Genomic DNA, 72,089 nt, shown 5'->3' on the forward strand with positions numbered 1-72,089 from the left:
GGAGGCTCATGGGAGACCTTATTGCTCTCTACAACTACCTGAAAGGAGGTTTTAATGAGGTGGGTGTCGGTCTTGGTTTTAGTTATTGCTGGCCAGTGTTTACACAGGGTCAAGGCCTTTTCTGCTTCTCACCCCACCCCACCAGCAAGTAGGCTGGGGGTGCACCAGAAGTTGGGAAGGGACACAGCTGGGACAGCTGACCCCAACTGACCAAAGGGATATTCCCTACCATGTGGCATCATGCTCAGCATATAAAGCTAGGGGAAGAAGAAGGAAGAGGGGGAATGTTTGGAGTGATGGTGTTTGTCTTCCTAAGTACTTGTTATGTGTGATGGAGCCCTGCTTTCCTGGAAATAGTACTGAACACCTGCCTGCTGATGGGAAGTAGTGAATTAATTCCTTGTTTTGCTTTGCTTGCTTTTGCTTTACCTATTAAACTGTTTGTATCTTAACCCATGAGTTTTCTCGCTTTTACTCTTCCAATTCTCTTCCCCATCCCACTGTGAGGGGAGTGAACAAGAAGCTGTGTGGTGCTTAGTTGCTGGCTGGGATTAAACCATGACATGAGGTTAACTACATGCCTGTTATCTTGATCATAATACTCGGCAAAATATCTGAGTGGCTTATATAGGTCTAAATGAATAAAGACTTGAGTATAATTATTACTCAGAAAAGACGTTTCCAGAAAACAGATATTGTAATGATATTGTGGTATCTCTTCTTTGAGCGAGTGCTTATTTGATAAAAGTAACTGTGATGTTATATTCTTAAGCTTTGTTTGGCATTTGACCTGGTACAGTAAAAACTTTTAATTAAAAAAGCTAGAAAGATAAAATCAGAATGTCACACAGTAAGTGGACTGAATAATTGGCAGGCCTCAAAACACAGAAGAGGAACAATCAGCAAACACTGGTGTGAGTGATACAAAGATTGGCAGCATCCAAACTCCCTTGCTTTCAAACTGCACTGAAGTGGGAGGCTAGGTGTGGCTGGGTAAGGAGTCTGATATAATTATAACTCAATAACAGCAGACTGCAATAAAGAATACCTTGTTTAATAACGGTGCTGGAGTAGCACTGGGGATAGCTCCACCATAAGTGCTCCGCCAATTTGGCAAACTTTTAGAGTATCATGAAGTTATACATATTCATAAGATTTATGAGAACTCATTTACATATACATGAGATTTCCTGGAACTCATTAACATATGCAAATATATCATCCATATGTGCAGTCATCTTCCCCTGTGGTCTTAGGGTGGTCGTTGGGGTCTTCAGATGAAGGCTTGTAGTAGTCTTCACTGTACCCACTGATTGACCTTTACTGCTGCCCAAACTCAGTCCTGGGATCAGTAGACCATATCCTTCAAGGCCACTCTCTCGTAACTTTCTTATCTCTGTGGTCCTGTGTATCTGATCCCAAGACTGAGCTGTCTACCATGAGATTATCCAGGTGTCCCCTTATTTTACTCCCACTCCTTATCCCACAACTATCCAGAGCCTCTTTTGTCCAACTAAGTATCTAAGGTACTCACAACATCTTCCTTGTTTTCAGGGCCTTAACCCTTTCACGAGTGATTCAGATCCTCTGGGGATCAGTTTTGTCTGCTATTCTTTTTTTTAACAATGATCTTGAAGAAGCTATACTGAATGATCACCAAGTCAAATTACCAATTTATGCAAGAATTGGGGGTGTAGGAAATAATGGAGTGACTTGGAGCTGTTGGTAAACAGAGTGCACCTACTGACATATATATATTTAGATAAATATTTTATTTATAGCTTAGATATATAGATTTTTTAAATATATATGTATATCTCAATATAGCCAAATGCACTATCCTAATAGTGGACTAAAAAGTGTAGACTATCATTGCATCTTAAGCACCTTTATTCTTCAATAAAATATGCTACCTGGAAACATATATGGGATTTAGCCTTGATGAGTAGTTTTGAGGTTTTTGGGATGCCACGCTCAAAAGGGCTAAAGGTTTGAAAAGATGCCTCATTGACAGCAGAGCTGAGGGACTCCATTTACTGGGTTTAAAGTTGAGCTTTATGTGCTCACCTGAGCTTAGTCAACGTGCATGTGTGTATATATATGAAGGTATATTCCTAGGGGGCTGCACTAACAATCCGACATGGTCTTGTAGCTAAAAATGAAATCAAGCAGACTTAAGGCTGTAAATAAGGCACTTCTTAAGGGAAAAATAAATATTTATTTAAGAGAGCATACTACCCAGTCCCCGGGTTATGCCACAGCAGGCACCCCTTCCCCCCCCCCCCGGAGTGTTGGATTAACCGTCCTTCACAGCCACAGGTAACGGTTAATAATAATCAATAACAACCAGTACCGCCCGCACTCACTGAGGAGATTGTGAACCCAGGGCTCCCTATCCCTACTTTCTGTTCTACGGAAGGCTCCTCCCGCCTGCGGCCCTTTCCGGTCGTGTGTCCTCACCCCCCCACACACCCCCCTTCCGCCCGGTGCTGCCACATCCTCTGCTGACGTCAGCCCGCGCCGCCATATTGGAAGAGAAGCTGCCTCCGCTAGTTCGTCCGCCGCAGGTGGGGGAAGTTAGTCTCTACTTCCCTGCTTCTGTCTCCTCTGCCGCGGCCGAGCCCCGTTCCCCATGACTCTCCCCGGCCAGCCGTTGCCCTGGTGCGGGTAGGGTGGAGGCAGAAGCGGCTCTCGTCCCTTCTTCCCCCCCCCCCCCCCCCCCCCCCTTAGCTGTCGCTGAGTCCTTCTCTCTGTGGCGGGCCTTTACCCTCCCCGCCACCTCCAGCCATGACTTCCCTGACCCAGCGCAGCTCTGGCCTGGTGCAGCGCCGGACCGAGGCCTCCCGCAGCGCTGCCGTCGACAAGGAGCGGGGAGCGGGGAGCGGCCCAGAGGATGAAGGCCGCTGGGACGAGCCCGGCGACGACGAGAAGGGCGACTCCAAGGAAACGCGGCTTACCCTCATGGAGGAGGTGCTGCTTCTGGGCCTCAAGGACCGTGAGGTGCGGCCGGGGCCGTGGCGGCGGGGCTGGGGTGGGCCGAGGTGAGGGGCGCTTGGCAGGGGCTGGCTGAGGAGTCCCAGTGGTGCTAGGGGACCCTGGGGAAGGGGTGCCTGAGGGCACGCTGGTTATTCGGGGGCTTATGGAGGTCGTTGATGGGGAAGGGGAGCCTAAGTGGCGCTAGGGTGTGGGTGGGATGGGAACAAGGACGAAACTGGGTGAGTTGCTGTGGGTTTGGGGCAGAGGCATTGCTGGGGATGGGGACTGCGATGTTGGTAGGGGTAGGGGCATGTGCTGGAACAGGCTCGAGATTTTGGAGGAGGTGGGGAAAGAGCTTGGATATTGGGTGAAAGGGAACCTGGCAGAGATTTTGGATCTCCCTTTGGATGCAGGGTCTATATAGAGGGGCTCTAATATTTGTAGCATCTCAAGGAAAGCAGCATAGAGCTTGGGGGAAGAAGGAAACCTCGAGCTTCTGACAGCATTGGTGGTTGACTTGGAGGCCCTGGTTAACCTGTGATATTTATGTTCCTATACTAGCTCTAATGTGGGAGACTTGTCTACTCCTATATGTTTTGTCAGACACAATTATATTGTATTTATGGGGTTCTCAGGTGCTTTAGGATGCTTAGCAGCCCTTTTTAATAAGACTTTCCAGACTAATGCATGTTAAAAATGTCTTAAACTTCAGGGAGATACGTTTGACAAAAATGGGCCTTGAATAATAAGTGTGTCAAAATGAGGAAATGACATTATGTAATTCTGTGCTTTTGCTGAATTTGTAGCTTAATTGGGTGTCATGATGCTGTGAATGACAGTCATTGAGGAAGGTATACATCTACCAGTGTGCTGGATTTTTTGTTTAATTTGAAAGAGATAATCAACATAAAAAGCATGCACACTGCAGAAAGTCAGTCCCGTCAGTTTAGTTTGATGTGTATGGTGAAGCATGATATGAGTTTATTTTAGATGTATTATATTATAAATTATGTAATCTGTTTTTTTTTTTTTGTGTTAACTAAATTAATGAAGCCAGTTTATTGGTTTGGGTGGAAGTATCTTAAAACTGTGCATGTTCATGAGTGCAGAATAATGGGGGTGGGGAAGCTGCCAAGTTATATGTTCTTTGACTGTACATTGCATCTAAAATAAATTTGCTGGTTGATAAGGAATAGGTTAAAGAGTAGTTTTCCTAGTTAACATTTGCTTTTTAATGTGTGTGGGTATACCTGTATATATACCTCTGCCACAATAACATTTTATTTCTCTCTCATTGTGTATTTTGGTCCATATCCTTGTAATTCCATTTTTTTTCAGATGGAATTTGCCATGGCATCCTAATAAAGTCAGTAGATTTGTGTTCCTCCACCTGTTGAATCTGAAGACTTGTGCGTATGCGTGTTTCTCTTTCTGCATACCTGAATAGTTTCAGGAAAGTAAGTTAGGCATGACAAGATAGGCAGGATTGCCTAGGAGGTCTTGCCTTGAGGAAAGTGGGATAGACTAGGTGATCTTTCAGGCCCCCCCCCGATTGTGTGCTAAATCCTCCGAATTTGTGGGCATTAGGCTGTAGAGATTTCAAGGCAGGGAATGTTCTGTCTGTCTAGAAAGAATATATGGTGCAAGTATTCCTAGTATATTGAAAGTTAAAGAAATTAACATTGGGCTTAAAACTCCAGCTTTGTACTGGTGTGCATCAAAATTGTAAATCATCTGTTTTTGCTAAGTGCAGCAGTAGCAAATGCTGCAGATGATCTAATGTTTCTTTGTATGGAAAAAGGAGCTAAGTGATTACAGTGGCACAGATATTCATGAATCCCTTGAGATTTTGCAGCTGACACCTCAAACAAAAAGAATGATGATGTCATATCTAGGGTAGGGTGCTTATGTACACAAACTGCAGCATACACAGTTTCTGACCTTTGTAAAGACATGAACCTCCAGAGTTTGTATTTTGGTCTTGTGTCTGCTTGTACCCTTCTCTCTTACACTATGTAAACTGCTTTGTCTCCATGGTTTTTCTCCTTTTAAAACTGAAAATAAAATATAGATTCATTTTCAAAGATGATTTTTTTGTTCTCTATTGTTCTAATGATAAGTAAGCAAAACTTAGGTACTTTATGTGTCTGAGAATGCTTTTTATAAAGTTTTTACTTCCGATAGAATTGATTTCATGTAACATTTGTGTGAGATTTTGTCATGACAGCAAGCAGAGAAAAGCAGTGTAGGGTCTGTAATAATTGTGAAACTACATGAAGTGTAAGGAAAAGGCAAAGGCAGGTATGTGAGCTATAAGCTCAGTTGAAAGCCAGTAAACTTAAAGCTGATAATGTCCTTTCTTTTTATTGCAACAGGATAATATAATTTAGTGTTGAGTTTTAAATAAATAGTCTGAATTTGCCTAAGAACATGTTTCTCTAAAAATAGCTTCTTTCTCAGAAAAGTCACTGATAACTGCATTGATAACTTAGTTTGGGGGGTGTTGGGTAATTTTATTCCTAATATTAAACACTGGTGAATATGGCTTAATACTACGTAACTTGTATAAACAAAAAAAACCCCTCCAATGTGAGCTACCATTTATAATTTTTCAGTGAAGTTACCTTTTCTCATAGGAGAGAGTTTCAGGAAGATTCAGGCAGTGATGGATTGATGAGTTTAGTGTTTCTAGGAGATTGTTAGATATTTATATGAATCCTGCTTTCAGGATAGTGCAATTATTGTAATAACCACAGCCCAAATTTTTGAGTTGTTGCCTGGTTGTTGCTGCAGTATGGGTTCAGTGATGGGAATGTCCATCTGCCCTAAAACAAACACAGCACACCACAATCCCATTCTTAATTCTTGAACACAATTAACTGCATTTGCACGTGCTGGGCATGGTCTTCCCCCCCCCCCTTTGCCTAAGTTTGCCTAATTAAAATGTAGTTTATGTATGTGGGCTGGTTGCTCTTTTTTTCCACCAATGGTTCCTCTTCTGTTTGTATCTTCTGTGTATGTATGACTATTTCTGTTTTCCAAGGTCAAGATAGGTTTTAAGGGCTATGTGCTAAAATATGTGCTTGCTTGCATAACATGACAGATGTGGTGTCCTTGGAGGAGCAGGTAATATACTGGAACAAAAGGGGCATCGCAAGAACACCTGCAACTTATTTGAAAACCTTTCAGAAACATGACTGAGAAAGGGAATCATGTTAATCCATTTAGAGTAGAGCAATAGCCTGTTGCTATAAGAATAAAAAAATACTTACTGAAATAAAATACTTTGTTGTATTAGGTTAAAAATAGTATTGCAGTAGGATAGGTCAAAGCCACAGCAAAAGGGAGGTTATTCTGTAGAACTACTGAAGCATCTGAGGTCATCACTCCCAAAAGGAGTGATAAATATTAGGTTAGCTTATTTAAAAATGATAGCTAAGAGATGAGTATGGGCCAGTTTGTTCATTACAGCTCTTCCAGATATCTTGTAACTCAGTCCCATAGAAAACTGAGAGGGCACTAGGTGGCTGTGCTCTATAACTCACTCTATTTAAGCTTTTTGTACATGTAGGGGTTTTTATGGTTGGTTGGTTTGTTTGGTTTTTTAATACAGCAATGCACACAGCTGCTCCTGTCCTCTATACAATGTGCCACAACTAAACAAATTAAAGCAATTATCAAGGCACAGCACCTACTTCTGTAGTTCAGATAATTGTTTAATAAGATAAAATACTTATTTGATCTGTAACTAACTCCTTATTTACTGAAAGAAAACTCACATAAAGTATGCTGAAATAATAGTCATGTACTGCAGTCTGCTGCAATAGTAAATATTTCTGGTTTTATTTATGCTTTCATTGGTGAAGACTGAAATGTCATTTGTGAGAGTGAAGGAATGTTAAATCACTTCATTAGGTACAGAAATTCTCTTGGATCTTTGCTACTCATGTTTGGCTTTCAGAAACTTCATTCATTGCTGAAGATTTAGTGTTACAGCATAGCTTTTTGTCCAAATAGTTCATGTGAAGGTCTCCAGTTTATGATACTTTCCATTGTATTGCAATAAGTTATTAGGGAGCTAGTTTGTCTGCTTCAGATGTGCTCTTTTGTGTTGATCAAATTAGTGCTAAAATATAGTTTCCTTATTCTTACAAATCTGAGTAGCTAGATTTGTTACTGCATTTTATATTTCAATCCTAAAGATATTTTTCTGAAAGGTGAAATAAGAATTTTGAAAACATTAAAAATATGGGTGGCATTTTCCCTGATCTTAAGATTTGGCTTTGTGAAATTCATATTATGATGCAGAATCTGGGAATTTTTTGCCTGTGTAACAAATGATTGAGTTTTCAAAAGCCATCTTTGTATCTTCCCCCCGCCCCCCCCCCCCAACATTAACTCAAAAGCTCCCAAGTTTTGCTGGAAAATTTCTGGAGACAAATGAATGAAACATGAAGAGGCCTAACTGCCAAGTCTATCACTAAACTATGTCCCTAAGTGCCACATCTATGTGTCTTAAATACTTCCAGGGATGGTGACTCAACCACTTTCCTGGGCAAAATGTTCAGGGCCTAATAACAACAAAGTATGTAATGTCTGTGATGAAAAATTCTTTTTCATAGTTGCCTACCTTTTTTGGTCCTTTTTTTTTTTTATTTCATGTCCATGTATAAATTACAGGCTAGCAGAAGATAGGAGGGATGGGAGGAGTACTCAAATTCCATGTGCTATAGAGATGCAGTAAAGTGTCTCTTTACTTACTGTGCTGCTGAGTAAATCCTGCTTTTGGGCTCTTTGGAGGATGACATGCTGATTTGGAAGCAGCACTTTGGATACAAGTTGACTTTGTGTTGAAATGGTGTTTATATTTCATGGTTCTACATGCAGCTAGTGTGGTTATCCCTGCTCTTGCAGCATGGCTAATCTGTAATCTATATTATTTATTCATGGATAACTTCAAGTGTAGTGTAGTCCCTTCTTTCACGTCAAGCTGTCTAGTGTAGGACAAAGGCAAATATATAGTTAAAGCCTTTCTAGTGATACTTCTCAGTTTTTCTAAGCGCTCTTAAACAAAGCTGCAACTCTTTTCCTTCTGTTCTTATTAAAAGTTTTGCATGAAGTATATTTGAGAAAGTATTGCTGATATTTGCCAAAAGGGAAGTAATCATGGAACTGAAAACTAATGTTTTACATTAAAGAAAAAGTGGTGGTATTTCATGTGTTCTTTGATACTCAAGTAGTTCAAGTACTGCAGCATTTATCTCAGTTATCTACATGTAACGGGTCTTCTTTGCAATGCTAAATTGGCCCAGGCCAAGTGTTACAGACAGTATATTCAAGAATTACTTTCCTACTCAAAGAGCAAATAATTACTATGGCACATAATCACTTCTGTGTTGCGTTACTGAGGGAATCATAGAATGGTTTCAGTTAGAAGGGTCCTCCAAAAGTCACCTAGTCCAACCCCCCTGCAATAAGCAGGGACATCTTCCACTAGATCAGGTTGCTCAGAGCCCCGTCCAACCTGATCTTGAATGTTTCCAGGGATGGGGCATCTACCACCTCTCTGGGCAACCTGTTCCAGTGTCTCACCACTCTCATTGTAAAACATTTCTTCCTAATATCTAATCTGAATCTACCCTCTTTCAGTTTAAAAACATTGCCCTATGTCCTATTGCTACAGACCCTGCTAAAAAGTCTGTCCCTATCTTTCTTATAAGTCCCCTTTAAGTACTGAAAGGTCACAATCGGGTCTACTGGGAGCCTATTCTTCTCCAAGCTGAACAACCCTAACTCTCTCAGCCTTTCTTCAGGCCTCTACTCCTAGAGGTGTTCCAGCCCTCTGATCATTTTTGTGGCCCTACTCTAACAGGTCCATGTCTTGTGCTGAGGACTCCAGAGCTGAGCACAGTACTCCAGGTGGGGTCTCACCAGAGCAGAGTAGAGAGGTAGAATTGCCTCCCTTGACCTGCTGGCCACACTTCTTTTGATGCAGCTCAGGATGAGATTGGCTTTCTGGGCTGTGAGTGCACATTGCTGGCTCATGTCCAGTTTTTCATCCACTGGAAAGATGGGAAGGGGAGGCTAGTCTGGAGTAAATGTGTGGCTCGGTTTCCCCTGAATAGACAAATTTCTCATAACTTTTAGTAAAGAAAGAAAATAATAATAGTTGATTTATTGAGTTTTTCCCAGCTTGCAAATAGCTCTTAGATCAATTTCAATAATTTATTTTCTTTCCTTTCAGAAATATTCATAAAATGCTATTTTATTCATAAAATATCACATGCATGATTCAGACCTAAAAATTATGAGGTTACACATAAAATAGTGTACAATTGTTCCCTTCCTTCAAGTGCATTGTATGTAAGCCTGGATGAGTAGGAGCAAATAGGTGTGTATTAATATGACTAAGCTGTTGGTCTGAGTGCAGACTTATTACAGGTCAGGTGTTCCCCACCTCCCCCAGTATATCTTATACTAAAAAAAATACCGCATTTCAACCCTTCCAATGCTGCTTCCCCACCACCACCATCACTTCTGATGGAGCATTAAGATAATAAGATAGTATTCCTTTTAAGTTAGACCTTTGTAATTGGAGAGCTGTTAAACACTCATAGGTCTTTTACTGTTTGTGGATGTGTCCTGGTTTAATGCCAGCTGGTAAGGAGGAGAATTGGGAATGAATGTAAAACTCAAGGGTTGAGATAAGAACAATTTAATAATTGATATAAAATAGAACCAGTAATAATTCTAATGAAAAGGAGGGAGAAGGGGAGAGGAACAAAATCCAAAGGGAAGGGAGAAAAGGAAACAAGTGATGTACAATACAGTTGCTCACCACCCGCCTACCAATGCCCAGCCAGTCCCCAAGCAGCATTCGGCAGGCCCCAGCCAACTCCCTCCAGTTTATATACTGAGCATGGCATTCTATGGTATGGAATATCCCTTTGGCTATTTTGGGTCAGCTGTCCTGGCTGCATCCCCTCCCAATTTCTTCCTGGTAAGGCCTGAGAAAATGAAAAGTCCTTAATTTAGTATAAACACTACCTAGGCAACAACTAAAAAGATCAGTGTGTTAACAACATTGTTCTCACACCAAAGCCAAAACACAGCACTGGACCAGCTACTAAGAAGAAAATTAACTCCATCACAGCTGAAACCAGGACAGAATTCACCCCTTATTCCATACCATTTATAACATGCCACGCTTTCCAATACATTATCACCTTTCCTGTCTTTTAATATAAAGACACAGAAATCATTCCCTTAGTCTATGGACCATCCCTCTAAAGTCCATTGAGTTCATTTAGTCCATGATGTCGGGCTCCAAAGACGGTATGAGGTGCTGGTTTGTTGCTTCTTAAAGTCAGTTCTCATTCTATCACGACTGTGCTGATCTGGTTTCACCAAAGTCATTCTTCACTGGTGTGGCAATTGGAAGGGAGTCAGGTTCGGATCTCCAAATCAAGAAGGCAGGAATGAGTGCTGCAAGGTACCCAGTGCAATAATGGGCATATAGAAGTGACAATATACAAAATTATGTAACAACATCACCTAATTCATTGGCTATTTTCACCCAAAATCAAATCCCCTTGAGGCACACATTAAACTTCCTCATCCTCCCACATTACCCATCAAGTGCATCCAGGTCTTTGAGCAAAACCAATTCCATGAATGCTTTTACCTTCGCCCGAGGCAGGAATGACCCAGACTGTTTTCCCAAGCATAATTTCAAGGTGTAGTACAGGAACTTGATCCCCTTCTACAGTATGTAAAAGCTTTGATTGGGCAGGGCCAGCTTGGTTGGCAGATCCTTTAGTATTGACTAGCCAGGTGGCCTTTGCTAAATGTGTATCCCAATGTTTGAAGGTCCCACCACCCATTTCTCTCAGTGTAGTCTTTAACAGTCCTTTACATTGTACAATTTTCCCAGAGGCTGGTGCATGATAGGGGATACCCACTCAATGCCATGCTCTTTGGCCCAGGTGTCTGAAGTTGTTTCAGAAATTAGTTCTGTTGTCTGATTAAATTCTTTCTAGGGTACCATGTCACCATAAGACCTGCCTTTCGAGGCCCAGGGCAGTGGCATGGGACACAGGATATGTTTCCAGCCATCCAGTGGTTGTTTCCACCATTGTTAGCATATGGCGCTTGCCATGGTGGGTCTGTTTGAGTGTGATATAGTCAATTTGCCAAGCCTCCCCATATTTATGTTCTAGCCATTGTTCTCCATACTAGAGAGGCTTTAACTGCTTGGCTTGCATAATTGCAGCACGTTTCACACTCATGGATTACCTGTGCAATAGTGTCCATGGTCAAGTCCACCCCTCGATAATGAGCTCATCTATATGTTACATCTCTTCCTTGATGGCCTAAGGTGTCATGGACCCAGTGGGCTATGAATAATTCGAACATGTGTTGCCAATCCAGATTCACCTGAGCCACTTCAATCTTGGCTGCCTGATCTACCTGCTGGTTCTTTTAATTTGCTGCCATCCATGAATCAGTATAGAGGTAAAGTATTGGCCATTTCTCTTATTCAGTAATGTCTAAAGCCAGCTGGATAGCTTTCACTTCTGCAAACTGACTTGATTCACCTTCTCCTTCAGCAGTTTCTGTGACTTGTAGGGGACTTCATACAGCCACCTTCCACCTCCAATGCTTTCCTACAATATGGCAGGACTCCTCAGTAAACAAGGCATATTGCTTCTCATGTTCCGGCAATTTATTATACAATGGGGATTCTTCAGCACGTGTCACCTCTTCCTCTGGTGACATTCCAAAATCTTTGCCTTCTGGCAAGTCTGTGATCACTTCTAAGACTCCTGGATGACTGAGATTTCCTATTCAAGTTCATTGTGTGATCAGTGTGACTCACATATTCCATGGTGTGATGTGTAGAGCAGACCCTCCCTTTAAACATCCAGCCCAGCATTGGCAACCAGGGTGCCAGGAGCTGTGCTTCAATACCAATCACTTATGAAGGGGTTTGAGCTGTTTCAGAAGCTGCCAATATATCTTACTCATTTGGGGTATAGTGGGCCTCTGATTCTCTATATCCCCAACTCCAAAAGCCCAAGGGTCAACATGAAGTCTCCCCTGGTACTTTCTGCCAGAGGCTCCAGGTAGGACAATGTCCCTGGCTGTGGTATAAGGCACATTTTTTACATCTTGCCCTATCAGGACTAGCTCAAAGGCTACAACTATCTCCTGTTTAATTTGTTCATAGGCTTGTCATGTCTCAGGGCCCCATTTGAAATCATTCTTCTTCCAGGTCACATGATGGAGAGGTCTTACAGTCCTACTGTAATTTGGAACATGCATTCTCCAAAAACCCACAGTGCCTAAGAAAGCCTGTGTTTCTTTCTAGTTGGTGGAGACAGCTGTTATTTTGTTGATCACATCCATTGGGATTTCACAATGTCCATGTTGCCATTTTATTCCCCAAAACCTGGATCTCCTGTGCAGGTCACTTGACCTTACTCTGTGTTATGGCAAAACCAGCTTTCAGAAGGATTTGGACTATCTTCTCCCCTTTCTCAAAATCTTCTTCTGCTGTATCGCCCCATATGATGATGTCATCAATATACTGCAGATGTTCCAGAGCTTCACCCTGTTCCAGGGCAGCCTGGATCAGTCCATGGCAGATGGTAGGGCTGTGTTTCCACCCTCGGGGGAGTCCATTCGAGGTGCATTGGACACCCCTCCAAGTGAAGGCAAACTATGGCCTGAACTCCGCAGCCAAAGGGATAGAGTAAAACGCATTTGCAATATCAGTAGTGGCATACCACTTGGCTGCCTTTCATTCCAGTTCATATTGAAGTTCTAGCATGTCTGCTACGGCAGCACTCAATGGCAGCGTGACTTCATTCAGGCCACAATAGTCCACTGTTAGTCTCCATTCTCCATTAGAATTTTGCACTGGCCATATGGGGCTATTAAAGGGTGAGCAGATCTGCTGATCACTCCTTGGCTTTCTAGTCAACGAATCAGCTTATGGATAGGAATCAGGGAGTCTCGGTTGGTGTGGTATTGCCGCCAGTGCACCGCTGTGGTAGTGATCGGCACCTGTTGTTCTTCAACCTTCAGTAACCCCTCAACAGAAGGGTCTTCTGAAAGGCCAGGCAAAGTAGAAAGCTGCTTAATTTCCTCCATCTCCGAGGCAGCTATACCAGAAGCCCACCTTTTGGATCCTTGAGATACCCTCCCCTGAGATAGTCTATGCCAAGGATGCAGAGCCTCTGGGCCAGTCACAATGGGATGAGTTTTTGCTCCTCATTCCCAATGTGGCTTTTTTCAGCCTCCAATACAGTTAGCTGTTGGGATTTCCCTGTCACTCCAGAAATACTAATTGGTTCTGCCCCTTCATAGCTTGATGGTGTTACAGTACACTGTGCACTGGTGTCTATTAGAGCTTTATATTCCTGTGGGTCTGATGTGCCAGGCCATCGAATCCACACAGTCCACTAAACCTGGTTATGCCTTTCTTCCACCTGGCTGGAGGCAGGGCCTCTCTAGTCCTGGTCGTAGGATTCTCCACCTAGGTGGGAAGTGGTGCAGGGTGGATGTAGTGTTTAGTAGTCCTGCCCACTTATGTCTTGTAAAAATGTATTAGAACTCTTTTTCACACGATTGAGAGTAAAATCAGCCCTTTCAATCTCTCTGGGAATCTGCCTTCTGGAGACTTTAGCAGCAACCTTCATGGAAGACTCCCTGTTCGTGATTGTTTTTCCTTGCAATTCACATACCCGTGCCTCCAGGGTTGAGGTAGGTTTTCCATCTCACCTCCTCATGTCCTCTCCGTGGTCCTGCAAGTAAAACCACAGGGTGCCATATGGTGTGTATTTCTTATATTCTCTCTCTTGAGCAGAAGTGTGCTTGCTTTTATATCTGAGATGTGGGTCCGTACTGGTGGGGAGTAGGATCTGTCCTCGTCGAGTCACTGCATCAGTCTCTCCACAGCTGAGATGATGGGAGTAGAGATGCTATCTTCATAGTTCCGGGGTGGTGAATCACTTCATCCGCTGTTGGTGGCACGTCATCTCTGCAGCTCGTTATTGCCAATGAGTTGGCATATGATGATGGTGCGCTCTGTAAAAATTTTCCACCACGTGGGTCATGTGCATAGGATTTCATCGGGATCTGTGGGTAACTGCATTTTTCTGGTCATAATAAATCACCTGTTTCACAGCTAATTCCCTCAGGTACTGGATACGTTTCTCTATTGCAGTCCACTTTCCTGGGCAACATGTAATATCCTCCTTGAAGGGATACCTTTCCTTAATGCATCACAGGAGTCACCTCCAGAGGCTGAGGACTTGTGTCCCTTTTCCAATTGCCTTGTCAGTGCCCCCTTCCCTAGAAAGTGATCCCAGCTGCTTGGCTTCCCTACCCTCTAATTCCAATCTATTAGCCCCATTATCGCAGCACTGAAGGAGTCAGGTGACAATGTGTTCACCTGGATGATGGGCATAATCTTTCTGCATATCCCGCAGCTTATTCAGGGATAGGGATCGAGTGGTTATCTCTTGTTCTGCTCCTTCCTCCTCTTCCTGTGGTGGCCCTGCTTCATCTTTCTTTGCTGTACGAGCTGTTTTCTGTGTCCGTTTCTTCTTGTGTATAGAGGCAACTGATACTGACATGGGTTGGTCTTCTGCATCAGTTGTTGCAGGGGCTGGAGTAGCCTCTGTGCCCACCATGGAGGCTAGAGGAGTTACAGTTAGTTGCTTAATTCTCAATCAGGTCCAGGAGGTCAAAACCACATTCAGCATTACTAGCAATAAGATCAGGGCCAGTGCTATGCTGGTTCCAACAGCCCAAAGATAATAAGAATTTCCAAAAGTCTTAAATGCTCCAGTAATTAGCCCTGTGGAGAAGGGGAAGGCGTAGCCTCTGAAACAGAAAAGCCAAACGTGCAGTTGTTAGTATTCCCCGCCAGGGGCCACCCGAAGAACAGGGTCGACAAACAATATTGAATACGCAGATTGGATTAGTTTAATGACCAGCGAGTATATCGTATGAGAAGCCAGCACTATATAGTACAACACAATGATAACTGTAGCCCAGGCCCCAAGGACAAAAATTGGCACAACAGGGAACACATAATGCAAGTCAAGTAAATAATGCAAGCCTGAGCATCTTTAAGAGCAAAGAAATCAGCATCATGGCCAGTGATTATTAATCCAAGACAATAAATAGAACAATGTCATTCTAATACACTCTAGTCAGATCTGTTGCTATCTCAACCCTTTGTGCCCCACATTGGGTGCCCCAAAGGACTGTCATGGTTTAACCCCAGCTGGTAACTAAGTACCATGCAGCAGCTCGCTCACTCCCCCCACCCCTGGAGGGATGGGGAGGAGAATCGGGAAGGAATACAAAACTCAAGGGTTGAGATAAGAACAATTTAATAATTGATATAAAATAGAAACAGTAATAATAATAACAACAATTATAATGAGAAGAGGGAGAAGGGGAGAAGAACAAAATCCAAAGGGAAGGGAGAAAAGGAAACAAGTGATGTACAATACAATTGCTCACCACCTGCTGACCAGTGCCCAGCCAGTCCCTTGTCAGCAGGCAGGCCCCAGCCAGCTCCCCTCACTTTAAGTACTGAACATGACATTCTATGGTATGGAATATCCCTTTGGCTGTTTTGGGTCAGCTGTCCTGGCTGTGCCCCCTCCCAATTTCTTGTGCCACTCCAGCCTTCTGGCTGGCAAAGCCAGAGAAACTGAAAAGTCCTTGACTTAGTATAAACATTACCTAGCAGCAACTAAAAACATCAGTGTGTTATAAATATTATTCTCACACCAAATCAAAAACACAGCACTGCACCAGCTACTAGAGTAGTAAATTAACTCTATCCCAGCTGAAACCAGGACAGGATGGTACAGGATTTATTTATTAGGCTATTTGGCTTATTGCATATCTTTCTGTTGCTGATATTCCTTTAAGCACTTGTATGCTACTTATTGCTATACGCTTTCTAGTCATCTGTCTTTATGGTCTTACTAGATAGCATCGTGATTGTATTAGTTAGAGTCCTTAACTGCCAGGCTTGGTGTCTTTTTTATACAGGCTGTACCATGAGGTTTGTATTTAGCAAACTTTTGCCCAGCACATTGCACATCCCTTTTTTACATTAGTAGACACTTTTTTTTACTCTGGCACTTCCATATTTGACGGTCTATGCCACAAGAGAAACATTCCATACATATTATGTTGCCTTTTCAGTATGTATTCTGTATTGCACAGTGGAGAAGGCAGGTATAACATTTATTGTCTAGGTTGAGGTAAATGCCAGATGGATGTTTGTTCTATAATAAACACTTAGGAAGCGCTAATTACAGCTGCTTTGCGTATGCTGGATGTTTAAATGGGACTTCTGCTTTAGCAGCATCTGCAGTCTGTGTATGAGACTTTCAATTTACAGTTAGTACATGTTAAGTACTAAATGGAAGAACTTGTTCCTTTTAATGTGAGAGCAGTGAAATGAGTGGAATTTTTTTTTTTATAGTGAAAATCTTGACATGTCATTATTATGAGATAGTCTGTTTCTTGAAAAATTTTTGCACCTGGATAAGTGAAACCATTGAGAGACCTGTTCAAAAAACAGAAATGAAACTAGGGGAAGTTTAGACAAAGAGAGGAATTCCTATCCATTACGCTTTTTTTTTTTTTTTTTTTTTAACACCCAAAACATTATTCTGGAAATCCATCCACATCATTAGTGTGATGCAAATCACCTCAAAATGAAACATTGTACAGCTCCCCAGTTTTAAATTTTAAATTGTAACAACTGTAGAAGAAAAGGTAGAAGAGGGATAGTTGTTGTATTTGGGGGCAGATAAAGTATATTTATAACCCCAGAGGAGGGAATTGTAGTTTTAATGTGGTCTAGTTAAAGTCAGTGAAACTTCCACCTATTCTTTAGTCAGCCAATATTAGACCTCCATTGTCTACATTAGACGGACATACCAGATTTGGGTTTTCTTAACATTTTTAAGAGGAGTGTACTGGGTCTGGCTGGGGAGAGTTAATTTTCTTCATAGCAGCCAGTATGGTGCTAGGTTTTTGATTATTTTTTTTTTTTTTAAGCAAAACAATGTTGATAACACAAAACAGTGTTGATAACACACTCATGTTTTAACTGTTGCTGAACAGTGGTTGCACAGTGTCAAGGGTGCCTCTGTTTCTTACCCTGCACACCCCCAGTGAGTAGGCTCAAGGTACACAAGAAGCTGGGAGGAGGGCCAGCCAGCACGGCTTACCCCAACTGACCAAAGGGATATATGCTGTATAGTGTCATGGTCAGCAATAAAATAGGAGGGGGGGTGTTGGTAGGTTGGTCATTGCTTGGGAACTGGCTGGACATCGGTCTGCATGTGGGAGTGTTTTGTCAATTGACAGGGTCAATACATAGCACACAGACACCAATAAAGAGAATAACCTTAATTTATTGTTTGTTCCAAATTAATACAGAAAATAAGGCAATATACATATACAAAAGGATTAGCTTACAATAGTTCAAGCAACTAAATAGATAAGCAAGGTAATGCACCTAATCTTTATTACTTAAGGTTAGCTATAGTGATTAAGAAAGATACATCACCAATTGCCCTAATACGTTACCATCATCCAGATCCGCAGTCTCTGGGGAGCCCCTGTTGCAGCAAGGATTTAGAGAATCTGTCATGGCAATTGGGAAGTCCTACACAGGGCATCCCCTCATAGGTGAGGTCTCCAAAGTCGCTGCAAGAGGGTCTAGCTTTTATACAGTTGAACAAGCACCTTTCATAATTTCAAAGGCAGGAACATCTGGAGTAACTCCCCCCCGTTGGATTCTGTCCCAAGCCCGGCCAGGGCTCAGGGAGGAGCCCAGAAGAGATATTTTTAACTATTAAAAATTTAACAAAATATCTGGTCAAACCATCTGGGGCGTGTCACAAGACAGGATAATTTCAAGTATGGAAATATCTGGAGGGTCTGGCAACATGCTCCCAGACAAGGATAGACTGTTTCTGCTTAGACTACTTCCTTTATTTGATTATTGTTATTTCAAAATGACAATCATAAGTTTAATATACCAAAATAGCAAAGCTGACACCATATATGCTTAGGCAGGTGGTTAGGTTGTTGAATTAATCTAAAAGCTAACTTTATTCAGGGTCTGTCATGAGGTTCCCAGTACTTCAGGGAGGTGGTGAGTGAATGTCTGCATCACATGGTTTTAGGGTTTTGTTTTGTTTTGGTTGGTTGGGTTTTGTTCGGGGTTTTTTTCCACTTTTCTTCTTCCTATTCACTCCCCCCATCTTGCTGGGAGGGACTGGAGGATCAGTTGTGTGGGACTTAGCTTCCAGCCAGGGTCAACCCATGTTTTGCCAATAGACAGGGTCAGCACAAAGGACACAGACACCTAGTTAAAGAAGTGAGTTTATCTTTACTTACATTTAAAGCAATAGAATAGTAAGTGAAATAAATAGTAAGTGGAATAATACAGCAAGAATAAACCAAGACAAGGTAATGCACCTAATCACTACCACATATGACTGACTATAGTGGTTAAGAAAGATACATCACCGGTTGCCCTAATACTTTACCATCATCCAGATCTGCGGTTGCTGGGGTGCCCTGGTTACAGAGAGGAGTTGGAGAACCTTTCCCAGCAATTGGAGGTCCTACACAGTACATCCACTCATAGGTGAGGTCTCCAAAATTGCTGTAAGAGGGTCCAGCTTTTATACTGTTGAATAAACAAGTTCACCTAATTTCAAATGTGGAAACATCTGGTTTCACTGTCCTCTTAGATCCCACCAAAGCCTGCCCAGGGCTCAGGGAGGAACCAAGGGATTTTCCCTTATCTACTTGATTTTAACCACTGGTTTGCAAACAAGGCTATATATCTGGTTTCATGGCTTTGACCACCTGCCTCTAAGCAAGGAAGGATGCACTATATCTTTGCTAATGATTATATTTTATCCAAGCTACATCTTTCACTAATGATCATGCATATTTCACTAATGATTGGATACTAAAAATATATATATATATATAAAAAACGTTCAGTTGGCGGGTTCATCTAGAGGTCAGCTTTGGCTCAGGGCCTGTTGCTCAGGCCTCAGTACTTCAGAGGGTCACAGAAATTTAGATCTTTATAAACCTGGAAGTGAAAAGGTAATGTATTACATGTCACAGTAAAATGAGATGGGGAAGGGGGCTGCAGTAGGAGAGAGAGTATCACAGTTTGGTGGTGGGGAAGTGCAGCTGAAGAGGCAAGGTAAAAGCAGGGAGTAGAAGATAAGGTAGGTTGGGTAACACTGAGACACAGTGCCATTGTTGGGAGATGGACGGTATTTAACATGTGAGAGTTTCAAGTGATTAATGGATAACTGAACAGGAAGACGTGTGAGCTTGGAAGTTGGGTAAGGGGCATGGGAAGAGGAGAAAGTGAAGAAATGCTACAAGAGGTGGTGGAAGAGAAATAGTCTAATGAACATGGATTTTTGGATAACTTATTCTTTAAAGAGGATCTTAGTCTTAGCTCTGTGCTTTGCCATACCTGGGTGGAAAGTCTGAGCTTTGAAAGTTAATATGGTAACAAGTTTCTGTTATAAACCTTATTTTCATTTCCCTTTATGCTTTTATAGCAGAACTAGTTTTTACTTGAAAATTTCTAGGTCAGCTCTGACAAAAAAATGCTTTTGTGCTATCTTTGCATAAATAAGCATGATAGTTGTAAACTTTTTGATCTTTGAAACAATCAATGTAGATTTAAAATTTTGTTTGGTGAGCTATTAATAGCTTAAAGTGCTATTCTAGTGTGATTGCTGTCAGATAGAAATAATTCCCTGCTTAGCAACTTTAATGAAATAAGTATTTAATTGAGTTAGGATGTCTATTAAATTTTAAGACTTGTAATAAGACAGATGTCATGTAAAAGGGGGGGGGGGGGAGATTCCCTCAGCCCCGGGTGTTTGATCTGTCTATCAGCGCCCCAGGAAAGCTGAGACCCTTGTGCCTGACCAGTCTGTCAGCATCCCGTTACAGGGATCCTTCATTGAACAGTCCCACTGGATCAGAGGGTGACTCAACTGACTTGTTCAGGGAAACACAGCAACAGCATCAGGGGGACCCCTCAGTGGGTCTTCCCACTTTATTTGAATGTGTTACCTGCTGCCGATGACTGCTAGTGCCCACAAAGGGTTAACACTAACAGTTTATGGAATAACACTCTTTATTAATATAAAATTGTGACAAATAAAGATTAATGATTGCCAGTGATAGAAACTGTCTACAAAAGCAAGCTTGAAATGATATACAACCAAACTACATATAACTAAACTATAATCACTAATAACAGCTAGCGTGAGTTAGTTATTAAGCATGCATAAGACAAAGTTCTTACCCAGTAGGTGTCCCTATGGGGGAGAAGACAGGTTCAGCCCGTTGACTGATCCCAGAAGTTATGATGGAGTCTTCTCTAACTTTTCCCCTCCTCTGTCCACTTTTTCTACTTTATAGTACATTGCATATTCAGTCATCGTACACAGGATAGGTTACAAGTTTCTTGCTTCTAATGCAAATTAGTATACATCCTCAGATAGCACTACTGAAGTTCTCTACTAACTATGCATGCTCTCCAAGTGGGGTTTTGCCCTCTTTGGGGGGGGCTATTTGAGTTGGAGATCGTGATGTCCCACTACCACTATTTTCTTTGTCCTATTTTCAACTAATTTTCTGTTGCTGTCAATGGATTGCAACACCTTATCATCCTGTTTCCTCTCATAATCAGAACTTTCCTCATTTGAAGGCTTCTTTCTGCATAATTTAGATAACGGTGTTCTTTTCACTGTCTGTTCTTTGTTTCTCATCCTTCCCAAGGCTGACTCCCTTGATTAGAAGTCCTTTCATTCATAACAACTTTAGAGAGTGGGTCATCTTGACCTAGCTTTGTGAACACTGAATCAGTGTGGTAATTCAAAAGCTTAGACAACAGTCCCATCCCCCGTCCCCCCCTTTATTTTGGATTTATTTCAGTCCAAGACCCGTCCATTTTCTTTACATTTAGGTGGAGCTTGAGTGACTCTAGTCATACATATTGTTGTTACTGACTGGTATCATGTGCCCAGTGAGGTGTAGTGGTACCTTGGAGACAGGTAACTTTGAGATGGAGGTGTGCGTTAGTATTACAATGAGATTATTTCATCTGAGGAAAGTCATTTCACCACAGTGGTTGGCTCAGCCACGGACACCTCATGGATTCTTCATGTGACAACTGGTATGCAGCTTATCAGCTGTGTGGTGCCATCAAGTTCCCATTCCTGCAGGGAGCATGACAGAGCATGGCCACGGGGTCTCCACTCTGCTCCATCCTCCATCACTCCTATCAGCATGTGCTGAGCTGGCAGGATGTGTTGCTTAGGGAACTGTGGTGATGTAGATTCCGTGCATGCCAACCATCCTGAAGGTGATACCTGTATTTTACCCTAAAAAGCTTTCTGTAATACTATGTTTCTTTTAGGACCCAATTTTTGTCTAATTCCACCTGCCCCCCAAAGTGATTTTCCCACAACAGATAAAGCAAAAATATTTGGTGGTGTTTTTGTGAGAATACTAGTGCTATTTAAGAGCATTTAATAGTGGAATAACTTGCATCTATAAATAGTGATAGTTGATCTTCAATCTAAGTGTTTTGAGACTGTTAGGTATTTGGAATATAATATGAGAACAGTGTTAGAAGTTCAAACCAAATCCTTGTTCCGTAATCTGTAACCGGCAATGGTCAGGCCATGTTCAGGGAATATGGAATGACTATTACTCCAGTGTACGCTGACTTCAACTGGGTGGGGGCTTCCCAGGCTTCCATTGCTGTCTGTCAAACTTCATTATCAATCTTCTATGAATTTAACTCATTTTTTTAAAGGTGTGGGGTTTTTTAAACTTTTGCCTTCCTATGAAAACGTTTTAATAGAAACATAGAAAAGCAGTTGGCCTTTGACTTTTCCAATTCGTGAGCTAGCTTCATTTACCACCTTCTAGTTCTTATCTGTGGAAAAAGAAAAAAATAATTTTCCTGTGCAAATAGTACATTATTATTCTATATATCTATTCTCCCTCTATGTACATTATTATTCTCTCTACCCTTTTTCTTCACTGTCCATCTATAGCCTCTTTGATAGGCAGTAGTTCTATAATGCTGAGCATTGTTTCTCTTTTGTGCACTTTTTTCTAGTTATGCTGTATGCCATTTAAAGTAGGTGTCAAGGAACTGTTTGCAATGTTGAAGATAAATGACTGCTTCTACTCTGTTTCAGGTACACCAGGAAGTTTGAATTAATTTAAAGGATAATTTAGTTAGACTGTTGTGTGCTAAACTGGCCTTCTATGAAGGTTTCTTCAGTTGTCTGAGGTCTTTGCAGTAAGTGCCAAAAACGATCAGTCTATTTGCCTGAACTATCTGGAAAGAGCAGTTTAATGGATTGAAAACATGTTCAGTATGACACTGACTGTTATAAAATATCTTTTTCCTCACTGTTTAATAGCAGTATAAGCTCTGTATATTTGAAATATGATGTTTCTTCTCTTGTGGATCACCTGCAAACTCAGCCTGGGAAAAAAAAAAGAAAACACCACAAAATAACCAAAACAGAAGGTGAGGCAGAATATGTTCTATGACTTTAATGTCATCTAGCCCACTAGAGCAATCAGTTCCATTTATGAAGTCCATAAACTTTTTGAGCTGACTTTCAAGATCACTTGTTTAAAAGCTGTTAGATGGTTGTGCAATCTCTGTCCTTGGAGGTTTTCAGGACTTGCCTGGATAGAACCCTGAGCAACTTGATTTGACTTCATAGCTGAACCTGCTTTCAGCAGGAAGTTGAACTAGATCTCCTGTGGTTCCTTCCAACCTGAATTATCCTATGATCCTGTATTTCTCTGCAACCCACAGCTTTAGGCCATATATGTTGAATAACTGCTGGAGCAGGGGAGTTTACATGTGGTAATAGTTGCCAGGAGTGGTGTAGTAAATGTCACTTCATTGAAAAATACTCACTTTAAAAATAAATTAAATTTTCATTACTAAACAAGGGAAAAACCTTTCTAGTGCTTGAATTGTTTGTATAATAATATAACACTTTCTGTGAATAGGAAGAAGTGTATATTTATCATGCCACAGCTGTAAGTTTGTCCAATAGATTTTTAGTTTCCATATGTGTTGTCTGATTTCAAAAATAATTTTTATATGAAGAGGCTATTTGATTGAAAATAGTAGAATGTAGGAATCATCTTTGTTTGTTGGGGGGGTGGGGTGGGGTGTTTCATCAGGCAAATACTGCACATTATCTTGCATGGTTTTTGGCAAAGAAATGTCTGGTGCCAACCAAAATCTTAATTTACAGAATGGCTGACATGAGAGTAGCTGATACTCACAAAGTATCAGCTCTGAGTGGAAGGCTGATTAGATAATTTCTCAAATGCCTTTCCAATCTTATATTTATGGCCTTTAAAATAAACATCTGTGACATACTTCAGTAATTACTTTCTAGAGATTCAGAGCTTTTGTAGAATGTTCAGAAGTATTGGACATCTATATAATGCAGCTCTTGAAAATAGCTAAGTGCTAAATGGAAACAAATATTATCATGTTCCTAGAAATAATATTTAATGACATGCATTAGTGACTGGTTTGTGTGTTTAGCAGACTTCAGATGTATGCATCTGATAATGCAAATAAAAGCAGCCAATGTACAGAGAATAGAATAAAACTGTATTGGTTTTGATTTAAGCTAGTCTTTGTTATTGGTTAGAATATATTTTATGAAAGGAGTGTTCTCTGTTCTTTTTCTTGTTTCCTATGGTTTTCTCTAAAGAATCCCAAAGTGGATGTTTTTACAGAGATGCATCACTAGATGAGTTTTGAAAGGTCTTTCAAAGATCATACCAAGTGTTTCCACATTCATTTCTCAAAAGACAAATAATTTCTCAGAAATGTTTTGTCTTTGATATTGTTCTTGCTTGTTTTTTAATATTTAACTATTGACTACTCTGTAATTACAATAGAATCCTTTTTATAAGGTGGGGTTTTTTGAGGTCATAATTTTTGAGCAGTGGAGTACCAAAGTCAAGACGTATTTCTAGATATTGAGTAAATTTATTGGGTCAAATATTCTGTTCTGCCATTTAAGCAGACAGCTGTCAATATAGAAATATAGTTGAAAAAGCATGGTAGATGTGGTGTGGTTCATAGATTAAATGTGGCTTGCTGTTTTGCAGCCTGTATAACAACTGTATTGGGTTTGCATGGCAAGATTTTTGTAGTGGGGGGCTACAGGGGTGGCTTCTGTGAGAAGCTGCTAGAAGCTTCCCCTATGTCCAATAGAGTCAATGTCAGCCGGCTCCAAGACAGACCTGCCGCTGGCTAAGGCTGAGCCAATGGGTGATGGTGGTAGTGCCTCTGTGATAACATATTTAAGAAGGGGGGGGGGGAAATCTGCACAACAAATTGCAGCTGAAGAGAGGAATGAGAATATGTGAGAGCAACAACCCTGCAGACACCAAGGTCAGTGAAGGAAGGGGACGAAGTGCTCCAGGTACTAGAGCAGAGATTCCCCTGCAGCCTGTGGTGAAGACCATGGTGAGGCAGGCTGTCCTGCTGCAGCCCATGGAGGTTTAATGGTGGAGCAGATATCTACCTGCAGCCTGTGGAGGACCCCACACCAGAGCAGGTGGATGCATTCGAAGGAGGCTTGTGACCCCGTGGAGAGCCTGTGCTGGAGCAGGCTCATGGCAGGACCTGTGAACCCTTGGAAGGAGAGGAGCCCACGATGGAGCAGTTTTGCTGGCAGGGCTTGTGACCCTGTGGGGGACCCATGCTGGAGCAGTCTGTTCCTGCACCCCATGGAAGGGACCCATGCTGGAGCAGTTCATGAAGAACTGCAGCCTGTGGGAAGGACTCGCGTTGGAGAAGTTTGTGGAGGATTGTCTCCTGTGGGAGGGACCCCGTGCTGGAGCAGGGGAAGAGTGTGAGGAGTCCTCCCCCTGAGGAGGAAGGAGTGGCAGAGATAACGAAGCGATGAACTGACTGCAACCCCTGTTCCCCATCTCATCCTTCTGTGCCACTTGAGGGAAGGAGGCAGAGAATTCAGGAATGAAGTTAAGCCTAGGAAGAAGGGAGGGTGTGAGAGGATGGTGTTTTTAAGATTTAGGTTTTATTTCTCATTATCCTACTCTGCTTTCAATGGTAATAAATTTAACTAATTTGCCCGAGTCGAGTCTGTTTTGCCTGTGGCAATAACTGCTGAGTGATCTCCCTGTCCTTATCTCAACCCATGAGCTTTTCATTATATTTTCTCTCCCCTGTCCAGTTGAGGAGGAGAGTGATAGAGCAGCTTGGTGGGCACCTGGTGTCCAGCCAGGGTCAACCCACCACAACAACATGCATCAAGTTTTAGAAGTATATGTTTTCAAAGGATTTAAATGACAAAATAGTAGCTGTTCCAAATATTTGCTTGAAAACTTTTGTCTTTTGGTTTACTATATTCAAGTTGAAAAATGAGTTCTGTGGTTTGTGATGATTGCCACATTTGTGTTTGGACTTTTAATTTCTAATATACTCCATATTTTATATAATATTTATTTTTCAGTTTATTATGACTTCATTAGTGCCATATTGTTTATGGATGTAAAATCATGTTAATATTTCTCAGGAAACTCGAATAAGCCTGTGTGATGTTGGTAATGCCAAATGCTTGATGTCTTAAGACTGTAATAAGTTTATTTTGACTACATATAAATTATACTTTATATCTTGCAGTTCTTGATATCTTGCTGTTTTGTTTTGTATCACTTTCCCGAAGTTTCCCTGCTCTTCAGTGAGCAGAAACTAAGTGTGAAAACTAATAGGGAATGAGGTTTTTTTTCTCTTTCATGTTTTCAGTACAGGAATGGTAGTTTACTAGTGATGCTACTTCAAAGTGTATGAAAGCTGGAGAATTGCTTAGAGAACCCAGTAAGCCTCTTTTTCTATGTACTTTCAGGTGGAGATGGAAATATCTTACTGTCTGTCATTCTTCACAGGGTTACACATCATTCTGGAATGATTGCATCTCCTCAGGATTGCGTGGCTGTATGTTAATTGAATTGGCATTGCGAGGGCGTCTTCAGTTAGAGGCTTGTGGAATGAGGCGCAAAAGTCTACTAACAAGAAAGGCAAGTGGAGGAAAATGGTCACATTTACTTTTGTGTCATGATCCAGGCAATACAATAGCTATAAATTACAACTGGTTGTAAGAAAAATATTTTTTTTCTTTATATGGGGATAGGGATTCTGAGTAGTGACCTAAGTTAGATAGTTACCTAAAGAGTTAAACCGTGAGCTGAAGTGCCTTGTAAAATCTTCTGTGCTTGTTCACTGCTCCCTTTGTTCTCTTGATGTGTTCCTGCTGCTGTTGGAAGCCTTGCATAAACAGTTGGCAGTGGCTCTGGCCAGGGTGCAGTGGCAGCAGTTGCTGCTGAGAGCCAGTAGCACCAGTTGTAATCTGCTGTAGGAACTGTATTTTGTAATGTTGGCAAGATGTGGGCTGGGGCTGAGAAGGATGGCTAAGTGACAGCCTGCCAGATGTACCCTGCAAGTCACCAGTTTAATTCTGGTTTACACAGTGTTGCAGTTAGTGCTTGCAATGCATGGGAAGGAAACGATCCTTGTACCTTGGGCCCCTGAGAACACAAAACTGTATCTAGTTTAAGCATGTGACCAGTGTGTTAAATTTGTTGTACCCACTGACCTTTAAGATGGGCAAATTTTTAAGGTTCTTTCTTGAATTAGGCTTAAGATTTGAGGCTCCTTAATTTATTACTTTTGCCACTGGATTTTTTTCCTTAGTACAAAATGTGCAAAGTCACACTGAAGAACTTTTACTTCATCAACATTAGAAGATACTTGTAAAATAAGTTTATTGAAAACATGGTAAAATGTCTCCCCATCAAAATAAATTATCTTTTATGAGATGTTTCCATGTCAATATTATCCCTTGCTAGTTTTTTCAAAGGAGAGCTTACAAATTCCCCAACTTTCTCCCAGTTTCCTCCTCTGAATCAAACCTCTGTTTAGACAAACAGCTCCTACTTCTTTTAGCTCCATTTAACCATATCCAGCATTGATTAGTTTGCACAATTATTTTTTTTTCCTCCAAAGCTTTTATGTCTGTATTGGGTTTGCAAGGCAACATTTTGGTAGCAGGGGAGCTACAGGGGTGGCTTCTGTGAGAAGCTGCTAGAAGCTTCCCCTGTGTCCAATAGAGCCAATGTCAGCTGGCTCCAAGATAGACCCACTGCTGGCCGAGGCCGAGCCAATCGGTGATGGTGGTAGTGCCTCTGTGATAACATTTAAGAAGGGGGGGGGGGGGGAAATCTGCACAACAAATTGCAGCTGAAGAGAGGAATGAGAATATGTGAGAGCAACAACCCTGCAGACACCAAGGTCAGTGAAGGAAGGGGACGAAGTGCTCCAGGTACTAGAGCAGAGATTCCCCTGCAGCCTGTGGTGAAGACCATGGTGAGGCAGGTTGTCCTGCTGCAGCCCATGGAGGACCCCATGCCAGAGTAGGTGGACGTACAAAGGAGGCTGTGACCCCATGGGAAGCCAGTGCTAGAGCAGGCTCCTGGGAGGACCTCTGGAGAAAGAGGAGCCCATGCTGGAGCAGGTTTGCTGGCAGGACTTGTGACCCTGCAGGGGACCCACACTAGAGCAATCTGTTCCCAAAGGACTGCACCCTGTGGGAGGGACCCATGCTGGAGCAGTTCATGAAGAATCATAGAATCATTTAGGTTGGAAAAGACCTTTAAAATCAAGTCCAACCCTTAACCCAGGACTGCCAAATCCACCACTAAACCCTGTCCCTAAGCACCACATCTACATATTTTTTAAACACTTCTAGGGATAATTATTCCACCACATTCCTGGGCAGCCTGTTCCAATGTTTTAACACCCTTTCAGTGAAGAATTTTTTCCTAATATCTGTAGTAGAATGAAGCTGGGTTAATTAGCATTGATAATATATAACTGTGGGTTGGCTTCAGGGTTGGTGGGTTGGCCAATGTAGGTAAGGTGCAGGTGTGGCTGGTGAAGTTAAGTGGTTGAGAGCCAATGAAGAGAGATCAGATGAGGAAGAAGCAAGAGGAGAGAGAACACATGCCCTAGAGGAGGTGAGATAAGGCAGCAGAGGGACTGTATGAAGAGTATGCTGGTATGAGGTGGTAAAAGACCTCGTTTCAGCTTGGAGAGTGCTGTGACAAATATCCAATCTAAACCTCCCCTGGTGTAATTTGAGGCTGTTTCCTTTTGTCCTGTCCCTTGTTATCTGGCAGAAGAGACCTACCCCCACCTGCCTACAACCTCCTTTCAGGTAGCAATAAGGTCCCCCTTGAGCCTCCTCCTCTCCAGACTAAAAAAAAAAACCAGTTCCCTCAGCCACTCCTTATAAGACTTGTGCTGATTGTTTCCCTAGTCCTGCTGGTCACATTATTTCTGATACAGGTCAGGATGCTATTGGCCTTCTTGGCCACCTGGGTACATTGCTGACTCATGCTCAGCTGTCTGTTGACCACCACCCCTAGGTCCTTTTCTGTCAGGCAGCTTTCCAGCCACTCTTCCCCTAGATTGTAGCATTACAAGGGGTTGTTGTGACCCAAGTGCAGGACCTGGCACTTCTCCTTGTTGAACCTTATACAACTGGCCTCAGCCATTCAGTCCAGCCTGTCCAGATCCCTCTGTAGAGCCTTTGAACCCTCAAGCAGATCAGCATTTCCCACACCAACTTGGTTGTTGTCTGCAAACTTCCTGAGTGTGCACTCAATCCCCTCATCCAGATCACGAATAAAGATATTAAACAAAACTGGTCCCAATACTGAGCCCTGGGGAACACCACTTAGGGCACCAGCTGGATGTAACTCCATTCATTGCTACTCTTTGGACTCAGCAGTCCAGCCAGCTTTTTACTCAGCAAAGAGTACACCCGTCCAAGCCATGAGCAGCCAGTTTCTCCAGGAGAATGCTGTGGGAGCCAGTGTCAAAGACTTTGCTAAAGTCTAGGTAGACATCATCCACAGCCCTTCCCTCATCCACTAGGTGGGTCACCTCATCATAGAAGGAGATCAGGTTCATCAAGCTGGACCTGCCTTTCATAAACCTAAGCTGACTGGGCCTGATCCCCTGGTTGTCCTGCATGTGCCGTGTGATGGCACTCAGGATGATCTGCTCCATAACCTTCCCTAGCACCGAGGTCAGGCTGACAGGCCTGTAGTTCCCTGGATCCTCTTTCTTGCCCTTCTTGTAGATGGGTATCACATTTGCTAACCTCCAGTTAACTGGGACCTCCCTGGTTAGCCAGGACTGTTGATAAATGATTGAAAGTGACTCAGTGAAAATTCCACCAGCTCTCTCAGTACCTTTGGGTGGATCCCATCCAGCCCCATAGACTTGTGCATGTGTAAGTGGAACAGCAGGTCACTAACAGTTTCCTCCCAAACTGTGGAGACTTCATTCTGCTCCCCATCCCTGTTTTCCAGCTCAGAGGCTGGGTACCCTGAGAACAACTGTTAAAGACTGAGGCAAAGAAGGTATTAAGTACCTCAGCCTTTTTCTCATCCTTTCTCATTTTCCCCAACACATCTAATAAGGGCTGGAGATTCTCCTTAGTCCTCCTTTCATGGATAATGTATTTATAGAAACATTTTTTATTGTCTTTTATGGCAGTAGCCAGATTAAATTCTGGTTGTGCTTTGGCCTTTCTAATTTTCTCCCTGCATAACCTCACGACATCCTTGTAGTCCTCCTGAGTTGCTTGCCCCTTCTTCCAAAGGTCATAAACTCTCTTTTTTTTTTTTTCTGAGTTCCAGCCAAAGCTCTCTGTTCAGCCAGGCTGGTCTTCTTCCCTGCTGGCTTGTCTTTCAGCACATGGCGATGGCCTGCTCCCATGCCTTTAATATTTCCTTCTTGAAGAATGTCTGGCCTTTCTAGCCTACTTTGCCCTTCAGGACTGCCTCCCAAGGGACTCTTGTCAACCAGGCCCCTAAACAAGCCAAAGTCTGCCCTCTGGAAGTCCAAGGTAGCAGTTCTGCTAACAGTTCTTGTGCTGTTACAACTCTGGAGAGAGTTAACCAAGACATATTCATTAATTAATCCTCCTTCAAGAAAGAGCAGATCCATGAGCATAGGAGAGAGGTGGCTGGGCTTCCCCTTTTGCCTGTCTGCATGTGCTGGGAGAGGGAGGGGAAGAGAAATACAGTGGAAGTGTGAATCAAACTGCTTTTGTTTGAGGGGAAGGGTAATCAGAAGAATCTGTTCAGTGAATACGCAATATAGCAGAGAAGTAAGAAGAAAGTGCTGTATGCCTGGCTGCAGAGAATGGTAAATTTAGAAGGAAAATTGCTGTGTATTGTGGCTTCCTAAAAGCTTATGGAACCCTGACTGAGTTGAGTGGGAGAGTCTATGCTCCTTACGGCTCTTTCCTCTAAATGCCTGTCATGGTGTATTATGTTCAGACTAGCTTCTTAAACTTCTTTTTAGTGGTAGAAAAAAGTATCTTGCCCCCAAATAAATAAGAAAAACTGTTTTCTAAACTTTTTAAAAAAATTTTTACTTTAAGAAATGCTTTTAATTCTAGGATATATCTCTTCAGTGAGTTGTTTGCTTGCTTGCTTGTTTAATAAAACAGCTCAAAAAGACGACTTCACATCTTGCCTGTTAAAGGGAGATGGTGACTAGTAGGTTACCAACTGCAGCAAGCTTGAGTGATCCAGTGTAACTAAGGTTACTGTGAAACACATCATATGGGACACATCAAAGAAACTAAAATATTGCTGGAACATAGTTTTTAAAAAGAAGTAAAGATAAAACTTATTTACAGTTAGGTGTTTTTAGGCTGATTATTAAAGGAATATCTGAATGGGTGGCTATTAATAGCCAAATCTAGCAGCTTAAAAAAACAATTTGAAGTATGCACCTGTATAATTAGACTTAAAAAATTCAGAGTCTTGATATAAAACTGGAAGATATGTAATATCATTATATGTGGTTAATAAAGGTTTTGAGTGACGCTATGGTGCAAGCTCATAAATCAGAAAGATAAATATGCATTGTTGTGTGTTTAGTTTCAAATAGGGATTGTCTGGATCAAAACGTATTTGTGTTCTTAAAACCAAATATCTGAGATTTATGGTTGGAGTGATCTCCAGCTTCCAAAAGTGAAGATCTGGACAGTATCTCAAGAGACCATTTAACCTTGATGCAGTAACAGAAAATCAGGTTTCTCTGGTCCCTCCCTGGAAGATGTTTAGTCTTAAAATTCTCCACTGAATGCAATTCAACAACCTCCCTGGATGTTTAATTTGCCTGTTGAAGTTTTTGATAATACATCCTGTATCTTCCATATATCCAGAATAAGCTGGTATATTTTATTTTTCCCAAAGAAGACATCCTAAACTACTGTTTGATACCTTCTTTGTAATAATATCTTACATGCTTCTTTTTAGATCTAAACAAATGTCATTCTTTTTAGCCTGGCATTGTGGATGGATTAATTTTTGCTGATTTTAATTAAAATCTTAGTTTCTGTGCTTTAAAGACACCATCTAAATTGGACATAGTATTCCAGATATGACCTGTTAGGTATTCACAGAGATCTCTCCAACAATTTCCTGGTAATACAGCTTAGTATGAAATTCTTACTTTGTCAAAAGACTTGGCTTTTGTTGATTCGTTTGGTTCATAGTCTACTGCTAGAATTACTAGATGGATTTTTTTGCCATTCCTGACTATAGTCATTTATTATATCTTTCATATTTGTCATCTGTTTTCTCATCCTGACTATGCTGCTTTGCATTTCTTTTTAATTTCATCTCATTGACTTCGTACACGTCTTCAGTTTGGGATCATCTTGCCAGTATTGAAGCTGTCTTACTATTGCAACTCATTTCAGTGTCATCTACAGACCCTATGAAAATGTATTGTACTCCTTTATTGTTTGTTGTAAGGATTATTAGAACTACGGAACAAAATTGAACTTGGCATATATTTCAGTAGGATACTTAAAGCTTTTCCAGGACACCTTTCTTACTACTGTGAAGCTTTATTAAAAATAAGATCTTTCACCTGATGCTTCTCTTGTATACATGGAAATGTTTGGATGTATTAGTTTTTCTGTCAATTGCCTGTTATCTTTTTACCTGATGCTTATAAAGTTCTAACTTGTAAAACTAAATGGCCAGATTTAATCATTATTTTGAGAAATAGCTTTGAAAAAGTAGTAATTCCTCTTTTCCTAAAGAAAGATAGAATTTTGTTGTTGTTTTGCTTTTATTCAAACATTGACTTGGGTTAGTTAAATCTGTGGTTTAGTTTGGTGCTCTTGTTTTCCTAACCAGAAAAAAATAGTATTTGTACATGGTTTATATAACTACTTATACTGGTAAACAAGCAATTACTCACATTCTTAAATTTTATTATGTTACTGTGAATGAATTTATTTCCCTCTCCTATGCTCTCTTGGGGGAAGATCTCAAATAATTTTACAAGTTATTAAATAACAAACTTAAGTGATATTGCATTTATTATTGCATATTATGTACATACAATAAACTCCTTATTTTGCCTAATATGTGTATTTTAACTGTTAGTGGATGGAATGTAGTGTTGCTGGTCAACATGTTCTTCAGAGTTGTAATACTTACAGATGTTGTCTTGAACCTATTTTTATCCATCAGTGTATTGAAGAAGAAAACCAATTTTCCTGCTTTTTCACTTTCTAATTGATTTCTCAATTTCATGTGTCCTAATTGTTTAACTGCAGTATTCTGAATAAATTGACTTGCAGCAATAAAATTGACTGTCATCAGAGAGCAATTTAACACTGTAGTATACTTTGTTTTGGGGAGGAAGTGAAGGACCTGGCCAGGTTAGTGGATTATCTTCCTTAAAAAATTAGGTATTAAGCATGTTATTAATACTATAGTTTTAGTCAATTAAGGTTAATTTAGGTTATAGATAATTTAACACTTAATATAGCTTTGTAATTAAAATCCAAAATAGTATTTTTTAAACAACTAGGTATTTTTTAAACTTGCATATTCTTAGAGAATATTCCTCACTCCTTAAAATTTTCCATAGTTCTGATAACAGGTAAATTTTTCCAGGTTTTATTGTTGGATATTTATGGTATATGAATTAAGTCAAATTATTGACTGCTTTTTATTCTATCCTAGGTGATTTGCAAGTCAGATGCTCCTACAGGGGATGTTCTGCTTGATGAAGCTCTGAAACACATAAAAGAGACCCAACCTCCTGAAACAGTACAAAGTTGGATTGAACTGCTTAGTGGTAAGCCTTGAACATAACGTATTTGCTTTTTTCTCCCTCAATAAAGCTAATTATCTGGCATCACTAGAGATTATACTGTAAGATTCTTGGGGAGATAGTATGCAAGAAAAGTTAATTGGTCTGTCCTCTAAAGTAGTCTCTTATTGATTCTAGCATTTAAACCAGGGGTCCTCAAACTACGGCCCATGGGCCGGATACGGCCCCCCAGGGTCCTCAATCCAGCCCCTGGTATTTACAGAACCCCCCCGCCCCCCCTGCCGGGGGTTGGGGGGGGAAACCAAGCAGTCGCAGATGACTGCCTGCCACTTCATCCGCGTGCCGGCCCCCTGGTTAAAAAGTTTGAGGACCCCTGATTTAAACAAATGTAAGTAACTTGCTTTTTACTTAACTTGGTACAGAAAGGATCGAGATGGAAGTGTCAGAGAACATCTCTACTCTGTGGAAGAGGTGTCTTCCACTGACTGAAGTAAATCAGGACTGCATCCTGGAGATAAAACTGCCTTTCTCTGTAATTGGAAATGAGGGTTAATGGAAGTTTAGAGTATAGCTGTATGGATTCAGAATTCATATATTTGATAAAGAAAGGCAATAAGGAGCTCACTGTTCAGATGTAAAAATTGAGGGTGATTTGGCCATTAATCATAAAGAAACAATAAAGAATCAGGACTTCTTTCTATTTGTCCATTAACTGGAAAAATGTAGCAAATATTTTCAAATATTAGATGCTTCTAGTTCTTCAAAACAAAGTCTTCAAGATGTACTTTGCACACAGCTCTTCCTGTAAAGCTAATAAATTGTTGCCAAAAAAAATGAAATGTCAATTAGATTTCATCTTTACAACTGCAGTTAACACTTTTCATGTACCTCACGAATGTTTGTATTCTCAGGCTGCATAAATTAAACTGGAATTAACAATGACCATATTTTAACATGTAGTGCTTTTATTGGGGTGTCATGGTTTAACCCCAGCCAGTAAATAAGTACCATGCAGCTGCTTGCTCATACACCACCACCCCAAGGGATGGGGAGGAGAATTGTGAAGGAATGTAAAATTCAAGGGTTGAAATAATGTCCTGGATTCCACTGGGATGGAGTTAATTATCTTCTTAGGAACTAGTACAGTGCTGTGTTTTGGCTCTGATGTGACAACAATGTTCATAACTGATACCAAAATTTGGAGTTTTCAAGCCCCCTTGCTTTCAAGCACTCCTCGCTGAAGCGGGAGGCTAGGTGCGGCTGGGCCAGAATTCCAAGATAAAACTCAACAACAACAGAGTCGTTGTTAATCAGGTATTCTTTATTTGCAGCACAGGGTGTATAGGGGATTGCTCCTCCTAGTATGCACACCTCAGCTCTGGTTCTCACTATTTTTATGCTACAACCTAATACATATGCATAACATTTCCTGGAAAACTAATACATATTTAAACTATTTCCTGAAACGTTTTACATATTTTTCCACCTCCACACATAGCAGTTCATTTCTGCTGACTTAAAACTTCTTATCTTATTGTTCTGACACACACCATCCTGTTCTTTAGTTAAAGAAAATGTATCTCTTCCTTTGTAGTCCTCGTTTATCATTGTTCAAGGTTATTTATGACATATCCTTATGGTTCTACATCCCCTTATCTAAACTCCCAGACCACAAATAGGTAGCAACTAAGTATCTTCCCTACATCCTATGAAGGTTAGTAAACCCCTACCGACTCACCAAAGTTGACCAATCTCTTGTTCTTTTAACCCTTATATATCATAGCACACTGATGTTTTTAGTTGCTGCTAGGTAATGTTTATGCTAAGTCAAGGACTGTTCAGTTTCTCAGGCCCTGCCAGCGAGAAGACTGGAGGGGCACAAGGAATTGGGAGGGGACACAGTCAGGACAGCTGACCTGAACCAGCCAAAGGGGTATTCCATACCATGGGATGTCGTGCTTGGTATATAAACCCAGGGGGTTGGCTGAGGCAGGGCAGATCGTTCCTTGGGGGACTGGCTGGGCATTGGTCAGCAGGTGGTGAGCAGTTGCATTGTGTATCACTTGTTTCTTTCTTCCTTTCCCTCTGGATGTTATTCTTTCCCTCCCCCTTTTCATTATAACTGTTACTGTCATCATTGTTATTATTGTTCTTTCATATTTATTCTATTTCAACTATTAAATTGTTCTTATCTCAACCCTTGAGTTTTACGCTCCTTTCCGATTCTCCTCCCCATCCCTCTGGGTGAGGGGGGAGCAAGCAAGCGGCTGCGTGGTACTTAATCACCAGCCAGGGTTAAACCATAATCGTCCTTTTTGGCACCCAACGTGGAGCATGAAGGGTTGAGATAGCAACAGGTCTAATCAGACTGCATTAGAATAAAAATTGTTGTCAGTGTTCATTGTATTGGATTAATAATCATTGGCTACAATGCTGGTTTCTCTGCTTTTGAAGTTGCTGCTCATGGTCCCAGGGTTGTGTTAGTTTACTTACAGTATATGTTCCCTGTTGCATTGTTTGTTTCCTCTGGGACCTGGGCTAAAGTTATTATAGTGTTGTACTATATAGTACTGGTTTATGATATGATGGACATGCTGGTTATGAAACTAATCTGGTCTGTGTACTCGGTGTTGTCCCCTCTGTGTATCTGGCGACCCCTGGAGGGGAATGCCAACAATTGTACCTTTGGCTTTGTTTTCCCAGAGAGTCAGCTTATGGGTGGGGTCCACACCTCCCCCTTTCCCTTAGGGCTAATTAGTGAAACATTTAGGATTTAGGATATCCTGAGTATCTTTGGTCAGCTGGAATCACCAGAGTGCAGGTCCTGACCTTAGTGATATGAATACTGAATGTGCTTTTCATCTCCTGGGCTTGCTGGAATTTTAAGTGACTAATTACTACTCTAGCCTACATGGCGGAAATAACAGCTGCTCTAGTCCCTGCGGCAGGTGCTGCAACTGCTCCTTTCCTCGCTCCAGTCCCCACTCCAGCTCCTGCAGGTGCTGTAGCTGCTCCAGCCTCTGCGGCCACTCCAGCCCCCGTGGCAGGCATTGCAGCTACCTCAGTCCCCAAAATGAGTGATGCAGAAGACCAACCTGGTCAGTGTCAGTGGCTCATGTAGATAAGAAGAAATGGAAACAGAAAGCAGCTCATTTGGTAAAGGAGAATGAAGGAGCAGACCCATCACAGGAACAAGATGAAGAAGGTGAACAAGAGGTAACCTCCCAATCCCTCTCTCTGAGTGAACTGCGGGATATGTGGAAAGATTATGCCTGTCAAACAGGTGAACACATTGTCACATGGTTGCTTCGATGCTGGGATAATGGGGCTCATAGTATAGACTTGGAGGGTAGGGAAGCCAAGCAGCTGGGATCACTTTCTAAAGAAGGGGGCATTGATAGGGCAATTGGAAAAGGAGCGCAAGTCCTCAGCCTCTGGAAGTGACTTCTGTCAAGTGTTTAGGAAAGGTATTCCTTCAAGGAGGATATTACATGTTGCCCAAGCAAGTGGATTCCAATATAGAAGGGTATCCAGTACCTGAGGGAATTAGCTGTGAAAGAGATGATCTGTTATAGCCTGGACGACCCACAGGCACCCATAGATCCTGATCAAGTCCAATGCACGCGACCCATGTGGCGGAAATTGATACAGAGCGCACCATCAGTATATATACTCATTGGCAGTAATGGGTTGGTCAGACACTGTACCACCAGTGGTGGATGAAGCGCTTCGTCATCTCTGACACTATGAAGAATGCGTCTCTATGTCATGGTTTAAGCCTTTCTGGTAATTAAGTACCACGCAGCTGCTCACTCACTCCCCCCTCACCCAGAGGGATGGGGAGGAGAATTGGAAAGGAATGTAAAACTTGAGAGTTGAGATACGAATAATTTAATAATTGAAATAGAATAAAAACAAAAGAACAATAATAACAATAATGACAATAACAGTTATAATGAAAGGGTGGGGGGAAAGAATAAAACCCAAAAGGAAAGGGAGAAAGAAAACAAGTGATACACAATACACCTGCTCAGCACCTGCTGACTGATGCCCAGCCAGTCCCCAAGAAATGGTCTGCCCTGCCCCAGCCAACCTCCTGCATTTATATACCAAGCATGACATCCCATGGTATGGAATATCCCTTTGGCTAGTTCGGGTCAGCTGTCCTGGCTGTGTCCCCTCCCAATTCCTTGTGCCCCTCCAGCCTTCTGGCTGGCAAGGCCTGAGAAACTGAACAGTCCTTGACTTAGTATAAACATTACCTAGCAGCAACTAAAAACATCAGTGTGTTATCAACATTGTTCTCACATCAGAGCCAAAACACAGCACTGTACTAGCTCCTAAAAAGAAAATTAACTCCATCCCAGCTGAAATCAGGATACTCTACCTCCATCATCTCATCTGTAGAGAGACTGGACCAGCGGCTTGAGGAGAATATCTCCTTCTCTCCACCACTACAAGCCCGCATCTCAGGTATCAACTGTAGATGACCTTCTCTTTTGAAGTGAGAATATAGGAGATAGACACCACAGGGTATGCTCTAGTTCTATCTGCAAGACCATGGACGGGACATGAGGAGGAGGGATGGAAAACCTACCTCAGTCCTGAAGGCACAAGTGCGTGAACTACAATGAAAAAAACAATCACAAACAAGGAGTCTTCCAGGAAGGCTGCTGCTCCAGTCTCCAGACAGTTTTCCAGATGGAGTGATAGGGCTGACATTACTCTTGGCCCTGTGAAAAGGAATTCTAATCCATTTTTATAAGACATAAGTGAGCAGAACTACTCCATGCTATGTCCACGTGTTGTGGTTTAATCCTGGCTGGCAACCAAACACTACCAGCAACCAAACACCACGCAGCCACTTGTTCACTCCCCACAACCCGGAAAGATGGGGAGGAGAATCAGAAAGGAATGTAAAACTCGAGGGCTGAGATAAGAACAATTTAATAATTTAAGCAGAATAAAAAGATAAGAACAACAGTAATAACAATAACAATTAGGAAGGAAAGGTGGGGAAAAAGGGTAAAATCCAAAGGAAGGGAAAAGGAAAACAAACCAAGTGATGCAAATTACAGCTGCTTACCACCCACTGACCGATGCCCAGCCAGTCCCCCAGCAATGATCCCCAGGCCCCAGCTAACACTCCAAGTTTATATACCAAGCATGATGTCCCATGGTATGGAATACCTCTTTGGCTGGTTCAGGTCAGCTGTCCTGGCTGTGTCCCCTCCCACTTCTTTGTGCCACTCCAGTCTTCTCGCTGGCAAGGCCCAAGAAACCAAAAAGTCCTTGACTTACTATAAACATTACATAGCAACAACTAAAAACATCAGTGTGGTTATCAACATTGTTCTCACATCATAGCCAAAACCCAGCACTGTACTAGCTACTAGGAAGAAAATTAACTCCATCCCAGCTGAAACCAGTACACCACCTCATACCACTTCCTGTCCTAGTGGGGAGCCCTATGACCAAGATTAGAGGGACCCTGCCTCCAGCCAGCTGGAGGACGGGGATAACTGGGTTTAGTGGACTGTGTGGATCCAATGGCCTGGCACATCAGACCCACAGGAATATAAAGCTCTAGTAGACACCAGTGCACAGTGTACTGTAACACCATCAAGCTATGAAGGGGCAGAACCAATTAGTATTTCTGGAGTGATAGGAGGATCTCAACAGCTAACTGTACTGGATGCTGAAATGAGCCTGATTGGGAGTGAGTGGCAAAATCATCCCATTGTGACTGGCCCAGAGGCTCTGCATCCTTGGCATAGACTATCTCAGGGGAGGGTATCTCAAGGATCCAAAAGGTGGGCTTCTGGTATAGCTGCCTCGGAGATGGAGGAAATTAAGCAGCTTTCTACTTTGCCTGGCCTTTCAGAAGACCCTTCTGTTGAGGGGTTACTGAAGGTTGAAGAACAACAGGTGCCGATCACTACCACAGCGGTGCACTGGCGGCAATACCACACCAACCGAGACTCCCTGATTCCTATCCATAAGGTGATTCGTTGACTAGAAAGCCAAGGAGTGATCAGCAGATCTGCTCACCCTTTAATAGCCCCATATGGCCAGTGCAAAATTCTAATGGAGAATGGAGACTAACAGTGGACTATTGTGGCCTGAATGAAGTCACGCTGCCATTGAGTGCTGCCGTAGCAGACATGCTAGAACTTCAATATGAACTGGAATGAAAGGCAGCCAAGTGATTAATAAATCCTGTACCATCCTGTCCTGGTTTCAGCTGGGATAGAGTTAATTTACTACTCTAGTAGCTGGTGCAGTGCTGTGTTTTTGATTTGGTGTGAGAATAATATTTATAACACACTGATGTTTTTAGTTGCTGCTAGGTAATGTTTATACTAAGTCAAGGACTTTTCAGTTTCTCTGGCTTTGCCAGCCAGAAGGCTGGAGTGGCACAAGAAATTGGGAGGGGGCACAGCCAGGACAGCTGACCCAAAACAGCCAAAGGGATATTCCATACCATAGAATGTCATGTTCAGTACTTAAAGTGAGGGGAGCTGGCTGGGGCCTGCCTGCTGACAAGGGACTGGCTGGGCACTGGTCAGCAGGTGGTGAGCAATTGTATTGTACATCACTTGTTTCCTTTTCTCCCTTCCCTTTGGATTTTGTTCTTCTCCCCTTCTCCCTCTTCTCATTATAATTGTTGTTATTATTATTACTGTTTCTATTTTATATCAATTATTAAATTGTTCTTATCTCAACCCTTGAGTTTTGTATTCCTTCCCGATTCTCCTCCCCATCCCTCCAGGGGTGGGGGGAGTGAGCGAGCTGCTGCATGGTACTTAGTTACCAGCTGGGGTTAAACCATGACAGTCCTTTGGGGCACCCAATGTGGGGCACAAAGGGTTGAGATAGCAACAGATCTGACTAGAGTGTATTAGAATGACATTGTTCTATTTATTGTCTTGGATTAATAATCACTGGCCATGATGCTGATTTCTTTGCTCTTAAAGATGCTCAGGCTTGCATTATTTACTTGACTTGCATTATGTGTTCCCTGTTGTGCCAATTTTTGTCCTTGGGGCCTGGGCTACAGTTATCATTGTGTTGTACTATATAGTGCTGGCTTCTCATACGATATACTCGCTGGTCATTAAACTAATCCAATCTGCGTATTCAATATTGTTTGTCGACCCTGTTCTTCGGGTGGCCCCTGGCGGGGAATACTAACAACTGCACGTTTGGCTTTTCTGTTTCAGAGGCTACGCCTTCCCCTTCTCCACAGGGCTAATTACTGGAGCATTTAAGACTTTTGGAAATTCTTATTATCTTTGGGCTGTTGGAACCAGCATAGCACTGGCCCTGATCTTATTGCTAGTAATGCTGAATGTGGTTTTGACCTCCTGGACCTGATTGAGAATTAAGCAACTAACTGTAACTCCTCTAGCCTCCATGGTGGGCACAGAGGCTACTCCAGCCCCTGCAACAACTGATGCAGAAGACCAACCCATGTCAGTATCAGTTGCCTCTATACACAAGAAGAAACGGACACAGAAAACAGCTCGTACAGCAAAGAAAGATGAAGCAGGGCCACCACAGGAAGAGGAGGAAGGAGCAGAACAAGAGATAACCACTCGATCCCTATCCCTGAATAAGCTGCGGGATATGCAGAAAGATTATGCCCATCATCCAGGTGAACACATTGTCACCTGACTCCTTCAGTGCTGCGATAATGGGGCTAATAGATTGGAATTAGAGGGTAGGGAAGCCAAGCAGCTGGGATCACTTTCTAGGGAAGGGGGCACTGACAAGGCAATTGGAAAAGGGACACAAGTCCTCAGCCTCTGGAGGTGACTCCTGTGATGCATTAAGGAAAGGTATCCCTTCAAGGAGGATATTACATGTTGCCCAGGAAAGTGGACTGCAATAGAGAAACGTATCCAGTACCTGAGGGAATTAGCTGTGAAACAGGTGATTTATTATGACCAGAAAAATGCAGTTACCCACAGATCCCGATGAAATCCTATGCACATGACCCACGTGGTGGAAAATTTTTACAGAGCGCACCATCATCATATGCCAACTCATTGGCAATAACGAGCTGCAGAGATGACGTGCCACCAACAGCGGATGAAGTGATTCACCACCCCGGAACTATGAAGATAGCATCTCTACTCCCATCATCTCAGCTGTGGAGAGACTGATGCAGTGACTCGACGAGGACAGATCCTACTCCCCACCAGTACGGACCCACATCTCAGATATAAAAGCAAGCACACTTCTGCTCAAGAGAGAGAATATAAGAAATACACACCATATGGCACCCTGTGGTTTTACTTGCAGGACCACGGAGAGGACATGAGGAGGTGAGATGGAAAACCTACCTCAACCCTGGAGGCACGGGTATGTGAATTGCAAGGAAAAACAATCACGAACAGGGAGTCTTCCATGAAGGTTGCTGCTAAAGTCTCCAGAAGGCAGATTCCCAGAGAGATTGAAAGGGCTGATTTTACTCTCAATCGTGTGAAAAAGAGTTCTAATACATTTTTACAAGACATAAGTGGGCAGGACTACTAAACACTACATCCACCCTGCACCACTTCCCACCTAGGTGGAGAATCCTACGACCAGGACTAGAGAGGCCCTGCCTCCAGCCAGGTGGAAGAAAGGCATAACCAGGTTTAGTGGACTGTGTGGATTCGATGGCCTGGCACATCAGACCCACAGGAATATAAAGCTCTAATAGACACCAGTGCACAGTGTACTGTAACACCATCAAGCTATGAAGGGGCAGAACCAATTAGTATTTCTGGAGTGACAGGGAAATCCCAACAGCTAACTGTATTGGAGGCTGAAAAAAGCCACATTGGGAATGAGGAGCAAAAACTCATCCCATTGTGACTGGCCCAGAGGCTCTGCATCCTTGGCATAGACTATCTCAGGGGAGGGTATCTCAAGGATCCAAAAGGTGGGCTTCTGGTATAGCTGCCTCGGAGATGGAGGAAATTAAGCAGCTTTCTACTTTGCCTGGCCTTTCAGAAGACCCTTCTGTTGAGGGGTTACTGAAGGTTGAAGAACAACAGGTGCCGATCACTACCACAGCGGTGCACTGGCGGCAATACCACACCAACCGAGACTCCCTGATTCCTATCCATAAGCTGATTCGTTGACTAGAAAGCCAAGGAGTGATCAGCAGATCTGCTCACCCTTTAATAGCCCCATATGGCCAGTGCAAAATTCTAATGGAGAATGGAGACTAACAGTGGACTATTGTGGCCTGAATGAAGTCACGCTGCCATTGAGTGCTGCCGTAGCAGACATGCTAGAACTTCAATATGAACTGGAATGAAAGGCAGCCAAGTGGTATGCCACTACTGATATTGCAAATGCGTTTTACTCTATCCCTTTGGCTGCGGAGTTCAGGCCATAGTTTGCCTTCACTTGGAGGGGTGTCCAATGCACCTCGAATGGACTCCCCCGAGGGTGGAAACACAGCCCTACCATCTGCCATGGACTGATCCAGGCTGCCCTGGAACAGGGTGAAGCTCTGGAACATCTGCAGTATATTGATGACATCATCATATGGGGCGATACAGCAGAAGAAGATTTTGAGAAAGGGGAGAAGATAGTCCAAATCCTTCTGAAAGCTGGTTTTGCCATAACACAGAGTAAGGTCAAGTGACCTGCACAGGAGATCCAGGTTTTGGGGAATAAAATGGCAACATGGACATTGTGAAATCCCAATGGATGTGATCAACAAAATAACAGCTGTCTCCACCAACTAGAAAGAAACACAGGCTTTCTTAGGCACTGTGGGTTTTTGGAGAATGCACATTCCAAACTGCAGTCTGATTGTAAACCCTCTCTATCAAGTTATCTGAGAAAAGAATGATTTCAAATGGGTCCGTGAGTAACAACAAGCCTTTGAATGTTGGCTGAGGCCTGTCAATCGCTGCTTGAGGACTGGCTGGACACTGGTAAGCGGATATTGGGCAATTATATTGTGCATCACTTGTTTCCTTTTCTCCCTTCCCTTTGGTTTTTATTCCTCTCCCCTTCTCCCTCCTTTTGATTATAATTTTTATTGGTTTTATTTTATTTTATTTCAACTATTTGTTTTCTTATCTGTCATGATTTAACCCTATCTGGTAATTAAGTACCAGGAAGCCACTCACTCACTCCCCCCTCACCCAGAGGGATGGGGAGGAGAATCGGAAAGGAATGTAACAATCAGGGATTGAGATAAGAACAATTTAATAATTGAAACAGAACAAAAATGAAAGAACAATAATATCAGTAACAGTTATAACAAGGGGAGGGAGTGGGGAGAATAAAATCCAGGGGGAAAGGAAGAAAGAAAACAAGTGATGCACAATGCAACTGCTCATCACCCGCTGCCCAGCCAGTCCCCGAGAAACAATCTGCCCACTCCAGCCACCCCCCAGGTATATATGCCAAGCATGATGCCCTATGATATGGAATACCTCTTTGGCTAGTTTGGTTCAGCTGACCTAGCTGTGTCCCCCTCCCAATTCCTTGTGCCCCTCCAACCTTCTTGCTGGCAAGGCCTGAGGAACTGAAAAGTCTCACATCAAAGCCAAAACATAGAACCATACTGGCTCCTGAGAAGGTAATTAACTCCATCCCAGCTTAAACCAGGACAGTATCCACCCCTTATTCCATACCATTTACATCATGGTACATTTTCCAATACATCATCACCTCTCCTGTCCTTTAATATAAATACACAGATATCATCCCCTTAGTCTATGCACCATCTCTCTAAAGTCCATTGAGTTCATTTAGTCCATGACATCGGGCTCCATCTGTCATAAGAGTCTTTTGGGCAGGGAAGATGGTATGAAGTGTTGGTTTGTTGCATGTTGAAGCCAGTCCTGATTCTGTTACAATTGCACTGATCTGGTTTCACCAAAGTCATTCTTCGTTGGTGTGGCAGTTAAGGAGGAGTCAGATACAAGTCTTCAAATATAAATGAGTAGAGATAGGTGCCACAAGGTATCCAGTACTAATAGGTATCCAGTCTCTCCGGGGGCATGGGTTCAAATCCTACTGCCACTGCCATTGACAATATATAACATTATGTAACAATTAACATCACTCAGTTTATTGGTTTTCACCCAAAATCAAATCTCCTTGAGGCACACATTGAATTTAACCATCCTCCCGCATTACCCACCAAATGCTCCCAGGCCCTTGACCAAAAGCAGTCCCACGAATGGGTTTGCTTTTGCCTGAAGCAGGAACGACCCAGACTGTTTTCCCAAGCATATTTTTAAGGTGCACTACAGGAACTTTATGCAACTCTACAGTACGCAAAAGCTTTGATTGGGCAGGACCAGCTCAGGTAGCAGAGCCTCTGGTATTAACCAACCAGGTGGCCTTTGCTAAATGTTTATCCCAATGTTTGAAAGTTCCACCACCCATTGCTTTCAGTGTAGTCTTTAACAGTCCGTTACATCCAGCTCAGAACAAATAACCAGGGCACCAGGAGGAGCTGTGCTTCAGTACCAATCACTTCAAAGCAGCTCAAACCCCTTCATAAGCTGCTAATATATCTTACTCATTTGGAGTATAGCAGGCCTCAAATCCTATATATCCCTGACTCTAAAAGCCCAATGGTTGACCTCGAGTCTCCCCTGGTGCTTTCTGCAGGAGGGTCCAGGTAGGGCCATTCTACCTGGCTGTGGTGCAAAGTCCATTTTTTATATCTTGCCCAGTCCAAACTGGCCCAAGGACTACTGCTTGAACTTTCTTCTGTTTAATTTGTTCAAAAGCTTATCATTGTTCAGGACCCCATTTAAAACTGGTCTTCTTTTGGGTCACACGATAGAGAGGGTTTACAATCAGACTGCAGTTTGGAATGTGCATTCTCCAAAAACCCACAGTGCCTAAGAAAGCCTGTGTTTCTTTCTAGTTGGTGGAGACAGCTGTTATTTTGTTGATCACATCCATTGGGATTTCACGACGTCCATGTTGCCATTTTATTCCCCAAAACCTGGATCTCCTGTGCAGGTCCCTTGACCTTACTCTGTGTTATGGCAAAACCAGCTTTCAGAAGGATTTGGACTATCTTCTCCCCTTTCTCAAAATCTTCTTCTGCTGTATCGCCCCATATGATGATGTCATCAATATACTGCAGATGTTCCGGAGCTTCACCCTGTTCCAGGGCAGCCTGGATCAGTCCATGGCAGATGGTAGGGCTGTGTTTCCACCCCCGGGGGAGTCCATTCGAGGTGCATTGGACACCCCTCCAAGTGAAGGCAAACTATGGCCTGAACTCCGCAGCCAAAGGGATAGAGTAAAACGCATTTGCAATATCAGTAGTGGCATACCACTTGGCTGCCTTTCATTCCAGTTCATATTGAAGTTCTAGCATGTCTGCTACGGCAGCACTCAATGGCAGCGTGACTTCATTCAGGCCACAATAGTCCACTGTTAGTCTCCATTCTCCATTAGAATTTTGCACTGGCCATATGGGGCTATTAAAGGGTGAGCAGATCTGCTGATCACTCCTTGGCTTTCTAGTCAACGAATCAACTTATGGATAGGAATCAGGGAGTCTCGGTTGGTGTGGTATTGCCGCCAGTGCACCGCTGTGGTAGTGATCGGCACCTGTTGTTCTTCAACCTTCAGTAACCCCTCAACAGAAGGGTCTTCTGAAAGGCCAGGCAAAGTAGAAAGCTGCTTAATTTCCTCCGTCTCCGAGGCAGCTATACCAGAAGCCCACCTTTTGGATCCTTGAAATACCCTCCCCTGAGATAGTCTATGCCAAGGATGCAGAGCCTCTGGGCCAGTCACAATGGGATGAGTTTTTGCCCCTCATTCCCAATGTGGCTTTTTTCAGCCTCCAATACAGTTAGCTGTTGGGATTTCCCTGTCACTCCAGAAATACTAATTGGTTCTGCCCCTTCATAGCTTGATGGTGTTACAGTACACTGCGCACTGGTGTCTATTAGAGCTTTATATTCCTGTGGGTCTGATGTGCCAGGCCATCAGATCCACACAGTCCACTAAACCCAATTATCCCTGGCCTCCACCTGGCTGGAGGCAGGGTCCCCCTAATCCTGTTCATAGGATTCTCTACCATGGCAGCAAGCAGTGCAAAGCAGCTGTACTGTGGAGCAATTGCGATCTTGCCTATTTATGTCTTGTAAAAACTGATTAGAATTCCTTTTCACAGGATCAAGAGTAAAATCAGCCTTTCCACTCTGGGAAACTGCCCACTAGATATTGGAGCAGCAACCTTCCTAAAAGAACCCCTATTCACAATTGTGTTTCATAGAATGATTTAGGTTGGAAAAGACCTTTTCCTTGTGATTCACATACCCGTGCTTCTAGGACTGAGGTAGGTTTTCCATCCAACCTCCTCATATCATGTCTGTGGTCCCACAGGTAAAACCACAGGGTACCCTGTGGTGTCTATCTCCTATATTCTCCCTCTCAAGCAGAAGGGTTCTTGCTGTTAATAGCTGATATGTGGGTCCATAAAGTTGGAGAGTAGGATCTATCTTCTTTGATATGATGAACTACTACCCCCACAGCTGAGATGAGGGAGGTAGAGATGCTATCTTTGTAGCCCTGGAGATGGCGAATCACTTCACTGTTGGTTGTGCATCAGATTTCCAGCTAATTATTGGCAATGAGTTTGCATATGACACTGGTGCACTCTGTACAAATTTCCAGCACATGGGTTGTGTGCATAGGACTTCATCAGGATCTCTTGGTAACTGTGCATTGTTCAGGTCATAATAAATCATATCTAGCATGGCTAAATTCCTCAGGTACTGGTTACATTTCTCCATTGTAGTCCGCTTGCCTGGGTGACATGTAATATCCTTCTTGAAAGGATACCTTTCCTTCATGCTTGACAAGAGTTGTCTCCAGAGTCTGAGGACTTGTGTCCCTTTTCCAATTGCCTTGTCAGTGCCCCCTTCCCTAGAAAGTGACCCCAGCTGCTTGGCTTCCCTACCCTCTAATTCCAATCTATTAGCCCCATTATTCCAGCACTGAAGGAACCAGGTGACAGTGTGTTCACCTGGTTGATGGCTAAAATATTTTTGCATATCCTGCAGCTCGTTCAGGGATAGGATTAAGTGGTTATCTCTTGTTCTGCCTCTTCCTTCTCTTCCTGTGGTGGCCCTGCTTTATCTTCCTTTACTAAATGAGCTGTTTTGTGTGTCCATCTCTTCTTGTGTATAGGAGTGCCTGATACCAGCACGAGTTGGTCCTCTTCATCTCTCGTCGTGGGGTCTGGAGTAGTTGTAGTGCCACTTGCTGGGTTTTGATTAGCCAAGATGCTTATAGCCAAGTTTAAGTAGCTGCAATGCTTGTTGCAGCGGTTGCAGTAGACACAGTACCTATTGCTGGGGTTTGAATGGCTTCAGTGCTTGTTGCAGGGGTTGGAATTGTCACAGCTAGTTGCTTAATTCTCAACAAGGTTTGAACCACATTCAGCATTCCCAGCAATAGAATCAGGGCCACCAATATTCTGGTCTCAACATCCCAAGTATATTCAAAATTTTCAAAAGCCTTAAACACTTCTGTAATTGGCCTAGAGAAGGGGAAAATGTAGAATGATAGATTGCATAATTGACTCTCCAAAAAGGAAAAGCTAAGGGTGCACTTATCAATAATCCCCACCAGAGGGCGCCCGAATAGGGGCGACGGCAATACTGACTGAGTACACGAGATTAGTTTCATGGCCAGCGAGTCTATCATATCAGAAGCCAGTACTATAAAGTATAACACAATGATAACTTTAGCCCAGGCCCCATGGATCATAAACAGCATCACAGGGAACACATACAGCAAGTAAAGTACATAATGCGACCCTGAGATCATGAGCAGCAACTCTGAGAACAAAGAAAAAAACACTGTGGCCAGTGACTATTAAACCACTACAAAGAATATTTATAACAATTTTGTTTTAACACACCCTAGTCAGACGTGTCATTATCTCAACCCCTTGTTCCCCATGTTGGGTGCCCCAAAGGACTGTCGTGATTTAACCCCAGCCAATAACTAATTACCACGCACGCACGCACGTGTGCGCACGCGCACACACACACACACACACACAGAGGAGAATCGGGAAGGAATGTAAAACTCAAGGGTTGAGATAAGAGCAATTTAATAATTAAAATAAAATAAGGGGGGAAACCAAACTATAATAGTAGTAATAACAATAATAATAATGAGTTGTAATGAATAGGAGGGAGAAGGGGAGAAGAATAAAATCCAAAGGGAAGGGAGAAAAGGAAACAAGTGATGCACAATACAATTGCTCACCACCCGCCCTACCAATGCCCAGCTAGTCCCTTGTCAGCGATCGACAGGCCCCGGCCAACCCCTCCCCCACCCAGTTTATATACTGAGCATGGCATTCTATGGTATGGAATATCCCTTTGGCTATTTTGGGTCAGCTGTCTGGCTGTATTCCCTCCCAATTTCTTGTGCCACTCCAGCCTTCTCCCTGGCAGGGCCTGAGAAACTGAAAAGTCCTTGACTTAGTATAAACATTACCCAGCAACAACCAAAAACATCTGTGTCTTATCAACATCATTCTCACACCAAAGCCAAAACACAGCACTGCACCAGCTACTAAGAAGAAAATTAACTCTGTCCCAGCTGAAACCAGGACATGGGTTGTTTTTTCATTTGGGGTTCTTTTTTTAGTTTTTTTCTGTAGACAGAATTCATCACTGAGGTTTGTCTGTTTTTACAAAAAACACAAAATGCATTTTCCCTGGAGTAGGTCAGAGCTGTACTTAGGTGTGCAAACAGTACAGGAAAAAAACCCCACTGTTTTGTCAACAATATGACTTTTGGAGGTAAGAGGTATCGAGACTTGAATTTGTCTATCTAAATATATTTGTTACTTGTAATAAGAGTATAAAAATGAGCAAAATCCCTCCAGCTTCCTCTGCCTTCATTTTCGTTATGTTCTTCCCATTTGTCCTGTACCACCAGAAGCAGACGTCCTTGCATATTCACATACAGTTCATGCTTGGTGCCCTTGCCATCCCTCCCCTCTTGCTCCTTGATGGTCAGACAGAGGGGGGAGAGAGGAGAATAAAGCAAGGGGCACCTTGCAGTCAGTAAGGGGCATGGCTGCTGTGTAGCCTTGCAGTTTATTTCTTGCTCAGCTCTCTTCCACTTTTACAGACTGCAAAAACAATTTTTCTTGTCCAAATTACATAATTTGTGCTGACATTTCACAGTGCAGAGCAAATCAAGTTAGTACTGATTCAAAAAAGGTCAGCTAATGAATGAACAATGTTGTAAGTTTTCCTTGAGCTAAGTTAAGGTTTTCCTGACCCTGCTAAGTATTTGGCTCTGGGAAGAGTTATTGTCAGTGCTGTGGCTGAGACTTAGATCAATCATTTTTATTTACACATGGGTATTTAATTACTAATTCTTAGATGGCATTAGGGTTGTTTGCATTTCCTATAGTTTAGAGAACTTCCCTTTGAAAAAAAATATTTTGGTGGTTTATTTTGGGTTTTGATAAACTCTTAGAATTTTGCTTTAGGTCCTGATCCTGGAAAATAGTGACTCTATCCATAATTATCAGTGATGCAAAGAATGCTGATTGAAGTTAGTATTCAAAGACATCATGGAAATATTTATATGGACATTTAAGGTGATGTTTGCCAGGCTGATCTTGTTTATAAGATAGCCTCTAAGGGAAGCAAGTACAGAGAAAACAGATGTTTGGATAAAAATGTCAGGTCTTCCTGTAGATGTAACAAACATCTGTCTGAACAACGTGACTGTGTAATTGAGGAGATTGGTCACAAGATGTCACCACAGTACTGATTTTTATTATTGTATAGCCACATCTACCTAACAAATTTGGAAACATCTAGGAAATTACTTTTGCCCTGTGAAACAGTGTAGGGAGATTACTATTATTTTTGTGTGTGTGTGTGTCTGTGATAGCTTCATTGATGGTCAAGCAGGGGGAATCATATTCAATGAGAATGTGATTCTTACAGGGACTTATGGAGTTCAGGCCTGGGTGGGTTCTCTACCTTTCACTATGCAGTTGGTGTCACCTCATTTGTTTACTTGTCTGTTACTTGGATACAGTGTCACCTTCCATCACAATGGGAAAAACCTTAAAGTAATCTGTGTATTATTATTATTTGTTAACCAATGATTTTTTTTAAAAAAACTTTCTGATATAGAAATTCTCACATCATTTATGGGGAAACCCCCCATCTATGTAAGAAATACTTTATGCTGTTTCTTCCCTTGCCTCTTAAGTGCATAGGCTTTCTATATGAGGAGGGGATTTGAATACTTACAATAAATACTTAGGTAAGCTGGACCTAAAATTGTAGCTTGTTAAGTAAACTCTTGGGCAAAGATGGATTTCTCAGTGCTTAGCAACTTTAGCTTTCTCAGTAGCTGTTGATGCTGATTTTGTGTTTTTAAAATTCCCTCCTCTAAGCGCACGTGCATGCATGTGCGCACACACACACACTGAAGTGCCTAGTTCTCCTGCCTTAACAAAAAAACATTAGAAATAATTTTTATAGAAACATCAAAGCCCCTGCCCAACATGTGCCAATGTGTAATGCACACACCCACACTCACACAGTGCATGTCACTGTTTCACCTGGTGGGGGCAGGAAGGGAGAGAAGAATGTAAACCTGAAGAAATAGAGAAATAAGGAGGACATATAGGGTAGGTGTGCATTAGTTTATCTCTGTGGCAGAAAGAATGGCAATGACGCTTCTTCCAGCTTCTGAATTGATAAAATGCTGGAAGTAGACAAATGGACAAGATTGGAGGAGATGCTTATTTTCATTTTTATTAACTCTTTCTTCATGTCTGTGTTTGGTGTTTTGTTTGGGGGGGTTTTTGGGGTGTGTGGGGGGGTTGTTTTCTTTTTTTTTTTTTCTTCTTTTCCTTCAGTAAAAGAGTGCTTATTTGTCATATCCCTAATCAAGATATGGCTTAGCTAGCATTTCACCAAACTTTAAATTTACACTGAAACTCCTCAAAGAGGCTCTCATGGTCTCTGTCTCTATGCATATATCTGGGTAGGTCAGAGATCAGATAAATGCTGACATGAGCACAATATCTTAGTGTAATAGTCAGCTATATGAATTTGACAGCTCATTCTGCAGCGGCGGGGAGAATCACTGTAATAGTACAGCTTAAACTTTGTCTGACTCTTGACTTTTTGGCTTGTTTTTTTTAGGTGAAACATGGAACCCATTGAAGTTGCACTACCAATTGCGAAATGTCCGTGAACGGTTAGCTAAAAATCTAGTCGAAAAAGGTATACTGACAACAGAGAAACAGAACTTCCTTCTTTTTGACATGACTACGCATCCCCTCACCAACAACAATATCAAACAGCGCCTCATCAAGAAGGTTCAAGAAGCAGTTCTTGACAAATGGGTGAATGACCCTCACCGCATGGACAAGCGCTTGCTGGCACTTGTTTATTTATCCCATGCTTCAGATGTTCTGGAGAATGCTTTTGCCCCCCTTTTGGATGAGCAGTATGATTTAGCCACAAAGAGGGTGAGGCAGCTTCTGGATTTAGACCCTGAGGCTGAATGTATGAAAGCCAACACAAATGAGGTTCTGTGGGCTGTTGTAGCAGCTTTCACAAAATAATTGCATTCAGACTGAAGTGTTCTCTTTTCTTTCATGTAAACTAGTTGTTTCTCTTTTATTGACTATTCATGTTTTCTGTAATTTGTAACTTCTCACATGATGAATCAGCTCTGGTTTAATGGCAATTATAAGTGGTGTATTCCCTCCTCCTCTGTGTATCTGCATACAGGAGTCTGCTGGTACAGGAAGCCTTCCTGTTTAAAAACAACAGAAAAATGTTTTACTGCCATATTGGCATTCTATTTCCTATTCAGTTTGAGTTATCTGAAATACTTTGTTTAATCTATTTTTCATCTTACTGTTATTGAAGTTATTTAACATGAAAAGTACCTCAAGAAGGAAATGTGCATGCTGTTGGATCACTAGTCTCAGCTGACACAGATGTGTGCATGCATCAGTACTTCTGCAGTACAACTCATAATAGATCAAAAAAGGCCTTTTAAAATCACCAAAGCTCCATGTTGAAGTGTCTGTCAGGACATTTTATACACAGATGTTTCAATTATATCTAATAAAATTACTTTAAAAGCAGAAATGCCATTAAGCAGCTTTGTCAATAGTTCCTGTAAAATGCACCATAAATTTTACTTTTCACACAAGTCTCTTGTGTACTTATGTTTTCATTAGAATGATAGCTGAGTCATAAGGCTACTTGTAGAAAGGTCCATTTGTTTCATAAACCATTTTTGGAATGGGATGCATTCCATTATATTGTATATATAGTTCAAATTATATATTAACAACTGCCCCATCTTAGTATTTTGCAAGATCTACTTAGTTGTACACCTGGTATCCCTTATTTGCTATCAGCCATTGCCATTTGATGGAAAGAAAGGCCTCCTATAAAGAGCATGTATGTGAAAGCTGTTTGTTTCCAGTGTCTGCAGTGCCATCCAGGTATTCTCAGTCTATGCATTGCCTTTGATAATTAGTGTATAGAGACCGCTTTCTATCATTTTTTGTACTTTTTTTTTTTTTCTCCTCCTGTATGGAAGAGGCTTGTGACCAGTATAATTCTTGAGTGCAGTTTTTAATTTTGTTTGTACACAAATTAATGTTTGCTCTTAAACCTCATAATCTATTTTACACTTTAAATCAAAAAGTCAAGTCAGTCCTAGCAGGTGTTGCATGTAAATGGTTACCGAGTAATGACTGCAGTTCAGATGATTTAAATTTCTGTAATGAGATGCTTTGCTATATTTTAATTTTTTATATACAATTATGCTGATTAGCACACTACTGTAAAAAAAATAAATAAAACTTTGGATTTTTAAAACTTATTGCCTCTTTGACACTGCTTGTTATCTCCCATTGGTTTTACAGTGTAAATAATATGCATTGAACAAATTAAGCATTGATTTATATCTTTTTTTTCCTCATAACAATGAGGATTTATAGTGGGGCTTACAGCTGTTTAGAAACTTTTTTTTTGGTGAACATTCAGAGAAAGAATACTAGATGGTATATAACTGTAGAGTTGAAATTTAAGGGATCCCTTAATCTGTATATTAGCTTTTTACCTACAGTAAATAAACTATGATCTTAAAAGTGCCTGAAACAGAGCAAGCATGTAATTTTTATTTTTTTGTTGCTAATTAGAAAGGTTTTATTGCTTAACTGAAAGCTTTAGTTAATATCCTTATTAGAAAGGGAGCGTTTATATTAAGTAGATCAAACTGACCTAATCAGCGGTGTCGCTCAGATCTGCAGGATTCATGGCTGAGACAGACTGAGTTAGCTTATGAGTGTGCAGCTGTGCCTGCCATGGGTAGACCTCTTCTATCTTGAGCACAACTCTACAGCCTCATCTGTGACTGGACTTCCAGTTTTGCACTTAATTTTAAATCATTTAGATACTTAAGTAGTTGACCTTAAAATACAACTTAAATTCATCATACCTATATAACCTTTTTTTAATAAAGATTTTTAAAATACGGTCCTTAACATTTAGTGGCACACTATTGTTTCAGTTTTTAAATGATGTTTCTTTAGAAAAATTAAATTAAAAGTATATTGTAAGGTATTTCAAACTTTGGTTTACAAATAAAAAGATAAATGGTGTTCTCCCACTTGTAAGATGCTGTGTTTAAAACTTTGAGGAGATGGGGCATGAATTTTGGCCATTTTCTTTTAAACATTTTCAAAACGCAGTTGCTTTAAGTGGAGGAAAAATGAAAGTTGCTGTGTTGCTTTTATATTTGACAGCTTACAGAATACTTTCTTTACTTGATAGTATATGCTAACTCACTGCTTTCATTGTCTCTCCTGTGATCTGTTTTCTCATTTTCTGTTGCTCTTTGAGAGGAGAGGAAATTAATTAGGTGGAAAAGTCAGAAAAAATAGCGGAGTATTCGGGAGCAAGTTGAGTGCACAAAATTCTTAAAACAGCTTTGAAAATCTAAGCTACTTGAAACATACTTCAGACTGAAAGTATCTTTCATAGTCCCTTTTCTGTCCTCTCATCTTCATTCTGTCAGTATTTTTCATGTTCCTGCTGTTTTCATGTTACATTGTGGAGGATATTGGGTTTTTGTCACCCTTACAGCCAACATGGTTTAAAAAAAAGTCACCGTTCTTTAATTCCTTCCAGAGAGGGTTTGTTGTTTTGGTTTTTGGTTATTTTTTGTTTGTCTGTTTGTTTTTTCACATAGAAGATAACTGCCTACAGTATTTATCGGCTTTATTTTGCTTAAAGATAGAACCTCTGTCTGTGATGGGGAGAGTTTGTATTGGGTGTATCAAAGAACTTTGATGTAAGCAACAAAGGGTTTGTGAAGAATGACAGTATCTTTTGCTAGACCACCTGGCATAAGCCTCAGTGTGTGGGGAAAATAGATGAGCTTTTGGAGTCTTGAGTCCTATGTTGTGCTTTAAAAAATCCAAAGCCTCATAAATGCTACCAGACCTTATATCTAACAATGAAGGTAAGTTTAGTAGGTTAACAGGGACTGATTTGGCAAACATCCTTGCCTTCATTGCTATTTCAGGTTCTAATAAAATGATTAAACATGGGAAACTGCTTTATTCTGCTGAGATTCAGGTACCATTCTTCCTATTAGCTGCTACTGCAGCTCACATAGACCTGGAGACCTGGTTTTAAGACAATTTTGGCTGCTCTGGGTCCTCAGATCTTAATGGCTACTTAAAGTGAAGATTGCTATCATAACCTGAACTTGAACCTGTGCCTCAAGGAAGAACATACATTATTCAGGGACTCATTCTTTTAAAACAAACTTTCAAGTTAATGTCAAAAATGATTCTGAAAGATAAATCCACAAGCAGTATATATCATTTTACAGTCCTTGAAATTTACATCCTCCTCTCCTGTGTTTCTAGAGATGATGTTACAGTGCTCCTATATAGTGAAACCTGTGTGTCATACATGATGCTTTAGAGGCAAAAGTTGCATAAATTGGTCATAAAAGGCTGGTGACTGAGTGCTCATGTCTCCTACAAAGTGAATATATGTTAACTAATGTGTTCTCTGTGAACTGGACTGAATCTGTACCAAAACAAAATAAAGCACCCTTTCAAGCTATGATCTGCAAATGGTTACTGTGTATCATAGGCATGCAATACTTAAAGGAAGTTTTTTTCATTTTCTAAGTAATTTCCAATTTTTCCTAAGGCTCTGGTCTTTACCAGTTTGGGAAACAGAACTTTAAGATCAAGCCTCAGTTCTGCCTAAACTGGGCTTCAGGCACTTTGGGTAGTCAAAGCCTGTTATATCCTAGTTTCCTCTGTTGTGTCCATCTATTTTTCTATACGGAAGGGTGTTTCCAGATTCAGAGAAGTACAAATTTATTGAAAAAATAACTCATTTATTCTGTGGTAATGTTTAATGTACACAACAGTTTAATTAATTAGCATCTCATTTCCTGTCAAGTGCTTTGTAAGTGTCAAATATAAAATGTGATTTCGGGTGTGTGTAAGAGGTGGCCTTCTTGGGCAGGAGTGGAGGATCTTTGGATGAGGAAGAAGCATGGTCAGAGCTACTGCCTGTGTTAATCTCTGAATAAGATCTGGAGTCTCCTCCCATTGAGTCTTGTTTTCTCTTGCCTGCACAAAGCCTGTGAAAAGCTGATGGTAAGAAATGACTTCTGACTTGGGAGGAGAAAGAACTTCTGTAGAAAGTGAGAAGAAAAGCTGGTTCCTAAGACAGCAGAAAAGAATAGGGAAAGAAATGCTGATGAGGGTTTTTTTTGGCTTTTTTTCCCCCTTTACCTTTCTGTACTTCAAAAAATTTTACTGTTTTGGCTTTTTTCTCTCTCTTGACTTTGGCCCCTGGTCTTCTCTGTTTCTTCTTATTTCCCTGTTGCTTGGTGAATTCCTTTTTTGTGATCATGAACAATCTGTACTAATTTCCAACCTTAGATGTTTCCACTCTTGCTTTTTTTATTACTAATCTTTTATTGCTTTTAGTTTTACAGTCAACTCAAGCTCAACTCTCCTTTACCCTAGCCTTGAAGTTGCTTTCCCCTCTGTTCTGATTCCCTGCTGATGTCTTGTCAATACTAGCTGCCCAAGTGGCTGAACTGAGGCAGCTGACTCCCTGCTACAGCTTATAACAAACACATGGTTTGTTAAGGTGAACAAAACCTGATGTTAATATACCTCGAAACTTCTCTTTGCTTACTTCAAAAGCAAGCAGTTGTCCATGCAGCAGGGAGGATTTACAGCTGAGGATCATGATTTTGCCAGTTCTCTAATCTAAGTAGATCTTGTTCCCAAGTCAGTGCTCTAACAACTTGCTATCTCTTACTCAAGCTTTTCCTACAGTGAGAGCATATATACAAAAGTAATTTTCCCTTTGGGGCTCTCTGCTTGTTAAAAAAACACCTGAGTTTGTGTTGCAGCTCTAAAAAGCATCTTCTCTATTCAGCCATTTATTTTGATGGAAGTTGTAAGCACTTAAATTGTTTGGAAAGTTTCTTCACTTCTATTTCATTTGATTAAGAGAGTCAAATAGGAGAAGAAAGAGGCACATATACTTACAGTGTGATCACATAAGTCCTGTTTTCCTGGCAAAGTAGATTAAAATATTTTACTTTTCCATTTTTGCTTTCTTCACTCCCAGTACATCACTCGGTTCTTTCCCATCTGGTGCATTTGATGTCTACTCAGGAAGGATTTGCCATTATATAATGTACTAGTCTTTCAGCATCTATCATGTGTTGCCCCTTCCTTTTGTACATTTCTTCAAATCTTGGGGTGTGTTTTTTTTCCTTTTTCCCTGGGATTGATCTTGAGTAGGTGTTGGGAGAAGACTTTGGTGGTTTGTTGTAAGAAGACTTTGGTGGTTTGTTGTAAAGTGAAATGACAAGCAGTTCATAAGCTTTCTTTGCCACTGCCAGAGTATCTTTTTAGGTCCTTCTTTGTTTCCTGTCTGTTCAAATAAAACCAAATCATGTTTCAACCAGCTTTTAAAATCCTGCTCTGACTCCTTAAGCTGCTGAGGACCTCAGTCACTTCTGAAAATAAGATTTAGCTAAGTCATGTATAAGTTTTGCAATGTTAAATAGAACAATGCTTACACACCATTAAAAATCTCAGGCCCTGTATTCAGAGGACTTGCAGAAGAAATTTAGCAAAACCAGGTCATTTCTCCAAGCAGCAATCTTGCAGTAACCCACTTCAACTGTGACAATAAGCAAAACCCTTGATGGGAAAGTTATGCTGATGCCTGAACAAAAAACAGTCCAAGGGAGCTTCCTCTCCTGGAAAGGTCTGAGATTCCTGTGTCAGTTAATCTCTTGCAGTGTTCTTAATGACATTTCAAAAAGATCTTGTACTGATACTTGTTTCATTACTGTTTTTTCCCCCCCAGAGAAAGTGGAGATGGCTGTGGGTCAGAGGCTAGGAAGACTTGCTGCCTCTCAGGTGATGTGGGTGCTACTCTCCATCTGTGTTGCAAGTAAAAAGCAGGTGCAGATCCCTCAGGGACAAGGCACACAACACTCAGCAAGTGAAAGCTTTGGCTTTATTGAAAGCATAGCATTACCATGGTGGGAGCCCCAGGACACCAATGCTAATCAAAATAGGGATTTGACACAGCGGAGCCCTACTCAGGGGTGAAGCTCAAGGGAAAGCAACTGCAGGAGTGGATAATAAAACTTGCTCTGATTAACATATCATACATATGCAATGTCCTGTTTTGTTCATTAGTGAACTTGCTGATGTAATACAGGTCCTGTTGTCCAAATTCTGAGATCTGCAGCTGGCTGTCATGTAGGTGCCTGTGCAAAAGTAGGTACAGATGGGGAAGGAAGTGAACTATACTGTTACCATGACAATGAGATAAAACATGCTTGGGACTCTACATACTCGGATGGGAAGAAGCGAACTATCCCAGGTGTAGTGGGTTTGCATGGCAAGGTTTTGGTAGCAGGGGGTCTACAGAGGTGGCTTCTGTGAGAAGATGCCAGAAGTTTCCCCCATGTCCGATGGAGCCATGCCAGCTGGCTCCAGGACAGACCTGCCGCTGGCCAAGGCCAAGCTAATCAGCGATGGTGGTAGCACCTCTGTGATAGCATATTAAGAAGGGAAAAAAATTAAAAAATCTGCACCAGTGAGAGGAGTGAGAATATGAGAGCCACAACTCTGCAGACACCAAGGTCAGTGAAGGAGGAGGAGGAGGTGCTCCAGGTACCAGAGCAGAGATTCCCTTGCAGCCCATGGAGGACCCCACACCAAAGCAGGTGGATACCCGAAGGAGGCTGTGACCTGAGGGAAGCCTGTGCTGAAGCAGGTTTGCTGGCAGGACTTGTGGACCCACAGGGGACCCACACTAGAGCAGTCTGTTCCCGAAGGACTGCACCCTGTGGGAGGGACCCATGCTGGAGCAGTGTGTGAAGAACTGAAGCCTGTGGGAAGGATTCACGTTGGAATAGTTCTTGAAGAACTGTCTCCTGTGGAAGGGACCCCATGCTATAGAGTGGGAAGAGTATGAGGAGGAAGGAGTGGCAGAAACAATGTGTGATGAACTGACCATAACCCCATTCCCCGTTCCCCTGTGCTGCTTGGGGGGGGGGGGGGGGGGGGGGCGGGGGGCGCGACATAGAGAAATCAGGAATTAAGTTAAGCCTGGGAGAAGGGAGAGGTGGGGGGAAGGTATTTTTCTGATTTGAATGGTAATAAATTAAACTAATTTTCCCCAAGTCTGTTTTGCCCGTGACAGTAATTGCTGAGTGATCACCCTGTCCTTATCTCGACCAATGAGCCTTTTATATTTTCTCTCCCCTGTCTGGTTGAGGAGGGTAGTAATAGAGCGGTTTTGGAGGGTACCTGGCATTCAGCCAGGGTCAAACCACTACACCAGGTTCCCATAACAAAGTCTTCTCGCACCCTACACTACGTCATGTGGGTGAATGGTTGTACTTGAAACAAGGGAGTGCGTATGACCTCCATAAACTGGAATATGTACAAATAAAACAGGCCTGAAATAAAATGCAATTATAAATGCATTTGGAATAACAACTGAGGTCTGTTTGTTGGATATGCTGTAAACAGGAAATGGAGCTAAATTCACTGCATTAATAAATGGCTTACTGCAAATATGTTGCCTGATGTTAGGCACTAGCTATTGAGAGCTTCCTTCTTAGATACAGCTGAAGATTTACACGCATTTTAATATACCTAAATCTGAGATGCTGTGGTGAAAATTTATTAAATTGATTACTGCTTATGAAAAAGCCTTTGTCTTTAATTAGGAATTGTTTAACTTGAACAGTGAGCTCAGGAAGCTCAAGGACAACTTTAATGAGCAGGTGGTGTTTGTCTTGAGCTTCCCAAACAAGCAAGATATGAGCAGGACCATCCAGACAATAAATATTGTGTGCAGCTGTGACATGACAGTAACCCCACCACGCTCAAGTGTCTGGCCAACGTCCCTGGTGTGTGTGAACCTTACAAATCATGAGACAGCGCATGCCTGACTTAGCCTAAACTTAAAAGTTTGCATACACTAGGTATGTAAACTGTTTTTGTTTTTCACTGAGTATAAAAGTGGGCAAACCCTGGGACTGGGCCAGAAGCCTCACCTACGGGTGGACACATTGCATAGGGATTTCCCAGTTGCTGAGAGACTCCTGGCACCAGCCACAACAGGGCTTCCCAGCCAAAGTGTGGGCCTGGATGATGTTAAGGTGGTAATTGGTGATGTATCCTTTTCTTAGTCTCTGTAATGCTTTGCAGTAATGATTTGATGCTTCACTCCTATTGCTCTTCTATCATATGATGTGAATAAGTTGTAAATAATATGGTCAAGTTTGTACTCATAAATCAATATTCATTTTAATGCATAAATAAGCTTGTAATTGTATAGCAACAAAGGGGTTAAAATGTCTGAAAGATCATATAGACTGTTCTGGCAAGAAAGTTGCAAATCTCTGAAAGGGGAGCTGTCCTCCCTATCTGCAAAGCAAGCTGCCCTACCAAGGAGATAACGGGACAGCAGGATGGCCTTGAGTCAAATTAACAAGGAGTATTGTAAAAACCCCGGGAAAGATTTCTACAAGTCTGCCAACTCATCACTTTTGAGACCTAAGGTGAAAAGTACACCGTGAGGAAGACCTACGGCCTTCCTCCCATAGACCACTGCCCACATTCTAAAGACCCCGGCCCACAATTTTTGGAAGAATCTGCGCAAGCGTGAAGGACTGATAAGCTAATTAACATACGAAGCGAGGGTAGGCGGGTTCAGGTGATGAATATGTATAGGCGTTAATGGAATATTCATTGTTTCATTATATAAATATAAGATAATCTGCCCCTCTGGGTGGGTACGATTGGTGGAAGGATCCCCCGTACACCCGGCGCCGACAATAAAGAATAATTAATCACTAAGAAATTCTGAAGACGTTCTTTGAAACACATATTGTGCATAATAACTAGTACTGCTTCCTTTTATCATATTGCATGCTATTTTTCCTTTATTATAGTGTAATATAATAAACTGCATTTATTCTTTTTTTTTTTTTTAATTCATTTTTGCTTGGTATCCAGTCAATCAGCAAAACAGACACTCAGCCTGTCATACAGAATCCCTTCTGTATGAGCAGCACTGACATGCAGGGGAATTTGTACACAGCATTTATAGACATTTAAGCTAACTACTTACTTTTTTCTTTAAGAGGTAGCAAAGCCATATTTTGATCATACTAACATAGGGGTTTTTTTCATTTTTTCTTCTGTAGAGAATGGACAGGACCTGCTGCCAAGATCACATGGCTGACAGTCAGCACAAGGTTTAAGGGTTTGTGAGACATGAACAGTAGAAATGTCTTTATTTCAGTGAAGCTTTCAACACCATCCCTACAGCACTCTTGGAAGGAAGCTGTGAAAGTACAGGCTGGAAGACTGGACTGTTAGGTGAGGTGAAAACTGACCGGACCACTGGGATCCAGTAGTAGACTGGGGCTAATATTGTTCAGTAGCATCATCAGCTACCTACATGAGAAGACAAGATGCATCCTCATTGTGGATGATAATAAGTTAGGGGAGAGTGGTTGACATGCCAAAAGAAAGAGCTTCAATTCAGAGGGACACAGAGAAACTTGAAACTGGGACAACAGACATCTGAGGAAGTTCAGCAAGGAGAAGTGCAGAGTCCTGTGCCCAGGGTGGGAAAAAATCAATGTACTAGTGCAGGCTGGGAGCCAAGTGGGAGCAGTGCTGCTGGAAAGGACATGGACCATGTTGAATATGAGCCACCAGGACACTCTCATCACAATATGAAGAAGGTGGGCAGCAGTTTGAGCAAAGTTGTTAGCCTCCTCTTCCCTGCACTATAGATCACATCCACATCAGGAATACCATGCTTTGGGTCCCCTGGTTCAAAAAGGATGTTGAGAAAATAGGGTCCAGCAAAGAGCTATCAGGATGACCACGGGCCTGGGGGACATGGTCTACAAAAAGAGGTAGAGGGAGCTGGGATTGTTTAATCTGAGGAAGAGGAGGCCTAGGGCTCCACAACTACTTGGAGGGAGTTACAAAAATAACAGGGACCAACTGATCTCAGTAGTAGCAGATAGTATACCAGTGGGTGATAGCATCAAACTGTACCTTTGGAGTTTTAGACTGGAAAATTTCTTCAGGGTGGTGCAGCCCTGGAACAGACTAACTAGAGGCATTGTGGTGTCTCCATTCTTGGAGGTCTTACACACTTGTCTAGACAAAGCCACAGCTGACTGGATCCAGTGTTGGCAAAAACCCTGCTCCAAGTGGTAGGTTGAGCTGGATGGCCTCCAAAGATCCTTCTCAGCTAACATTTCTGTAATCCTGTGATCAGCTTTGCTGCTTTGACTGTGACTGCTAAAGTTGGATACTCCAACAGGCTTCCCATTCAACAGGCTGATCACATAGCAGAGGGAGTGATTGAGGAATAGAGCACTATGGTAGTCTGCTTTTGTTTCATTTGAGCAGAAAAAAAGCAGTACTCACAATATTATTCAGCTTTGTCCTGAATGCCCTAGAATTTTACATATGCTAGAAACATTATTGAGTTCTTTCATGGAACTGGATTTAGATGCATATTTTTATTGTCTAATTTTACTGATTGATTGGAGATATTGCCAGCCAAACTGCCAGCATCAAGATTTCTTTTGCAAGATTATGTTGATATCAGGCAGATAATGCACAAAGGTGGTCTCATCCAAGCAGAAAACCCCAAGCAAGGCACCAGACCTGCCTGTAGCACAGCATGGGGAGGGGGGAGAGGCTCTGCACCTCTGGCCGTTGCTGTCAGAATAGCTTGGGCTAAGAGGGTTTTTTGAGCTTCTGCAAAGTCCTGCAAGTCCACAGGTGTTATTTATAAAGTTGTTTCACTACTTCAAACATTTGTTTCCCACATTAAAAAGATCCTTATTGTGAATACTTCAATTAAACAAAAGGAAGTGAGAAACTATTTTGCAAAAACATTAATTTCTGGGATATTTTCAGCAAATACATACACGTTTCACTTTCTTCAAAGACAGGATTGCATATCTGCACTGGTGAAATACTTGCCTTTCCTGATTAATATCCATCCATATTTGTGAATGAATCTCAAGGAACTTAGTGGTGCAGCATGAACTTGTTTTCCCTGTGGGTGTCTCTCCTACTGTACCAGTATGTATAGTAAGAGACCCGCTCATTTACACCATGGTTTTCAGCATAGGTTCTTGGCATCTCATTTTTCAATTCAACCTCATTTAAGGCCAATAAACAAATTGCCACCTCCATCCAACCTCCCTCAGGAAGAGAAAAAGGCTAATGTCACTCCAGAAATGAACAACAGCCTGAGCACCTACCAAATAGCTGCCTTTCGTTATTCCACTGTAAGGAGAAACATCAGCCAGGATCGTTTGCAGACAATCAACAAAAAAAGGAGTCAAAAATCAAACTCAGCTGCAATTCCAGTTTGCTAAAGAGTTGATTCATATCATAAATTGTGGTAATTCTTTTTTTAAAAATTTAATTAAGTGCACACATAGCTATGTAATTAAAAACACATAGGCATTCTAGAATTCTTTAGGAACTACCCAGCACTTTTGGTCTTCCTCTCTGTCTGTTTTGGTTACAGGGGATGTGAACAACCTTTCTGAAGAGTATTAAAATATTTGGGGGGGAAGTTTTAAAGCAGGTGTCCCATGTTAACGTAATGAATGATTTAGACCTGCTACTAGAAACTGGAAGAGCTCTCCCTGCCCTCCCCCTGGGGAGGGGAAGGGACACGGGCACGGGCACTGGCACCTCAGCACCCAGGGAAATCAATGGCTCTGCAAGTGCTTGTTGCCTTTGAAAGTCAGTTTGTTCTTTTACTGACTTTTTTTATGTGGATGTGTGGTCTCTTATAACTGATTAGCTTTTATCATAGGTGTCCTGGTTTCAGCTGGGATACAGTTAATTTTCTTAGTAGCTGGTGCAGTGCTGCGTTTTGGCTTTGGTATAAGAACAATGTTGATAACAAACTGATGTTTTTGGCTATTGCTAGGTAATGTTTATACTGAGTCAAGGACTTTTTAGTTTTTCAGGTGTCATGGTTTAACCCTGGCCAGCAACCAAGCACTACGCAGCCACTTGCCCACTCCCCCCTCACCCAGAGGGATGGGGAGGAGAATCAGAAAGGAATTTAAAACTCAAGGGTTGAGAGAAAAACAATTTCATAGGTAAAGCAAAAGCCGCACATGCAAGCAAAGCAAAACAAGGAATTCATTCACTACTTCCCATGGGTAGGCAGGTGTTCAGCCATCCCCAGGAAAGCAGGGCTCCATCATGTGTAACAGTTACTCAGGAAGACAAACACCATAATGCCGGATGTCCCCCACTTCCTTCTTCTTCCCCCAGTTTATATACTCAGCATGACATCATATGGTGTGGAATACTGAAAGGGTTAAGGCCCCAAAACCAAGGAAGATGTTGTGAGTACCTTAGATACTTAGTTGAACAATAGAGGCTCCCGATGGTTGTAAGATAAGGGATGGGTATAAAATAAGGGGGCACCCTGATAATCTCATGGTAGACAACTCAGTCTTGAGCAACAGATACACAGGACAAAAGAATGGCAACAATAGCCTCAAAAGATATGGTCTACTGATCCCAGAACTGAGTTTGGGCAGAAGTAAAGGTCAATCAGTGGGCGCAGTGAAGAAGACTACAAGCCTTCATCTGAAGACCCCGACGACCACCCAAAGACCACCAGGGAAGATGACTACGCATGTGGACCAGGCATTTGCATATGTTAATGAGTTCCAGGAAATATCATGTATATGTAAATGAGTTCTCCAAATTCTTGTGAATATGTATAACTTTATGGTATATAGTCTCTAAAAGTTTGCCATACTGTTGAAGCACTAATGGTGGAGTTATCTCCAGTGCTGCCCCAGAAGTGCAGTAAAGGATGCCTGTGGCAATGTATTTGGAAGAAAAGGGACATGTGGCCTATAAAAACGCACTCTCACTTTAGCAGCTTGACATGATTAAAGGCTTTGCCTGCTCAGCAAGGCCACAAGGTTGTGAGAAAGACACTGAGAACAAAGAAAACAGGATCTTTGGCAGTCAAGCAGGCAGAAAAACAGGAGCTGAGTTGGGAACTGATAACCGCAGGAATGTCAACAATTCTAAAAATGGGACTGATCGTTTGTATGCTTTTAACCAATTAGTATCTGTATAGCAGCATGTGAACAGCATATGTAACCAATAGAATTAAGGTGTGACACGTGTACGGATATGAAATCATGACACCCAGTGACTGTACTTCGCTAGCCAGATTGCTTCTTACACCAGCACAGTTCCCCGCGCCCCGCCAGCGTGCCGTGCTGTGCCCCACGGCTCCCCCCGCTCGCCCGCCCACCCACTGCCACGGATCCCCCCCAGCTGCTGGCAAAAAGGGGAGTCCAGAGTTCGGTGTAGAGCTGCAGATTGCACCCCCGACGGTGGTAAGACCGCGTAGAGTAAATCGCAGCAGGACTCTACGCTAAATTCCTCTCTGGGGGGGGGGGGGGGGCACTACGGAAGGCCGCAACGATTAAATCGCAGCAGGGCTTCTCCGTGCTGATATCCTTTCTGTGAAAGGGGAGAGCTCTGAGAAGACCGTGATGGAATTAGACGCGGCAATTAAACTGTTAACTGGCATCCTCCTTAAGAGAGGGGAGGGCATTAAAGAGACAGAAGTGGAGACCTTAGTTCGCCGGGCACGAAAAAAGGATAAGATCCCGGAGCCTGTGTTATTGTTTAGTATTGCGGAATGGAGAGAAGTGGGAAATTGCCTCTGGGGTGGCGGTCGATAGCTAACACTCTGGAAATTATGAAAGCAAAAAAAAAAAAAAAAAAAAGTAGCGGCAGCAGCCATAGAAGCTTGGGGAGAGATGTGTAGAAAAGCCGGTGGAGCAGAAGGGTGATTCACCTAAGCCTTCTCTCTTGGCTACGCTTTTCGGAGTTGGGCATACGCGTCCTATGAAGGGTATGTCCGCCCCTGAGTGTTCGACAGTGCCGGAGCTTTTAGATAAGACAGCGGACAAACCAAAAGTTCCTCCTCGTCCTGAAACATCATCGGACGGGTTTGAGGAAGAAGGCGGGGAGAAACCTTGTGATAACAATACAGAGTAATCCATACAGGAAGTAATAGATAAATTAAGAAACCTGGTAAAGCGAGTTGAAATGAACCTGCCTACTACTTCAATACCTGTAATTCCTCCAGTTAGCCCAACTACCCCACCGATGCTGAACTCGAGAAAAGATCCAATTCTATAGCATTGGTCTGGTGTTATTCGTGATACTATTTTGGAGGGAGAATGGCAGGTGATCAGCTCGTTAGCTTGTCCAGTACTGATCTTGATGCACATAATTGGGACATGATTTATGGAAGGTTAATGATCAGATTTTAGTGATGGGAGTGTTGCAACCTGCTCTTCCACCTTTTATGATGATCCCTCAGATTTGGCAAATTGTTGTGATAGACTTGAAAGACTGTTCTGTCTTTTTTACGATTCCCTTACACCCTGATGACACACAAAGAGACTCACTAATGATGATTTGCAACCGTTCCGATCCTGGTTGCATGGCACCGAAGCCAACAGTCCTCAAACTTGTTCACCAGAACAGCGGGCTGCCCTGGAAGTTATGTCCCGCAAGATTCAGACTGGCTGGTGTGGCCACCGAATGGAGAATCTTCCGTTATCTTTTTTGGTTTGTAATGTTGCCACTTCACCTTTTGCCCTTATTTTGCAATGGCAAAAGAAAAAGGGGGAAAATACGGCGATCATTTTAGAGTGGTTGTTTTTGCCATTGCAACCCAGACATCGTATTTTAAGTCGCCCTGAAGCAGTAGCGGCCTTGGTGAGAAAAGGAAGAGACAGGATTGTTGAAACTGATGGGACTGAACCAGCAGATATTAGTATTCCAGTCCGTGGTGATGATTATGAATGGCTTCTGAGACATTCAACAGCCATACAGGAAGCCTTGATGGGCTATACAGGTGTTGTACACAACCGGCCAAAAGGACCTCTCTGGAAGATGTTAGAACATTATCAGTGGATTGCGAGACCGTTACGCTCAAAAAGACCAGTTAAAGGGCCAACGGTGTTTACAGATGCAGGACAAAAGATGAAGAAGGCTGCGTGTGTTTGGCAATCCGATAATCAGTGGCAGAAACACGTGATCACCGGTGAGCCACGGGACAACCTTCAAGCCTTAGAACTGAAAGCAGTTGTTGAAAGGGCAAACTGTACCCTGAAGGATTATCTTCAGAGACAGAAATTATCGCAGGACAGACGTAACTAAAGGGTTGACTAAGGTGTTCTTTACCTTAAACTATCTCTCCTTTACGGAGGATAGAGAGGGACCACCTGTTGTTATACATCACCAAACAGCACAAGGGAACCAAACAATTACAGTTCCTGGTTTGAATGTTCTGTATAAAAATATGGCTTCAGGTGTATGGGAAGGACCTAATCCAGTGTTATTTATCGGTAGAGGTTATTTTTGTATCTCCACAGATAAAGGACCTATATGGGTCCCTAGCAAGTTTGTGCGACCTGTATGTCAAAATCAGAAGACAGAAGAGAAGACTCAGAGCGAGCAGACAGAATAAACTGTCTGTGTTGTAAGGGATGTAACCCGTGGGTATTGTGCCAATGTATGCTACATGGGGTAAAACGGTTCTGTAAGCCAAAGCTTAAATGCAAATGGTGTAAAGAGTGTATGTGTTTGATTGGTAACCGGGCATGAAGCAAGAGAAAGCATACGACTAGTGTAATACCATGCTGATTGGAGACAGTATACATCATCAGAATCTGTGAGCACAGATTTGTGGGGTGGAATGAAAAAAAAAAAAAAAGGTGGAAATTGTAGGACTAAACATGTTTAAGTGGTGGACTTGGTTTATGGTCTTGATATATTTTTTACCCATTGGCCAAAGTATTTTTTGACATCTTGCCTAGAACAAACATATGGGTGACATGGGCAAATATCACAGGGGTAACAGACTTTTGTTTAAGTTTGCAGCAAGCAGACAACCCCTTTAGAACTTGTTTAATTGGTATTCCCCTGCAAGAGAATGAAACAAATGTTGATGGTTTTTGAAATGTTAAAACAGTGGATCTGACTTCCAATCAGAATGGTACATGTATGAGTCCAAATGGGCAATTTGTTTGGCCTTCTATGCATAATGCAGCATGGCAGAAAACAGTTATTGAGAATTTGAATCGACCATATCATTTGCCATTGCAGGAGTTAGACCTATTAGGTAGCATTACGCCCGTTAAATACGTTAACGTGACTGCAACGGGAATGCCAGAATGCGAGGACACGGTACCACCACTTCAGCCTGTAAATGGCACTGGAGTAATTTGGTTTGGTGAACCATGGCGATTGTGGCTAGCACAACAAGGTGAATGGGAGTTTGATACAAAGTTTCAAAATTTAACCGGTTCACCTAATTGGGGTAACTGAAAGCTGGAGGTTTACATGTAAATGTATCAGGAGGCTATCAGTTGCCACCGGGAGTCTTGGAGATTAGTGTTTGAGACATTGAAAGAGATGTGTGCAGAAAAACAGCTTGCAGGTATTGCTAAGGAGGCTTGGTCAGAGACTGAGGAAGGGCAGGAAGCCAGTGTAACAACAAAACAAGATGTTGCTCAGCAGATGGAGCCGAGTGAGAGCGAGGCTGAAACTGAGCATGTTTCTGATGAACTAGAAGGAACAGAGTTGGAGGATTTGGATGAGGATGGACAAGGTGAAAATATGTTAAATTTAAGACTGGAGGATTTGCTGTTAAAAAAGGAACAGTCAAAAGTAAGGAAGAAGCGAGTGGTGTGGGCGAGTGCTAATAAGGAAAGCAGTAGCGATGATGAAAATGATATCAGGAGACGGATTAAAGAAGAGTGGAGGAGAGTGCACTTGGAAATTATGAAAGAGTGAGCGCACACGTTTCCCGTGATATTACAAGATAGACACCCAGGTCAATATCAGTCATTTCACTGGGAAATGATTAAGGAACTACGGAAAACTGTAATGCCAAATGGACTATATGCTCCTTTATCACAAACTTTATTAGAGAATGTGATGATGGGTCCGCAGCTAGTGACTCTGTTAGAATGGATCTGTGACAAAGTGCTGGACTTTCCACCTGATGGCACTTTGCAAATTCCTGCCTGGCAAGAGATCAGCAGACAATTGTATGATGCTGCTGCGCAGGGGGACTCTGTGGTGGGAATGAATTTAGCACCTTGGTGGCAAATTCTGACTACTCTTTGCCAAGCGTGGACTAATTCTACTGACAGTGCTAAACCAGGGGAAGCTGTCAATTCCACCGACGGCGCAACTCTTCTCAACACACCGTCAATGATGGCAATTCCATCCACATCTCCTCTGCCCCCAAAGCTCCTGTCACTGATTGCAGTGACGCTCACAACACAGGACCAAAATGGGAACAGGACAACTCGGACAATGATTCCATTGACACTGATAAACCTTTTGATCCAGGTCCTACAGATCCAGAAAAGGAACGAGTCTTTTTTCCTCCCCCCCCCTCTTCCTCCCCTGATGCATTGACTGTATTTTCGGGGAGGGTGAAAGGGGGTCCAGGGGATCTGTGGCAGGAATGCAAGTGAGAAGTGGTTAAGTGAGGGGTTTTGGGAGTCGCTATGGCATGTTCAGTATTTTGTCAAACAAATCAACTTTGAGAGTGGCAGCCTGTGCAATATGAGGCTGTTAAAGAGTTAAGCAAAGCAGTGTGGGAAGGGAGGATTCATAGTACATTTGCTATGTCCCTTCTTGAAATGATGGCAGAGCCTTATACACTTACACTACATTATTGGAAGTCATTGCTTTGTATGGTACTAACTCTGATGCAGTATATGATGTGGTTATTTGATTTTTGTGAGCTATGTGTAGTGGCCTTGATTGAAAACCTTAATCGGGGAATTGCTGTTAACTAGGAGCAGTTGGCTGGAGAAAATAATTGTGCCGATTCTGTGACTCAGGCAAGGTATCCCAGGGACAACTATTTGCAAATGAAGGAGATGGCTATTAAGGCAGTCAGGATACCAAGTCTGGCCGAGCCTCTAGTGAATCGTTTGCCACAGTCTTGCAGGGTCCTAAAGAGTCATATACTAACTTTATTGATTGGCTTCAGAATATTTTGCAACAACAGGTCGAGCATGAGGATGCTCGAGGGTTGCTTTTAAAACAACTAGCTATGATAATGCCAATGAAGATTGCAAACGGGCATTGCAGCTCTTTCGCAATTGCAACCCCAACGTGTCAAATGATTATAACGCAGAACTCACAGCAGACTATAACTCTCAAGTTGAGTTCTGGATGCAGCATAACACATTTTTGCTTCTCTAATCTATTCCGTAAGAATAGTACACGTTCTTAACTTGCTTAGTAAATTAGGCTGCTAGCTTACTAAAGAAAGTAATACTACAAATACTTTTCCTTTTTTTTTTTTTTTGCTTATTAACATATGTAAATTCTGTCAGTCATATGTTGCTACAAAACCGAGTTGCTACTGATTTTTATTGTTAGCACAGGGACATGGGTGTGAAGACTTCGATAGGATGTGTTGCGTGAATCTGAGTGACTACTCTGAATCAATTCACAAAAGCATACAAAACTTAAAAGCCTTAAACAAAGATCTGCAGCAAAGCCAAGGGCGGGATGCCTTTGGTCTCTTCTCACGGCTGGGAAACTTTGGGCCGTGGCTCAAAAGTATTGCAGGATTTATTATAATTGCCTTAAACACCTTATTGATGTTTGCCTTATGTCCCCCTTCCTTTTTTCCTGTATTCAGCGTTTAGTTGATCATAACATAAATCAGGTCATGGTCACCCAGCTACACATAACCTTTGCCTTGTCGCAATTAACAAGCAAAAAAGAGGAGGATAGAGTGTTGGGGCTCTTGCTGTATTGAATGATTATACTGAACTCTGAAGCAAGTGGAAAAATACTGAAGAGATAAGACGAGGTTACGGCCAGAACAGTGGGATGAAGAAAAAGGAGCAAATTGCAGATGTTGGCATAAAACCAAGGCCAACGGGACGTGATAAGAGGAGCTGGGAAACCGCAGAAAGGAGCCTACATGCCAGAACAAGCAGAAACAGAAATCTTCCCAGTAAACAATTGTTAACCAATCATATTATTATACGCTTGTAAAATAGCCAATCACATTATTGCACGCTTATAGAATGCCTTATAAAAGTCTACCTGGTTTGTACAATAAACGGATCAGATCTTGAACTCTGTGAGTATTTGAATCTGACTCCCGCTCGCCCGAAATGCCCGCAGCATCTGGTGACCCCGACGTGATCCGATGAGGGTCGACAGGATCGGTTAAAAGGTCAGGAGGATTCATTAAGGATCGTGTTACGAGCTGCGGAGCCGGCGAGGATCCTGCTGCCAGCGGAGAGAGAGCTGGGCGCCCGAAGAAAGGCGGAACGTGCACGGCTGACCGGTGAGTCAGGAAATTCAAGCAGGATGGGAATCACTGCATCAGTGGTGGAAAAAGCAACCGTAGACAGTTTGATGAAACTGGCAGAAAAAACTGAAACGCCAGTCTCACGGCAGGCAGTAGTTGATCTGCTATGTTGGAGTCGCCGCCGTGGTTACCTTGCTTCTACGCAAGATGTATATAATAATGAAACATGGAAGAAAGTAGGAGAGGACTTATGGGAATCTGTGCAAGTTGGGACTAAGGGGGTAAAGACTTTGGCTCGCACGTATCGAGCTGTACGGGGTATGGTCGCGCAATTACCACCCTGGTGTCCTGAAAAGGAACAAGCGGCGAGCGGCGGCGTGCGGCCCGGCAGGCCCCGTCCCGGCCGCGGTTTCTCTCCAAGGCGGCACCCCCCCCTCCACCCCTCCACCCCCCCCCCCTCCGATCGGCGCCATGGCGATGCAAGCGGCCAAGCGAGCTAACATCTGGCTGCCCCCAGAGGTCAATCGGATCCTTTATATTCGGAACCTGCCGTATAAAATCACAGCGGAGGAAACGTATGATATTTTTGGGAAATACGGACCTATTCGACAAATCAGAGTTGGAAACTCTCCTGAAACAAGAGGAACAGCTTAAGCTTCTCAAGGAAAAATACGGACTTGATTACAACCCCCCCCCCCCAAAAAAAAAAAAAAAAAAAAAAAAAAAGAAAAAAGAAAAAAGAA

The 72,089-nt window shown here is 42.2% G+C and overlaps 1 protein-coding gene across 8 annotated transcripts; it reads left to right on the forward strand.

The window, feature by feature from the left end:
• Positions 1-2,481: 2,481 nt before the first annotated feature.
• On the forward strand, positions 2,482-53,230 carry LOC130141982 (Golgi phosphoprotein 3). 8 transcript variants are annotated; one of them, XM_056323370.1, is made up of 5 exons: positions 2,482-2,567; positions 2,811-3,000; positions 26,056-26,187; positions 33,238-33,352; positions 51,526-53,230. In XM_056323370.1, exons 2-5 carry the CDS (start codon positions 2,962-2,964, stop codon positions 51,948-51,950), a joined length of 711 nt encoding a protein of 236 aa, XP_056179345.1. In that variant the 5' UTR covers positions 2,482-2,567; positions 2,811-2,961; the 3' UTR covers positions 51,951-53,230. The 8 variants fall into 8 exon arrangements, with proteins under 8 accessions (XP_056179345.1, XP_056179344.1, XP_056179338.1 ...); XM_056323369.1 differs by having other exon boundaries at positions 2,498-2,567; positions 2,806-3,000; XM_056323363.1 differs by having other exon boundaries at positions 2,504-2,667.
• The last annotated feature ends 18,859 nt before the right edge of the window (positions 53,231-72,089 follow it).

This window comes from Falco biarmicus, chromosome W (assembly GCF_023638135.1).
Source record: "Falco biarmicus isolate bFalBia1 chromosome W, bFalBia1.pri, whole genome shotgun sequence".
Classification (NCBI taxonomy): domain Eukaryota; kingdom Metazoa; phylum Chordata; class Aves; order Falconiformes; family Falconidae; genus Falco; species Falco biarmicus.

Coding starts and splice junctions, on each gene's coding strand:
- LOC130141982 (XM_056323363.1), top strand. CDS start 2,633: ATGACTCTCCCCGGCCAGCCGTTGCCCTGGTGCGG. Junction 26,188..33,237: donor AAAGTCTACTAACAAGAAAG/GCAAGTGGAGGA, acceptor ATTCTATCCTAG/GTGATTTGCAAGTCAGATGC. Junction 33,353..51,525: donor TTGGATTGAACTGCTTAGTG/GTAAGCCTTGAA, acceptor TGTTTTTTTTAG/GTGAAACATGGAACCCATTG.